This window comes from Mustela lutreola, chromosome Y (assembly GCF_030435805.1).
Source record: "Mustela lutreola isolate mMusLut2 chromosome Y, mMusLut2.pri, whole genome shotgun sequence".
In the NCBI taxonomy this organism is placed as follows: domain Eukaryota; kingdom Metazoa; phylum Chordata; class Mammalia; order Carnivora; family Mustelidae; genus Mustela; species Mustela lutreola.
Window position 1 is genome coordinate 1377277 of NC_081309.1, and position 66114 is coordinate 1443390.

At 39.6% G+C, this 66114-nt stretch overlaps 1 protein-coding gene across 1 annotated transcript; it reads left to right on the plus strand.

The window, feature by feature from the left end:
* Positions 1 to 20845: 20845 nt before the first annotated feature.
* LOC131822486 (ubiquitin-like modifier-activating enzyme 1) lies at positions 20846 to 39350 on the plus strand. Its single transcript, XM_059158799.1, has 27 exons — positions 20846 to 21071; positions 21878 to 22002; positions 22811 to 22927; positions 23056 to 23114; positions 23216 to 23384; positions 23481 to 23615; positions 24586 to 24692; positions 24958 to 25048; positions 25160 to 25292; positions 26763 to 26860; positions 26943 to 27089; positions 27220 to 27396; positions 27527 to 27631; positions 27719 to 27799; positions 28183 to 28338; positions 30277 to 30442; positions 30555 to 30751; positions 32647 to 32711; positions 32908 to 33103; positions 35340 to 35414; positions 35529 to 35718; positions 37437 to 37525; positions 37730 to 37822; positions 37947 to 38138; positions 38616 to 38717; positions 38812 to 38912; positions 39058 to 39350. Exons 3-27 carry the CDS (start codon positions 22811 to 22813, stop codon positions 39191 to 39193), a joined length of 3177 nt encoding a protein of 1058 aa, XP_059014782.1. The 5' UTR covers positions 20846 to 21071; positions 21878 to 22002; the 3' UTR covers positions 39194 to 39350.
* The last annotated feature ends 26764 nt before the right edge of the window (positions 39351 to 66114 follow it).

The following is a 66114-nucleotide window of genomic DNA, read 5'->3' on the forward strand; positions in this document are numbered from 1 at the left end:
CTTGACTTATTTCGCTAAGCACGATACGCTCTAGTTCCATTCATGTTGTCGCAAGTGGCAAGGTTTCATTTCTTTTGATGGCTGCATAGTATTCCATTGTGTATATATACCACATCTTCTTGATCCATTCATCTGTTGATGGACATCTAGGTTCTTTCCATAGTTTGGCTATTGTAAACATTGCTTCTATAAACTTTCGGGTGCACATGCCCCTTTGGATCACTACGTTTGTATCTTTAGGGTAAATACCCAGTAGTGCAATTGCTGGGTCATAGGGCAGTTCTATTTTCAACATTTTGAGGAACCTCCATGCTGTTTTCCAGAGTGGCTGCACCAGCTTGCATTCCCACCAACAGTGTAGGAGGGTTCCCCTTTCTCCGCATCCTCGCCAGCATCTGTCATTTCCTGACTTGTTGATTTTAGCCATTCTGACTGGTTTGAGGTGATATCTCATTGTGGTTTTGATTTGTATTTCCCTGATGCCAAGTGATACGGAGCACTTTTTCATGTGTCTGTTGGCCATCTGGATGTCTTCTTTGCAGAAATGTCTGTTCATGTCCTCTGCCCATTTCTTGATTGGGTTATTTGTTCTTTGGGTGTTGAGTTTGCTAAGTTCTTTATAGATTCTGGACACTAGCCCTTTATCTGATATGTCGTTTGCAAATATCTTCTCCCATTCTGTCAGTTGTTTTTTGATTTTGTTAACTGTTTCCTTTGCTGTGCAAAAGCTTTTGATCTTGATAAAATCCCAATAGTTCATTTTTGCCCTTGCTTCCCTTGCCTTTGGCGTTGTTCCTAGGAAGATGTTGCTGCGGCTGAGGTCGAAGAGGTTGCTGCCTGTGTTCTCCTCAAGGATTTTGATGGATTCCTTTCGCACATTGCGGTCCTTCATCCATTTTGAGTCTATTTGTGTGTGTGGTGTAAGGAAGTGGTCCAATTTCATTTTTCTGCATGTGGCTGTCCAATTTTCCCAACACCATTTATTGAAGAGGCCGTCTTTTTTCCATTAGACATTCTTTCCTGCTTTGACGAAGATTAGTTGACCGTAGAGTTGAGGGTCTATTTCTGGGCTCTCTATTCTGTTCCATTGATCTATGTGTCTGTTTTTGTGCCAGTACCATGCTGTCTCGATGATGACAGCTTTGGAATAGAACTTGAAGTCCGGAATTGTGATGCCACCAACATTGGCTTTCTTTTTCAATATCCCTTTGGCTATTCGAGGTCTTTTCTGGTTCCATATAAATTTTAGAATTATTTGTTCCATTTCTTTGAAAAAGATGGATGGTACTTTGATAGGAATTGCATTAAATGTGTAGATTGCTTTAGGTAGCATAGGGATTTTCACAATATTTAATCTTCCAATCCAGGAGCATGGAACATTTTTCCATTTCTTTTTGTCTTCCTCAATTTCTTTCATGAGTACTTTATAGTTTTCTGAGTATAGTTTCTGTGCCTCTTTGGTTAGGTTTATTCCTAGGTATCTTATGGTTTTGGGTGCAATGGTAAATGGGATTGACTCCTTAATTTCTCTTTCTTCCGTCTTGCTGTTGGTGTAGAGAAATGCAACTGATTTCTGTGCATTGATTTTATATCCCGACACTTTACTGAATTCTTGTATAAGTTCTAGCAGTTTTGGAGTGGAGTCTTTTGGGTTTTCCACATATAGTATCATATTATCTGCAAAGAGTGATAATTTGACTTCTTCTTTGCCAATTTGGATGCCTTTAATTTCCTTTTGTCGTCTGATTGCTGAGGGTAGAACCTCTAGTACATGTTGAATTACAGTGGTGATAATGGACATCCCTGCCGTGTTCCTGACCTTAGCAGAAAAGCTTTCAGTTTTTCTCCATTGAGAATGATATTTGCGGTGGGTTTTTCATAGATGGCTTTGATGATATTGAGGTATGTGCCCTCTATCCCTACACTTTGAAGAGTTTTGATCAGGAAGGGATGCTGTACTTTGTCAAATGCTTTTTCAGCATCTATTGAGAGTATCATATGGTTCTTCTTCTTTCTTTTATTGATGTGTTGTATCACATTGACTGATTTGCGGATGCTGAACCAACCTTGCAGCCCTGGAATAAATCCCACTTTGTCGTGGTGAATAATCTTTTTAATGTACTGTTGAATCCTATTGGCTAGTATTTTGTTGAGTATTTTCGCATCTGTGTTCATCAAGGATATTGGTCTATAGCTCTCTTTTTTTTATTTATTTTTTTAAAGATTTTATTTATTAATTTGACAGAGAGTAATCACAAGTAGACAGAGAGGCAGCCAGAGAGAGAGAGAGAGAGGGAAGCCGGCTCTCCGCTGAGCAGAGCGCCCGATGCGGGACTCGATCCCAGGACTCTGAGATCATGACCTGAGCCGAAGGCAGCGGCTTAACCCACTGAGCCACCCAGGTGCCCTATAGCTCTCTTTTTTGATGGGATCCTTGTCTGGTTTTGGGATCAAGGTGATGCTGGCCTCATAAAATGAGTTTGGAAGTTTTCCTTCCAATCTATTTTTTGGAACAGTTTCAGGAGAATAGGGATTAGTTCTTCTTTAAATGTTTGGTAGAATTCCCACGGGAAGCCGTCTGGCCTTGGGCTTTTGTTTGTTTGGAGCTTTTTAATGACTATTTCAATCTCCTTACTGGTTATGAGTCTGTTCAGGCTTTCTATTTCTTCCTGGTTCAGTTGTGGTAGTTTATATGTTTCTAGAAATGCATCCATTTCTTCCAGATTGTCAAATTTATTGGCGTAGAGTTGCTCATAGTATGTTCTTATAAGAGTTTGTATTTCTTTGGTGTTAGTTGTGATCTCTCCTCTTTCATTCATGATTTTATTTATTTGGGTCCTTTCTCTTTTCTTTTTGATAAGTTGGGCCAGGAGTTTATCAATTTTATTAATTCTTTCAAAGAACCAGCTCCTAGTTTCGTTGATTTGTTCTATTGTTTTTTTGGTTTCTATTTCATTGATTTCTGCTCGGATCTTTATGATTTCTCTTCTCCTGCTGGGCTTAGGGTTTCTTTCTTGTTCTTTTCCAGCTCCTTTAGGTGTAGGGTTAGGTTGTGTACCTGAGACCTTTCTTGTTTTTTGAGAAAGGCTTGTACCGCTATATATTTTCCCTCAGGAGTGCCTTTGTTGTGTCCCACAGATTTTGAACCGTTGTGTTTTCATTATCATTTGTTTCCATGATTTTTTTCAATTCTTCTTTAATTTCCCGGTTGACCCATTCATTCTTTAGAAGGATGCTGTTTAGTCTCCATGTATTTGGGTTCTTTCCAAACTTCCTTTTGTGGTTGAGTTCTAGCTTTAGAGCATTGTGGTCTGAAAATATGCAGGGAATGATCCCAATCTTTGGATACCGGTTGAGTCCTGATTTAGGACCGAGGATGTGATCTATTCTGGAGAATGTTCCATGTGCACTAGAGAAGAATGTGTATTCTGTGGCTTTGGGATGAAATGTTCTGAATATATCTGTGATGTCCATCTGGTCCAGTGTGTCGTTTAAGGCCTTTATTTCCTTGCTGATCTTTTGCTTGGATGATCTGTCCATTTCAGGGAGCGGAATGTTAAAGACCCCTACTATTATTGTATTATTGTTGATGTGTTTCTTTGATTTTATTATTAATTGGTTTATATAGTTGGCTGCTCCCATGTTGGGGGCATAGATATTTAAAATTGTTAAATCTTCTTGTTGGACAGACCCTTTGAGTATGATATATTGTCCTTCCTCATCTCTTATTATAGTCTTTGGCTTAAAATCTAATTGATCTGATATAAGGATTGCCACTCCTGCTCTCTTCTGATGTCCATTAGCATGGTAAATTCTTTTCCACCCCCTCACTTTAAATCTGGAGGTGTTTTCAGGCTTAAAATGAGTTTCTTGGAGGCAACATATAGATGGGTTTTGTTTTTTTTATCCATTCTGATAGCCTGTGTCTTTTGACAGGGGCATTTAGCCCATTCACATTTGGGTAACTATTGAGAGATATGAATTTAGTGCCATTGTATTGCCTGTAAGGCGACTGTTACTGTATATGGTCTCTGTTCCTTTCTGATCTACCACTTGTAGGCTCTCTCTTTGCTTAGAGGACCCCTTTCAATATTTCCTGTAGAGCTGGTTTGGTGTTTGCCAATTCTTTCAGTTTTTGTTTGTTCTGGAAGCTTTTAATCTCTCCTTTTATTTTCAATGATAGCCTAGCTGGATATAGTATTCTTAACTGCATGTTTTTCTCATTTAGTGCTCTGAAAATATCATGCCAGCTGTTTCTGGCCTGCCGGGTCTCTGTGGATAAGTCAGCTGCCAATCTAATATTTTTACCATTGTATGTTACAGACTTCTTTTCCCAGGCTGCTTTCAGGATTTTCTCTTTGTCACTGAGACTTGTAAATTTTACTATTAGGTGATGGGGTGTGGGCCTATTCTTATTGATTTTGAGAGGCATTCTCTGAACCTCCTGAATTTTGATGCTCGTTTCCTTTGCCATATTGGGGTAATTCTCCCCAATAATTCTCTCCAGTATACCTTCTGCTCCCCTCTCTCTTTCTTCTTCTTCTGGAATCCCAATTATTCTAATGTTGTTTCATCTTATGGTGTCACTTATCTCTCGAATTCTCCCCTCGTGGTCCAGTAGCTGTTTGTCCCTCTTTTGCTCAGCTTCTTTATTCTCTGTCATTTGGTCTTCTATATCACTAATTCTTTCTTCTGCCTCATTTATCCTAGCAGTGAGAGCCTCCATTTTTAATTGTACCTCATTAATAGCTTTTTAAATTTCAACTTGGTTAGATTTTAGTTCTTTTATTTATCCAGAAAGGGCTTTTATATCTCTCGAGAGGGTTTCTCTAATAACTTCCATTCCTTTTTCGAGCCCGGCTAGAACCTTGAGAATTGTCATTCTGAACTCTAGATTTGACTTATTACCAATGTCTGTATTGATTAGGTCCCTAGCCTCTTGTTCTTTTTTTTTTGTGTTGAATTTTTCCGTCTTGTCATTTTGTCCAAATAAGAGTATATGAAAGAGCAAGTAAAATACTAAAAGGGTGGCAACAACCCCAGGAAAATATGCTTTAGCCAAATTAGAAGAGATCCCAAATCGTGAGGGGGGAGAAAGGGGATAAAAAGCGGTTCAAAAAGGAAGAAAGAAAAAAAAAAGGAGAAAAAAAAAGAATAAAGAAAAAAAAAGAAAAGAAAAGAATTAAAAAAAGAAAACAAATAAGAAAAATATAAAAATATATGTATATTAGATAAACTAGTTAAAAAACGTTAAAATAGAAAAAGGTAAAAATTAAAAAAAATTTTAACCAGAAGGAGAGAAAAAAAAAACAAAAAATGAAAAAGTAAAAAATTTAAATTAAATGCTAGACAAAAAAAAAAAAAAAAAAATCACTGGGAAAAAGCCATGAGTTCCGTGCTTTGCTTCTTCCTCCTCTGGAATTCTGCTGCTCTCCTTGGTATTGAAACCGCACTCCTTGGTAGGTGAACTTGATCTCGGCTGGATTTCTTGTTGATCTTCTGAGGGAGGGTCCTGTTGTAGTGATTGTCAAGTGTCTTTGCCCCAGGCGGATTTGCACTGCCCTTATCAGGGGCCGGGGTGAGTAATCCGCTTGGGTTTGCTTTCAGGAGCTTTTGTTCCCTGAGCCCTTTCCGTAGAGTTACGGAGGATGGGGAATACAAATGGCGGCCTCCTGGTCTCCTGAGCCGAGAGCCCAGGGCCCCACTCAGTAGGCCCTCAGAGAACAGCGCCCAGTTACTCCCGTCTGCCTGACCTCCAGCAGTGCTCTGAGCTCATCCAGCCTGCGACCGGTTCAATGTAACACCGAGCTGTGAGCTTACTGTCAGCTCTGTCTCTGTAGCCGGCTTTCCCGTTCCAATACCCGCAAGCTCTGCGACACTCAGACACCCCCAATCCTTCTGTGACCCTGCGGGACCTGAGGTCACGCTGACCCCGCGTGGTCATCGCCCCAGTTTAGCCTCTGGAGCGATGTCCCTCAGTGGAACAGACTTTTAAAAGTCCTGATTTTGTGAGTCCTTGCTCTGCCGCTTGCCGAGAGCCGGTCCTTTCCCCCGGGGTCTATCTTCCCGTCGCTTTGGATTCACGTCTCCACTGGTCCTACCTTTCAGAAAGTGGTTGTTTTTCTGTTTCCAGAATTGCTGTTCTTCTTCTCTTTGATCTGCCGATGGATTTCCTGGTGTTTGCAATCTTTAGATAAGCTATCTAGCTGATCTCCGGCAATCTGAAGTAGTCTCAGCCTGCTACTTCTCCGCCATCTTGACTCCTCGTTGTGGTGTTTTTTTAGCCTATTGGTTTACCTGAATAGCTCATTTGAATTCCTTAGTTGACAGTACTATTTTACATTCCCAACAGCAGTGGTTCCTTTCTCTCTATAGCCTAAACAACACTTTGTTTCTAATGTTGTCAATTTCTGCCATTCTTACAGGTGTAATGTGATATCTCTTGTCGTGGTGATTTATTTGCATTTCTCTGATGATGAGATGTGTTGAGCACATTTTCATGTGTCTGCTGGGCATTGGGGTGTATTCTTTTGAAAAATGTCTATTCAGATCATCTGCCCTCCTTTCAATCAAGCTATAAGTCTTCTTAATGTTGAATTATGTAAGTTCTTTGCATATTTTGGGTATTTACTCCTTATTGGGGTTATCCTCTGCAAATAACTTGTTCCATTCAGTAGACTGACTTTCTTATTTGTTTATGCTTTCCTTATATGTGCAAAAGCTCTTTTGTTTTTGTATTGTTTCCAAGAGTTTGATTTTGCTGTTGTTTTCCTTGCTACAGGAAGCTGAGAGTTTTTATCATGAATAGATGTTTGGGATGCATCATCTGATTTTCATCCTTCATTTTGCTTGTGTAATGTATCACATTGATAGCTGATTAATTGGCAAGTATTAAACCATCCTTGCACCCCCTAAATAGGTGTCGCTGATTGTGTTGAACGATTCCACTGGACTCCCATAGTATTTATATGACTTTAATGGTGTCCTGAAAATCCCTAGATTTTGTTTACTTTGCTATTTCTGTCACTTCTTTGACTCGAGTGCAAATAACTTGTTTATGTGTTCATTGATTCTTTCTTCTGCTTGACAAATTTGAGGCTACAATTTTCTAGTGAATTTTTAAGTTATTATGTTGTTTATGTTCATGCTTCTGCTTAGTTCTCTTTTTGCTATGTTCTTATTTTGCATATGCATCATTTCTGATTTCATTCTATTATCTGCCTTTTCTTTTAGCTGACTGCTCACCTCTGAGATGATTATTTTGCATTCTTTGTCAGGCATTTCTTTCTTTGGGGTCATTTCCTGGAGATTATTTATTCCTTTTTTAGTGAGCCATGTATTCTTCTTAATATGCATACATTATTCATGAACTTTCGTTGGCACTTCAGAACTTGGGAAAAAACAGCCATCTCTCTCCTTTATTTCAGATTGGCTTCATACAAGGAAAGACTACCAGTCCGCTCAAGTAGAGCATCTGGGTTCTTAACAGACTTTTCTGAGAGTCAGTGTTCACTTGAATTGTACATGTAGTTTCCCATTGGAAGGTGTCTTTGTTCTCAAAATTCAATAATCTTTTGTTTTCCCGTATCTGTGGTATAGCGGGCTCTCTGTTCTCTATCAAGTGGTGCTTTCTTGTTATCAGTTCCAAGGTATGGGCTCTGATATGCATCTGTGTGGAAGTCATCTGTGGAGGCTCTCAGTCCTAATGTGGCTATATCTGGAGATTAGGCCAGTAGGAGGCAATTGATGTCAAAGTGAGGATATAGAACATGGTTCTAATCCAATAGGACGGCAGCCTTATTAAAAAGAAAAGAAAAGAAAATCTCTCTCTTTCTCTCAATCACATGTAAACACAGTAAGATGTTGGCCACTGTCCAAGCACGAAGAATATCCTCACCAGAACCAGATCCACCAAGATCATAACTGGTTCTTTCCATCCTCCAGAAGTGTAAGAAACAGTTTATTCAGTTAAGGTAGCCTGATAAATAATACAACAGCCAAAGGATTCCCCCTTCACATCAGTGTTCTGAGTCAGACACACAGAAAACAGCCCTTTTATACAGCTCTCTTCCAAAGCTAGAACATTTGACATGCATTCCACTCTTGTCTTTCCTCGTCTAGGGAGAATCTGAGATTTTTTTTCCCCTATATTTCCATTGTGCCAAGCGAGGGTGCTATCACATGTAAATTCAACACATTTTCTTACACGCTTCATTGCAGCTCTTTTTGACTGCACTTGTTTCCACTGCTAGAAACTCTGAGCTGGCTCCTAGAGTTCTGATGAGGCCAATTTATTCCATATATTGTTAAGTCAGTGTCTCCAGACAGTGAAAACCTAAGAAGTTCAATTCCTCTAACGTGTGAAGGTTACTCAGCTATGTGGTCTTAATAAAGTCTTCATCAAAATCACAACAATTATGGATAAGTAGAAATATACATCCTAAAGTTCCTGTGGAATTTCAAGGGACCTCAAATAATGAAAGCTAATTTATAAAGAACAAATTCTGTCATCTTGACTTTTCCTGATTCCAAAATTGACCACAAAGCTACCGTAAGCAAAGCAGTGTGTTACTAACATAAGGGCACACATGGAAAAGAATAGACAGCCCAAAATAGACTGTGGAATATGTGTCCAAGTATCTTCTACACATGCTTTCAGACCATTCATGGGTTCATACATCTCTTCAATCACAAGTGCAAGGAAAACTGCATATTCAGATACAAAAGAATGAACTTGTATTCCTTAACTTATACCATCATAAAAGATTTTACTTAGGAGGATTAAATACTGAAAGGTAAGAACTAAAACCAGGAAACTAGAAGAAAACAAGGGGTGAGACTGCATGACATTTGATTTGGTATCCATTTCTTGGATATCACATCAAATCACTGATGGTAAAAGGATAAATAGGTGAAAGGGACTACATCAAGTTCTATTCATCAAACAACAGAGTCAAGTGTGACAAGAATGAGAAATTATTTGCACACTGTATATGTAATAAAGAATTAACGTGTAGAATCCAAGGGAAATTCCTACAACTCAATAACAAAACACTACCCAATTTTAAAATGTGTGAACAACTTAAGACACTTCTGCAAAAAAGATAAGAAATTGGCTAAAGTACATGAAGAGATGTGCAAAGTCACTGTTCATTAGGGAAATGAAAATTCAAATGATAGTATCACTCTGGTGATATGACCTTGTTATTGAAAGTAACCTGATAGTAAAAGTAAACCTGGGTATTAAAAGTGACCCTGGTATTAAAAGTAACAAAAAAAGAAATTTTGTTTGAGGAAATTAGAACCTTCTGTACTACCGGTGGAAATTTGGAATGGAGTTAGCTATAATGGAAAACAGTAGGGTAGTTCCTCAAAAAATAAAAATTGGAATTACCATATACTTCTATAATTCTACTTCTGATATGTGTGAATCAAAACAATATTAAGATGTTTGTGTCCCCATGTTTATTTAAGCATTGTTCACAATAGCCAAGAAGTGGAAAATACTTAAATGTCTGTGATGGATCAAAGGATAAACAAAATATGGCCTATTCCTCTGAATGGAATACTACTAATTCTTTAAAAGGAAAGAAATTCTGACACATGGTACAACATATGCTTGAAATAAATGTGCTTGAAATTGTGCACAGTGAAATAAACTAGCTGGAGAAGGACAAATTGTATATGAGTAAAATAATGCTTGCCAGTGGTGACTAGAGGAGTAACGGGTACACACAGTTTCAGTTTATAAGATGACAACAATTATAAGAAGTACTGTGGATGAATGGTTGGAATAGTGGCAGAACACTGGGAGTGTACTTGATGTCACAGAACAGAACACATAGGTTTTTATATGGTAAATTTTATGTTACATATATTTGCATCCTAAATTATAGTTTAAAATTCTTTTTAAGACTTCATGTCTTATTTTATTTTTCCTGTCATTCTTCATTCTCATTTTATTTTTCCTGTCATTCTGAGCCAGTATCCTACATTGTTATGGCCACAGCCTTTAAGCCTTTAGCTTATTTAAAAGAGAACTCTATAGGTAGCCTATTAGGATTAATTCTGGTTTCTAAATTGGTGTGTGTTTGTGTGTTTTCATAGAAGAATTGGGTGTGCTTCAATGTTAGGATGTACCTAGTTTCTGATTTTATTTCTTTTTTTTTTAAATTATGTTCACTTAGCCAACATGTAATACATCCTTAGTTTTTTGAAATGATGTTCAATGATTCATTAGTTAGGTGTAACACCTAGTCCTCATCAGCACACATACCCTCCTTAATACCCATCACCTTGTTACCCTCCCTTCTGTGGCCCTCATTTTGGTTCCCAAAGTCCAGAGTTTTGCATTATATGCCTCCCCCTCTGATTTATTCCCATTCAGTTTTCTCTTCCTTACCCCTTGGCCATTACATTTCTCCTTATGTTCCATATCTGAGTGAAACCATATAATAATTGGCTTTCTATGCTTGACTTATTTTAGTTAGCATAATACCCTCCAGTCCCATCCAACTGATGCAAATGATGGATATTCTTCCTTTCTGATGGCTGAGTAATATTCCATTGAATCTATGGGCCACATCTTCTTTATCCATTCATCTGTTGAAGGGCTTATCTTCTCCTTCCACAGTTTGGCTATTGTGGACATTGCTGCATGAACATTGGGCTGCATGAGGCCCTTCATTTCACTACATCTGTATCTTTGGAGTAAATACCTAGTCATCCAGTTTCTCAGTCTTAGGATAGTTCTATTTTTAATGTCTTGAGAACTGCCACACTGTTTTCCAGAGTGGTTCTACCAGCTTGCACTCCCCACATCAGTGTAAGAGGGTTCCCCTTTCTCCACACCCTCATCAAAATTAGTTCTTTTCTGCCTTGTTAATCTTTGCCATTCTATCTCTGAGCATGATTTGTTGGTCAGAGGCCCATGTCTGAGGAGGCTGGAAAGTATCTTTGTGATTCTGTGCATAGGAGGCTACTGAAAGGAAATGTCAGGGCTTTCCTGAAATTTATAAAATTATCAAAACTGAAATGTATTTGGTCTCTCACATTTCCAAAACAGCATTCCTTCTGGATAGGATTGCAGGTTACATTCCATCTCTGAGTGTATTTGAATGGGAGATTGTATACCTTCATGGGAACTCACCACAGTGAGTCTCAGTCTAGGCTAACTTTAGGTTTCATTTCTCCCCTTTTCACCAGTCCCAGAGTTTCAGGGTCAGAGTGTTGGTCATTGATCTCTATTAAGGTGCTGGGGTCCAGCTTCCAAGAGAGTGTACACTAATCATTCATGTTTGTATCCTGGCTCTTCAATAAATGCAGTAAGCATTTTTTGTTGTTGTTGTTTTTATTTAAATTCGTCAGTGAACTATACAGTGATATATTATTTTCAGATGTACAATTTAGTGATTCAAGACATCCATACATTACTCAGTGCTCATAATGGTAAGTGCACATTTCATACCCATCACCTACTTCACCCATCCTCCACCCACCTTCCCTCTGGTAACCATTAGTGTGTTCTCCAGAGTGAAAAGTCTGTTTCTTGATTTGTCCCACTCTCTTTTCCCTTTCTCCTTTGTTTCTTAAATTCCACATATGAGTAAAGTCACGTGGTATTTGTCCTTCTCTTACTGACTTGTTTCTCTTAGCATAATAACTCTCTAGCTCCATCCATGTCACTGGAAATGGTGAAATTTCCTTCTTTTTGTTGGCTGAGTAATTCCAACCATATGTATATATCACTTCCTCTTTATCCATTTGTCAGTAGATGGACAACTGAGTATTGCCATACGTTGGTTATTGTTGATAATGCTGCTATACAACAGCATTGGTGTGCATGTATCTCTGAATCTGTATTTTTATGGTCTTTGGGTAGATACCTAGTAGTGCAATTGTTGGGTCATAGGGTAGTTCTAGCTTTAACTCTTTGAGGAGCCTCCTACTCTTTTTGAGTGGCTGCAACAGTTTGCATTCCCACCAACAGTGCAAGAGATTTCCTCTTTGCTCCACATCCTTGCCAGTACCTGTAGTTGCTTGTGTTGTTAATTTTAGCCATTATGAAAGGAGTGGGGTGTTACATCACTGAAGATTTGGCTATCTATACACACACACACACACACACACACTGGAATGTTATTCATCCATCAGAAAACAATGAAATCTAGTTATTTACCATGATGTGGTGGGTGCTAGATTGAATCATGCTAAGCAAAATAAGTCAGAGAGTGACAAATACCATATTATTTCACTCATATTGGAATTTAGGAAAAAAAGAAAAAGAGGGAGATGAACATAGGGAAAGGGGAAAAAGAGAGGGAAGCAAACCATAAAAGACTCCTAATAATAGAGTACAAACTGAGTGATGATGGAGTGAGATGGGTGGGGGATGGGTTAAATGGGTTATGGATATTAAGCAATACACCTGTTATTATGAACACTGTGTGTTATATGTAAGTGATGAATTACTACATTCTACTCCAGAAGCCAATATTCCCCAATATGTTAACTAAGTAGAATTTATATAAAAATTTTAAAACATAAGCTATTTAAAAAAAAGAAGAAGAAGAAATACCCCCAGTTTGATGAAAATCTTCAATGTACACATCTGGCCAGCTAAACAAGCTCAAAGCTAGGCAAAATTCAAAGGGATCCACACCAAGAGATATTATAATTAAACTATTAAAATCAAAGACCAAGAGAGAATCTTGGAGGCCCCAAGAGAGAAATAATTCATCACAAACAAGAGATTCTCATTTAGATTAACAACATTATTTCTTATGGCAATCATGCAGGCCAGATGCACTGGGATGATATATTCAAATACTGAAAGAAAAAAATATATCAACCAAAAATTTTAAATACAGCAAAATTATCTTTTGAAAATGAAGACAAATCATTAATTCATTATTAATTTATTGATTCATTATAGTTATTATTCCTTTGAAATGAAGACACAATTGGAACAATCCAAGGTAAACAAAAACAGAAACTTCATTAACATATCTGTTCTCTAAGAGGGAAAAAAACCTTGAAGCGAGCCTTTCCTACATATTTGACAGTAAGAGAGATTTACTAATAGAAAGAGCATCAGTAAAAGTGTATAGGTAAGGACAACCAATATTTTAAATGTATTTTTTGGTTTGAGTGATGGTAGATTGATAGTAGACCCTAAATATGCCCACATTCTAGACCACAAATCCTGTGTATGTCATACTATCTAGTCAAAGGAATGTCACAAATATGATTGAATTAAGAAACTTGAGAGGAGAGAATTATCTTGGTTTATTTGAGCCATCTCAACATGTTCCTTGTAAGAGGAATGCAGGAGAAGTCATAGAAGAGAAAGACTTAAAAAGACAGAGCTATGGAATGACAAAATTGAAGATAAAGAGGCCATGAGGGAATGGATACAGGCAACTACTAAATTAAAAGGGTCAAGAAAATGTGTTATCCCAGCAGAGACTCGAGATGAGCCAGCCCTGCTTGACACTTTGATTTCAGCGCAGTAAAATGGATTTTTAGTTTCTGATATCCAGAAATGTTAAGAGAATAATTTGTGTTGTTTTTACCCTGTATATTTGTGGGAATTGGTTACAACAACAAGAGTGATTTAATCAGTAATTATTTCTCTCTTATCTGATTTGAAACCCTGATGTACAGAGAAATAATTCTAAATCTGTGCTCTGGGAATACAGTGGTTAAAGATGTAATTTGTGAAACAACAACAACAACAACAACAAAAATACAGGGTGAAGACACAGAGAATCAAAGTTTAAATATTTTTAAATGAGGCTGGCATTAAACCAATCGAAAATGTCAACAATAATCTCCAAGGCAACTCCTAATTGAATAACTCTAAAATATTTAGCAAGAAATCAAGATCTAAAACAAAAAACAAAAACGAACAAACATAAAACCCAAGATATTTAACCAAACGCTTAGGTATTTAAAATGGTCCACTAGTCTCTCATGGTTCACCTCCCCTTCCAATTTCCATTCCAATTTCCAAACTCCATTCTCCTCTCCATCTCTCCATGTCCTCCATATTATTTGTTATGCTCCAAAAATAAGTGCAACCAAATGATCACTGACTCTCTCTGCTTGACTTATTTCACTCAGCATAATCTCTGATAAACAAACAGAGGGATTTGAAGGGGTGGGGGTGGGGATGGGAGGGTGGAAGGACCAGGTGGGGTATTAAGGAGGGCACATATTGCATGGAGCACTGGGTGTGGTGCAATAAACGATGAATATTGTTATGCTGAAAGGAAATTTAAAAAAATGCAAGGAAAAAAATTGTTCTAAATAAATATTTTAAAACATTTTTATTTAAATTCAATTAAAAAAAATAAAATGATTCACTAGGAGATGTCCAGTTAAAATACAAAGATTGCCTATTCCCATTGATTTATTCAACAATGTACTGAAAGTCCTAGGCATATCAATCAAACAAGAGAAAGGAATAAAAGGCATCCAAACTAGTAAAAAAGAAAAACTTCCACTATTTGAGATGACATGATACTGTGTAGGGAGAATTCAAAAGACTTCCCACAAAAGCTATAAACTAATAAATGAATTCAGTAAAATCACAGGAAACAAAGTTAATACACAGAAATGGGTTGCATTTCTCAAAACAAAGTAGCAGAAAAAGAAATTAAGAAAAAAATACCCATTTGCAATCACACTAAAAAGTATAAAATGCTTAGGAACGAACTTAAGCAAGAAGGTGAAAGACCTGTACTCTGAAAACTGCAGAACACTGATGAAAGAAATTGGAGGGCATGTATTGCATGGAGCACTGTGTATTGTACATAAACAATGAATCTTGGAACACTGCATCAAAAAGCATGATACATTTTATGGTAACTAACATAAGATAAATTTAAAAAAAAGAAAGAAAGAAAGAAATTGAAGGCAAGGCAAACAAATGCAAAGATACTCCATGCTCAAGGATAAGAAGAATTAATATTGTTAAAATGTCCATAATATCTAGGATAACCTACAGATTGAATATAATCCCTATCAAATCAATAGCATTTTCACATGACTAGGATAATGGTACAATTTTTATGGAATCATAAAGGATCCTGAATACCCAAAGCAATATTGATTAAAAAATGAATGAAGATGGAGGTTTCACAATCTCAGATTTCATGATATTACATGAAGCTATGGAAACTGCATGGTACTGGCACAAAAGAATACACATAGAGGTCATTGAGATAGTTTAGAGAAACCAAAAATAAAGTCACAGTTGTATGGCCAATTTATCTACAAGGAAGGAGGTGAAGATATACAATAGAGAAAGACAGTCTCTCCAATGAATGTAGTTTGCAAAACCGGACAGTTACTTGGAAAAGAATGAAATTGGACCACTTTCTTACACCAAACACACACACACACACACACACACACACACACACACACAAACTCAATGGATGAAAGGCCAAATGTGAGGCCTAACATCATAAAATTCTGAAAAGAACACATAGGGAGTAATCTCTTGGGCACAGACATTAGCAATGTAATGTCCTTAGCCAAAGGAAACAAAAGCAAAAATAAACTATTGGAACAACACCACACTAAAAACTTTTGTTTCGCAAAGGAAACAAATGAAATGAAAAAGCACCCCACAGAAAGAGGAAGGGACATTTTCAAATGACATATCCAATAAAGGGTTAATATCCAAAATATACCAAGAACTCTTACAACTCAGTGCCAATAATACAACTATTCCAATTAAAAAGAGAGAGAGGGAGAGGGAGAGATGGGCTGAATAGATATTTTTCTAAAGAAGACATACATATAGCCAACAGGCACAGGAAAAGATATTCCACATCACTCATCATGACAGAAATGCAGATCAAAACCACAATGAGATACTGCCTCACACTTTTCAGAATGGCTAAAACCAACAACACAGGAGACAACAAATTTTGGTGGAGATGTGGAGGAAAAGGAAATCTTACATACTGTTGATGGAAATGAAAACTAGTGCAGCCACTGTGGAAAATGGGATCGATATGGAGGGCATTATGTTAAGGGAAATGAGTCAGAAAGAGAAAGACAAATGTCATACAATTTCCCTTATATCCGAAATCTAAAAGAGGCAACTAACAAAAAACAGTATAGAGTTGTAAGTACCGAGAACAAACTAATGGAGGGGATTTGGGCAGATAAGTAAAGTAGGTGAAAGGGATTAAGAGGTAGAAAAGTCCAATCATATAATAAATAAGCCACAGGGATGAAAATTATAGTATAGGGATTGTAGTCAGTATTATAATAATTTTGTATGGTGATAGAGGGTAACTACACTTATCTGGGTGAGTACTGTCTAATGTATAGAATTGCCAAATCAATATATCACATATCTGAAATTAATATAATATTGTATGTCAATAATTCTTCAATAAAACAAAGAAGTGTGTACCTGTTCAAGAGAAAAAGAAATGTAAATGAAAGACTAAGATTGGCAGATGTCTACAACATGGCATGCTGTCTACAACAAATGGCAGAGTCAGACTAACAGATTAAGCTAAAAAGATGTTATAACATATTTTTATAAAGTTCCACGCATGTAATAACCAAAGGAATGCAGTGGTGGATATATTGTTAGCAGACAAAACAGACTTTAAAATATTTTACTACAAAGAAGGACAGTATATATCAGTAAGAAGGTCTATCTGTCAAAAGATACAAGAATTATAAACATACCCACTCAAAAACAGAGTTCCAAATATTTGAGTCAAAAACAGACAAAATTTGAGAGGGAAATGGTTAACCATAGCCAATGAAGGATACAAGAACACAAAAGATCACTGATGAACAAGAAGATATAAACAATATTAAAACCCAACGGAGCTAACAGGTATATTAAGAACGCTACGACCGCCAGTAGAATACACATTCTTCTGAAATGCACATTTAATATTTCCACAGATGGGCCTTATGTTGTCATACACAACTTTCAATAATTTAAATGGATTGAAATTATAGTTAATATGTGCTCTGACCACAATGGAATGAACCTAGAAATCAATAATGGTAGGAAATTCTGGAAATTTAGAAATATGTGGGAATTAAACAACCCATCCTTAAATATTCAGTGGGTCAAAAAAGAATTCACAAGGGAAATCAGAAAATATATTGAAATAAATGAAAATGAAAACACAACATGTAAAAGAGTGTGGAGTGCAACAAAAGCAGTTTCAAAAAGAAATTTGTAGCTGTAAATGCCTACATGAGGAAAAAAAGATCTCAAATCAATTACCCAATCTCACATCTCAAGAAACTAGGAGTAAGAAATTATAAACACACAAAAAAGAGAAGAATAACAAAGGCTATGGTGGAAATAAAAATTAGGGAATAGTAAACAGGGCAGAGAAAATCAACAAAAGTAAAAAGTTTGGTCTTTAAGAAAATTAACACTGTGGAGATTCCTCAAGAAATTAAAAATAGAGCTTCCCTATGACCCTGCAATTGCACTACTGGGTATTTACACAGATGCAGTGAAAAGAAGGGCCATCTGTACCCAAATGTTTATAGCAGCAATGACCATGGTTACCAAACTGTGGAAAGAACCAAGATGCCCTTCAACAGACGAATGGATAAGGAAGATGTGGGCCATATACTCTATGGAGTATTATGCCTCCGATGGAAAGGATGAATACCCAACTTTTGTAGCAACATGGATGGGACTGGAAGGGATTATGCTGAGTGAAATCAGTCAAGCAGAGAGAGTCCATTATCACATGGTTTCACTTATTTGTGGAGCATAACAACTAGCATGGAGGACAAGGGGAGATGTAGAGGAGAAGGAAGTTAAGGGAAATTGGAAGGGGAGGTGAACCATGAGAGGCTATGGACTCTGAAAAATAATCTGAGCATTTTGAAGCGGTGGGAGGTTGGGGGAACCAGGTGGTGGATATTGGAGAGGGCATGGATTTAATGGAGCACTGGGTGGGTGCAAAAACAATGAATACTGTTGCACAGCAAATAAATTTTTAAAAAAGAAACGAAAATTTAAAAAAACCTGACAAACATTAGGTTAGAACAAAAAGAAAAAACATTCCAGAAGGAATAAGAACATCACTAGGAACTTTACTGAAAAATGCTAAAAGACTATACTATTGTTAGGTCCCCCAATAATGAGTCTGTGTTCAAAGGAGCAAAACTGATACAAAAGGAAGGTCAAGTAAATCTTTATTTCGCACCAAGCATGGAGAATCAAGCTGACCAGTTGGGGCTGTCTCTTACAAAGAGGAGACCCCTCCCAGTCTCACAGACTAACTTTTATAGAGCAAAGACATTGTGGTTGATCCTGGCGACACACAGGTGGCCAATGAGATTGCAACACACAGAGAAAACTGTGCAGTCATGCTAGGTCACACACGAGTGGCCAATTGAATTTCAATTTACTCTAGTACATATTTGAACTAGCATATCAGCTTGGTCAGAATTGGTGCCCAATAGGTGGGGCCCACTGTCCTTGGTAGCCAGGGAGATATTATGCACGCCCCACTGATTGGATGTCTCCACCTGGCCTGACCCGCCCTTGTATCTGGGCTTTGCTACCTGGGACTGGTTTCCCAGACTTGCTTTTAAGTAAGTTCCTCTGGCAGGAGCAGGGTCAATCTAAGTGTACTGCATAAACAACAAAATCACTGTTTAACTGGATGGAATCACTCTGGCTAAATAGGCCCTTACACTATCTACACTTATATGACCACAAACTACTTTTTAAAAAAAATCTGATATGAGCTTCATATCCAAAATATATAAAAATCGCTGAATATATCATCACTAATCAAGTCAAGAACAATAAAATCGCCCCCCACAAATTAGCAGACTATCTGAATAGAGATTTTTTTTCCCCAAAGAAGATACATAAATATACAACAGACACATGAAAAGATGCTCCAAATCACTTATTGTCAGGAAAAACAAATCCAAATGTCCACAAATTTCTTAACGTAGATTAAATATCCAAATTACTAGAAAAACACAAGCCACTGGAAACGTTTTTTTTTTTTTTTAAATAGAAAATTTGAATAGACCTATGACAGATAAAGAGATTGCCTTGTTAATCACAATTTCCACAGGGAAAAGCCTGGGGCCAGAAGTTTTTTTAGGGTTAATTTTATCAAATGTTTCCCTGAGGTCCTTAATGGAAATATATTTTCGATACAGGGTTTGTCATCTAGTAGCAATCAGTCAATATGACATTTCTTATTATTCATCAGAAATGTATTGTGTACTTATCCTGTGCCTTGAGTTTTGTTACTTCGTGGTGCCTTTGATGGTCTAGTTAGTATCTGTGTTTCTTGTTTAATGGACACTGATAACATTGATCACTTTGCTTTCCAGTATCCTCAGAAGGTGTGTTTCAAGGCCTTACAATGATACAATGCCTAGGAGCGAAGGTTGCTCAGATGATGAAATGCCAATAGAGTATTACCCCCACCTTAAAAGACCACCAGAGAGTCAAAGCCAATCAGCAAGGGTCGTTTATTGCAGGTTCGAACCTGGACCTCTGCGCTGCTCGTTGCCCATAATGCCGAGAGGTCCAGAGCTGGGTCGGTGCACGATTTTTATAGACAGATACAAACAAGTTTCAGGTGGGGCTGAGCGGATTGATTGACAGTTTGAACAGGCATACTTGGCGTCAGTGGATTGGGTCAGGGGACCGGAATGGGAAAGCAGACAAAGCAATCTTACAGAAGCAGAACTGGCCGGTTAGCCCACGCATGCGGAAAAAAAGCACTATCAGGATATTGAAGGCCTGGTTACTATCAAGTAAAGACAATTGGGAGTCTCCTGGTGGAATGTTACATTCCTGCTATCAAGCATCCTTGTTAATGAGATTTAGGTTTAGAAGAAATTTAACTTTATTTACTTTTCCTTCTACCTCCACCTCCTTCCGTTTTTCATGGAGGGGAGGGTGACATTGGGCCTATTGATAAGGTAACTTCTTTGTTGTAAAGCTCAAGGACATTTGCAAACCAAGGGAGACTCCTACCTTGCAGGACTGTGATCTCTGCAAGTTAACTATTTATCGTTTTATGGCAGTCAGGGGTGCCTGAGGAATGCTACACATATGGAGGGGAGCGGGTGAAGGGGGGGTGCAAGGCGCCAGAATTTGCTTTGTCCTCAGCCAGCCTCCTGCTCCTTCAATGACTGGGTACATCCTCACCATAAATAATTCTTTGTGAGCATGAAAAAAAAAAAAAGAGTTTTACATTAAAAAATACAAAAGTACCATTTGATGTATACGGTATATAAGACAATGATGTAAAGTTTTTAGGTAACACTGTACTTTTCATTTTATTATATTCAAATGTTATGACTCACATTGAGCTAACGTGACAGATGTTGTTATCACAGTTGTTCAGAAGGGGAAAGTGAGGCACTGGTCTGTAGTCAAGTGTGCAGTTCAAGGGGTGGAGTGGAAATTTTCTGACAGCAGATTGGAAATTTTAGTCTTGAATTTCACAGCTCTTCAAAACCTGAGTCATTGTGGGAACCTCTATCACGGCTTCAGTTTTTCGCCTGCCTGCTCGGTCGAATTTTCGGCACTGACTTGATCTGAATTCTGTGTTAGGCAGTGTCATGCTTAATTCGTGAGCAAAACACGGCAGCTTTACGTGAACTTTGCTCTTTTCCCGGAGCTCTTCAGCGCCGGAATTATGTGTATCCTAAATTATACCCATTTTACCGGAGGCAGCCACCAGACGGAGTCGCGCGCCTCCGGCCTGCAGCCTGCAGCAGGCATACTGAGTCGCACAAAGGCTGCTGACGTCATACGTGATTCACTATCAGGCGCGACGGGAGTAGAACCAAACGACTCCTTTGAGCCTCGGGCTCAGCGGCTGCCATCTTGTTTCGGCGGTTGAGGTAAAGGAGGCGTCGTTCGTGGAAGGGACTGCCAGGAGACGGGGAAGGCTGTGACAGTGCGACTCTCCGCTAGCCAGTCCGTGGGGGAGGAGTTGGAAAAGGAGAGCGGCGGCTGGGCCTGGCTTCCGCTGCAGGAGGAGTGGGCTCCGGGGCGACCGGTGGAGGCGGTGCTGGTAACTAAGGGCCTTTGAAGGCGCCTCCCGCGCCGAGGGCTTGATTTTCTGGGGACTTTGCCAGGGCCTGAGCTGGGTCTCTGTAGTGCCAGCGGATGGGTTGATCCTGGGGCGGGGCCCACATTTGTTTTTTAAAATGTGACCTAGTGTTTCCCGAGGCCCGGTACCAGCTTTTAAGTTAGGTTTCAGGTCAGACACAAATCTCATTCCTTTGCTGACATAGCGGCTAAAGTCAGCAGCAGTTCGAACGTACCTAGTGAACATATGCCATTCAGGGTTAAACCAAAGTTATCCATTAGTCCACCAGCAGTTCTCTCAGCCTCCAAAGGGACCAGACCGCGCCCTCCGAATTTCTATCTGACTTTCATTTCCCCCAGAAAAGGTTTTTTGTAGCATTTTGTTTTCAGACAGCCCATCGCTTTCTGACCTCGTCTTTCCAGTCCCCTTGCAAAGCTAAAAAAAAAAGAAAAAGAGACTCTGCAGAGCATCGAGGCCTGGCTCTCTGTCAGAGACTCCCTCCTCACATCTCTGATTACAGCTTCTTCTGTCAGAGATCCTCCGGATCCAGCGTTTCTATTCAGATATGTGTGGCTTTGTTTTAACATTCGATTTTACTACCCAATCCTAAAGACGTCTTCCTTTCTGCATCCCCTTCTAGACCCAGCATTTGTACTTAATGCCCCCCCTCCCCAACTCCTCAAACCTTAGCATCATCCATCAGAAACTTCATTGGGCCCCACATTGCCATTAAGTGACAAGCCCTTAGTATCTACTTTTGAAGAACCTCCTTTTTTTTATGGCCCCAGTATTCTTTCCAGATAACCCTGAACTATCTTCCCTCTGAGCCTCGTCACTGGCAAACATCACACAGGAACTGTTTGTGCAAAGCTGTCCTCCATCAGAGGATTCTCCCAGTGCTGCCTTCACTCCCGTAAGCATCTGCCCATATAGATTTTGGTCCTAACCGCCTCTTCCCGGAACAAGTCTTCCCAGCCTCATCCTAGGCCTGCCTGTCTGTGAATTCAAAGTCAGCAGCTGCCCTGTCAGATTTTCGGCTTCACTGGGGGTCCCTTGAATGCATGTCACACATTTTAGTCTGCCCTGAGAGCCTTTCACATGTTCCCTCAGGAGCCCTCACCTTCTGCTTTCTGCTTCGTGGGATCCCTTACCATTATCAGATATCCCCTTCCCCATGATTTCCACCAGAGTAGATTGCGCTCTCAGCATCTACTGACTCTGTATGCTCAGAGTTACTGACTGACCAGACAACTTCAGATTCTAGCTAGCCTCTTCTCAGTCCTTTCGGCCTGTACCATCTTTTCTTTTCTTTTCTTTTCTTTTCTTTTCTTTTCTTTTCTTTTCTTTTCTTTTCTCTCTCTTTCTTTCTTTCTTCTTTCTTTCTTTCTTTCTTTCGTCCTTCCTTCCTTCCTTCCTTCCTTCCTTTTTTTTTTTTTTTTCGCATTCCCTTGGAATGGGGAGTGAGGGAGGCATGCTGGGGGTTAGCAGGAATGGAACTTAAAAGTTAAAACTGGCACTCTCTTACCAACCACCCTGCACCTGCATCTGAGTTTGCCTGATCTTTTACTTCCTCACAGCAGCCCCAACACGTAGCAGGTCTTCTTTATCTTTCTCTTATTTACAAAGGGCTGCTAGTAGTTAAGGCCTTCCCTCCTCCAAACATGCCACCAAGAAGAAAGGCTACCCACCACAGAGGGCTCACCTCTTGCCCTTTCTTTCAGATGTCCAGCTCGCCACTAGCCAAGAAATGCTGTGTGCCTGGGTCTGATCCCACACCGAGTTCTGACTGCTCTTCTGCCTGTTCAGTAATGTTTAAAGTGCCCTCGGGACCAACCAACGTGAGTATCTGCTCCTTAAAGACTCATAGGTGGGGTGCAGGTGGTTGGCAAGAGAGTGCAGTTTGTTAACTATTTAAGCTCCTTTCTAGCTAAGCCATGGAACACTTTTTTCCCCTCTTCATTCCTAGGGAATGCCAAAAAAAGAGAGTGAAACAGACATAGATGAGGCTCTTTACTCCCGACAGCTGTAAGTCTGGCTAAGTATGGGGATGTGGAGTGGGAAAGGACACAGAAAAGATGGTGTTGAGTGGGTCAAGTCCTGACCCAGACTCTCCCCCGACCTGGCAGGTATGTGCTTGGCCATGAGGCAATGAAGCATCTCCAGACATCCAGTGTACTGGTATCAGGCCTCCGGGGCCTAGGGGTGGAAATTGCCAAAAATCTTATCCTTGGCGGGGTCAAAGCTGTCATCCTGCATGACCAGGGCACTGCCCAATGGGCTGACCTCTCGTCCCAGGTACCTAACTCTTCCTGGCTCCTTTACTACCTTTGCCAAGATACCACCCTCCCCCTTGAGTTTTGCATTTACTTCCCTTCCTATACCCTGTTGTAGTTCTACCTGAGGGAAGAGGACATTGGTAAAAACCGGGCTGAGGTCTCACAGCCCCGCCTTGCTGAGCTCAACAGCTATGTGCCAGTCACCACCTATACTGGGGCCCTCACTGAGGAATTCCTTAGTGGTTTCCAGGTACCTTGCTGCATCGTGCTTCTTGCCTACTTTTGTCGGATTCTGTTTCTGATTGGTCTATTGAGGATTTACTAAATAGGCTATCCCAGTGTTTAGGTTTCATGGGGGGAGCCTCAGGGATGTAGGCAGGAATTAGATCCTGGACACTGTCCTGGGGGAGCTCACAGCTTTTCAGAATGGAAGGAATGGCCAAATACTGTGATACAGTGTTTGTGAACATTGAACTCTGAAGGCAATATACCTTGGTGGGTGGGTATCTCGCTCTTGCAGTTGCCTGGCAGTGAACAAGAAAATTAGTTTATCTGTCTTTATTTTTGTGTCTGTAGAATGGGAATGATAGCAACAATGACTTCAAAGTTTTTGCGATGGTTAAATACTTAGAAGAGCAGTTGTCACAAAGGGTGTTCCAAATGTGTGTTTGTTAAACAGCTAGACCGGAAAGAGGGGACTGTGGGTACTGATATACTTGTGTAGGGTTTCCCAGAGGAGAGGGGTAGTGGAATTCCTGGTATAGGACTAGGGAACAACAGACACAAATCCCCACAGACCAGATCTGAGCAAGTGTTTTATTTAATTTTTAATTGAAGAAAGTGAGGGTGGAATATGGGGGTATAAACTCAGACTTTGGGACCAGAGTATGATTCATTTCTGTCTCCCCTGCTACTGTTAGGCGGTGTGAAAGCAGGGTTTTGTGTTTGCCAAATAAAAGAGTTTGTTGGTCTTTTCAGGACCTCTTTACTTTTCTTATCTGAGTCTGGGGATTCCTGTTTCCCATCAGTGAGCTTGCTCTCACGGAGCATGACACAGATAGATACTTTATAAATAGAAGACAAAGTTTAAAATTCTGACAGCCCACCAGTGCTGGACTGCATGACGCTTCTCCCACCCCAGTCTGCGTATCTCCTTTATTATCGTAACTCTCCTGCACCCCACTGCCAAGCCTTCTGTATGATCCTCCTTCTCTGTATAGGTGGTGGTCCTCACCAACACTCCCTTGGAGGACCAGCTGCAGGTGGGTGAGTTCTGCCATAGCCATGGAATCAAGCTGGTCGTGGCAGACACACGTGGCCTGTTTGGGTGAGTGCCTGCCTCTCACTTTCTCCCAAGCACCTGCCAGGCCCAGGCAAGATCCTTTTGCTCCCACTGAACTCATACTACTCCCAGCCAAGCCAAGCCTAGGTTTTGATTCTGTAAATTTAGCTTTCCTTACTTGGCATGAGTGCCATCTGATTGCCAGCAGTAAGGGACTGAGTTTGCTTAGCAGTTACTCACTGCATCTTGAAGGACACATAGAGTTACTGGATGCATGGGTTTTAGGCTCTAGCCTTGTTGTCTCCTACAGGCAGCTGTTCTGTGACTTTGGAGAGGAAATGATCCTTACAGATTCCAATGGGGAACAGCCTCTCAGTGCTATGGTATCTATGGTTACAAAGGTAAGGAGATCATCCCCAAGGGTTCTGGCAGGCAGGTGGGCAGCAGTAATTCTCTCTGTCTCCTCATGGTAACCTGAGCCTACCCCTGAGGCTTACTTTTCTTTCCACTAGGATAGCCCAGGTGTTGTCACCTGCCTGGATGATGCCCGGCATGGATTTGAGAGCGGTGACTTTGTCTCCTTCACAGAAGTCCAGGGCATGAATGAACTCAATGATACCTACCCCATAGAGATCACAGTCCTGGGTATGTCAAAGCTGGGCACAAGAAGTGACTGCCTGGACCAAAGGGAGTGCCGTGGGCTGATCGAGAGGCCAAAATTTGACAAATAACTGTAGCATGAATTAGATCAAAGGCCAAGAAGACATGCCCTTCAAAACCTGAGCTAACACTTAGGAGAGATGTGTCCATGGGACCTTACCAAATAGATGTGCGCTGAACTATAGAGGCAGAAGTTTATGCCACTAATGTTGATTATATTTCCTGCTGAGTTGTTCACTGTATCTCTTTCTGTTTGCATTAGAATTTATAATACAGAACTTCATGTATATTTAGTGTATAGTCTCTAAGTAACACTTTATCACCTCATGTGAAAAAAAACAAAAAACAAAAAACAGCCTTACAACAGTATATTCCCAGTTCCTGATTCCCCATGTGTATGTTAGGTCTGTCATAAACTTCTCACTACCTTTGCTTGGATTTAAAACCTGTTGCTTTAAAGACCCTTGTGGGGCGCCTGGGTGCCTCAGTGGGCTTAGCACTGAGCTCAGGTCATGATGTCAGAGTCCTGGGATTGAGACCCTATTGGACTCTCTGCTTTCCCCTCTCTCTCTCTGCTTGCCTCTCTGCCTACTTGTGATCTCTCTGTCAAATAAATAAAACCTTAGAAAAAGAGAGAGAGACTTGAAGGAATTAAAAGTTTTTTCTTTTCATCCATTTTATATTTTCTCTTCTCTTCAGGTCTGAGCCTAATAGTCTAAAAAAATTATTTTAATTTAAAATCCAGTTTTTACATCTAGTATAGTTTTCTTTCTACCTGAGGGATGCCCTTTACCATTTGTTGTACTCATGAGATTTGATGTGGTAATTCTTCTAGTTAGCCGGTGATTTAAATTTTCTTTACTTTGCCTGTGTTTTTGAAAGACATTTTTGTGGAATTTCAAATTCTGATTTGATGTTTTTTTTTTTTTTCTTTTCTTTTGAAAGATGTTGCTGTATTTTTTGCTTCCATGTTTTTCCACCAGAAGTATGCTTTCATTCTTTTCCTTGTTCCTTATGTATGTAATGTTCTTATTTTCTCTACCACTAACGATAAACAACGTATGCGATCATGACAATGCACCTTAGTGCATTTTTCTCCAGTTTCTTTTGTTTGGGTTTATTTAACATTATTTGTGGGCTTACAGTGGTATCAGGTTTGGAAAATTACTGGGCATAGTTTTTCAAAATATTACACTTTCTTCTTCCCTCCCCTTCCCTACCCTCCCCATCCTCTGGGACTTCCCAGAACTCCAGTTAGGTGCATATTAAGCTACTTGACTTATTTTGTGTTTGTTTGTTTGCCCTCCGTGTTGTATTTTGAATAGTTAGTTTTGGTGTAGACTGGGTCAAGATGGAATTTTCATTCTTGTTTTGATGGTGCTATTGATTCTCTGTGGTGGGGCTAAGAGGAATGGTCATTGAAGTAACAGACACTCTGTTCTTTTCCTCCCTTAGGTCCCTATACCTTTAGTATCTGTGACACTTCTAGCTTCTCTGAGTACACCCGGGGAGGCATTGTCAGTCAGGTTAAAGTACCTAAGAAGATCAGCTTTGTAAGTATGTGTGGAGGTGGGTATAGGGTTCTACAGCTCTAGGATTTTCATGTCTCTGGTGCTGATATCCCTCTCTCCACAGAAATCTTTGCTAGTCTCACTGGCGGAGCCAGACTTTGTGATAACGGATTTTTCCAAGTTTTCTCGCCCTGGTCAGCTGCACATTGGCTTCCAGGCCCTGCACCGCTTCTGTGCTCAGCATGGTCGGTCTCCTCGGCCCCACAATGAGGTAGGATGAGTGGGCAAGCCCGCCTGCATTTTTGGCCCAAAGCCTCCCCTGCTCTCCCATCTACTGTCTCCCTGTCTCATTCCCACTATTGGCCTGACTGGTCCTTTCTTGGATCTCTTTGCCTTTCCAGGAGGATGCAACAGCACTGGTGGCCTTAGCCCAGGCTGTGAATGCCCGAGCCCTGCCAGTGGTGCAGCAGGACCCCCTGGATGAGGACCTCATTAGAAAACTCTCATATGTGGCTGCTGGGGATCTGGCACCCATAAACGCCTTTATTGGGGGCTTGGCTGCCCAGGAAGTTATGAAGGTCAGTGTGGTTAAAGAAGGGCAGAGCTGAGGACAGGCCAGGTGCCCTCCTGATTCCAGTACTGGCTGTCCATCTGGGTCAGATTCCTATTAAGCACTGATGACCTCCCATTTCTTACCATCCTTCCCAGGCTTGCTCTGGGAAGTTTACACCTATTATGCAGTGGCTGTACTTTGATGCACTTGAGTGTCTCCCTGAGGACAGACAGGCCCTCACAGAGGACAGATGTCGCCCGGTATGTGAAGGGACCCCATGGGTAGGTGTTATTTTGGGTCTCTGCATGGCAGCTCATCTCTGATCCTCTTCCCTTCACATGACACAGTGCCAGAGCCGTTATGATGGGCAGGTGGCTGTATTTGGCTCAGACCTGCAAGAGAAGCTGGGCAAGCAAAATTACTTCTTGGTGAGTGATGCCTTGGGGCACCAGCTCCATCATCTTGACTTGCCTCTGGCCAATCTTTTCTAGAGGCTCCTGCCTCACTAAGGCAGTTAAAGTTAATTGGTTTTTTTTTTTTTTTTTTTTTTTTTTTGTATTTTGTGGGGTTTTTTGCCCTCATCTCTGCCCTTTCTCCTTTTTCTTCATACTCGGAAAAGCCTCATAATGTGCCTTTATTCCCCCATCTGGGGCCTCCTTTCTTAGATGACAGTGGGTGTTTATGGCTCTAGGATTTGAATATGTAATACAGGACCCCCTTACCCTCTATGTATCTTCAGGGGTAGTGAGGACTAACAGGTTTCTTTTCTTCTCTTTCACACTTTGTGTCTCTCTTCTTGGTAACCTCTCAGGTGGGTGCAGGGGCCATTGGCTGTGAACTCCTCAAGAACTTTGCCATGATTGGCCTAGGCTGTGGGGAGAATGGGGCAATCACTGTTACAGACATGGACACCATTGAGAAGTCCAATCTCAACCGACAGTTTCTGTTCCGGCCCTGGGATGTCACGGTGAGTCTGTATACCTGGTAACTGGATGAGCTGCTTCTCTCTCTTTTCTCCTTTCTTGTTGCTTCTCTCTCTTTTCTCCTTTCTTGTCCTTAAGCTTAATAGCTTAGGTCTTTTTGCCTCTATCTTTCTGCTTTTCTCTTCTCTCTCTTTTTCTACCACTCATTCTTTCCAAAGATATTTGAATACTTACCATGTCTTTTCATGTCATTCATCATTTTATACCTAACCCCACTTTTTCTTTTTTTTCTCTATATATCTTTGGTAGCTGCTAATGTAGGACTATGGAAGCTAGGTATATGGAAGGATCAATATGAACAGTCTTCTGTTATTTTTGCCTAACTCAGGGATTTGTTTCATTTTGTCATCCTGCTACTCTGCACTGCCGTAGATTATTTGAAATACATTACATAGCAAAGAAGATCTTTCTGCCCTTGTCTAGTGAGAAAAGTCTGGAGGTCCACAACACTTTTTATCAAGTCCCCAAGGTCATAATTGTTTTAAGACTAGCAAGACATCATTTGCCTTTTTACTCTTACTTTGTCAGTAGAAATTTCCATGCTACTTTAGGAAGGCATCTCTAACTCAGAAACACTTTTTTTTTTTTTTTTTTTTTCAAACGAACAAGTACGAAATGGTACAAAAGACATAAATACCTAAGGATCCATTCAAAATGCAAAACCAGTAGATACTGGTATAGATTGAAGATCTTACCTTGCAACTACACTTTAAAACGTTATTTCTCAGGTTTTAATTTTTTTTTTTTTTTTTAGAATCCATGATTATCTGAAAATACTATTAAAATATTGTGTGAAACTGAGTATTTCTTTAAAATGCTATTAAAATATTGTGTGAAAGGTTTAACAGATTAAATGTGGTAGAGAAGAGAATCCAGCTGCCTCTTAAGAGATTCAATAACTTAAAACATTTGCAAATATGTACGTATAATTTGGGATTTGTGACTGACATTTTTGTATTGGAAAACATTTTTCATGTTTATATTTATACTACGTAATGGAATCATTACATTTTCAAATCAACTAATAATAACAAAAATTTACCAGTTTAATTTTTTTTTTAATTGTTAGTCACTATACAGTACGTCATTAGTTTTTGAGGTAGTTTAAATTCCTAATACTTGAAAACCTGGTCGCTGTAATCCAACATAGCAGCTGTTCTTCTTAAGATCCTCATATTTGAGGATGATTGCAATGAACAGTAATTTACAATAGCCAACTACACGGCTGGTGTTAAGAAGGTACAATGAAACATGAAAAACCAGGATGAGATGGAAGGGCCATAGAGAGCGGTTTACACTGTGATAAAGGAAGTCCTCAGCGGAAGGGTGGCATTTCCTTCCTTGGATGATAGAGGAGAATGAGAAGGTAATTCAGGAAGGAGTGTATTGGGTAAAGGCAACAGCCTGAGCAAAATTCTGATGTTGGAATATCACTCATTGTGTAAGGAACAGAGTGGTCATTCAGAAGGGACCATGGTAGGAGATGAGGTTATAGAAGTAACATGGGCCAGCTCATACCCTAAGAGAAAGTGAGAGCTAGTGGAGGTTTTTGAGCAAAAGAAGAATGTGACCTGACTTGGCTTTCAGAGGATACTGTTTATAATTGTACAAGGACCTTGGCTTTATTTGGGTAATGGCATCCCAACTCTGGATGCTCTCAGTCAAAAAGCAATAAATGTTGCAGATACCTGGTGCATTGTCTCCTACTTGGTTTATGTAGTTTAAATTCCTAGGGTTTTCCTAGGAATTTAGGAAATTCCTAGTCGTGTGACATTTGTCATAAACTACTGCTAAATCAGGGAGCCTCCTGAACTCAGAGTGTAGATCTTGCCTACCATTAGATAAACCAGTTGTCAGAACAACTCTGTAACGGTTTATTGGGTGAATGTATGAATGACTGCTGCATCTCCATCTCTACCCAGAAAATGAAATCTGACACAGCTGTTGCAGCTGTGCGCCAGATAAATCCTTACATCCGGGTAATGAGCCATCAGAATCGTGTTGGCCCTGACACAGAGCATATCTATGATGATAGCTTCTTTCAGAACCTTGATGGTATTGCGACTGCCCTGGACAATATGGATGCTCGTGAGTTTGGGGGTGGGGGTGAGGACGAGGGCAGAGTAATATGTGTCTGTTTGGGGGTGTATCTGTTCTCCTGTCGTATCCTAATGTTATCACCCCCTGTCGTCTTCTCAAGGCATGTACGTGGACCGCCGCTGTGTGTACTACCGTAAACCACTGCTGGAGTCAGGCACACTGGGCACCAAGGGCAATGTGCAGGTGGTTATCCCCTTCCTGACAGAGTCCTACAACTCCAGCCAGGACCCTCCTGAGAAGTCCATCCCTATCTGCACACTGAAGAACTTCCCTAATGCCATCGAACACACACTGCAGGTGATCACTTTTGGAGGGAGGGAGAGGTAGGAGAGACAGGCACCTAGGCAGCCTCTCAGCCGCCAGACTTATCATTCAGGTGATGGAAGTTTCAGTTAACATGTACCTTTTCTTCAAGTCTCTTTAGATGTCTAAGCTTTACTAAAGTCTAAGCTTTACTAAATGATTCATTTCTTTTAACTTAAAAATGTTTAGTTTGTAAACACAGAGATGGATATTCATATAATATATAATGTATTTTATTAATTTGTATGAGAAATGAAGTTGTGAGCTTGTGTTTATTATATATATATTGAAGATTATATTCCTTATAAAAGATTATAATATATAGAGAAGATTATATTCCAGCTAAAAAATTAATTTCTTAGCATTATCTCTGCTAGTTATTTAATTACTTGTAATATTTAGCCCATATTTGGATTTACCTAACTGTTGCACTAAAGAATTGATTAAGAATTGTTTAATTCAATTGTTTAAGAATTGGCATCTCAGCATAGGCAGAGAATTATCACAGTGTACACATTGGTGTACATATCATCTAAGTGGACAAAGTAAACATACCTACTTAACCAATACCCAGCTCCTAACTCAAATTCCAGTGTTCTTTGAACTCAAGGATGACCACTGTATTATGTATTAATTCGGTGTCATGCTTCTTAATGCCGTCCTTAAAAGACCATATTTTAGAGTACGGGAGTACGAGGAAGCTAAGCAGAAACAGAACACAGTTTGAACTACTTGCTTCCAACCCAGCAGTTACCAACTGGATGTATTTAAACTGATAAATACACCGAAGTGTAAATGTGTCTCCATCTCACCATGTGTATATGCATATGTAGATGTACACACTGTGTATGTTTATAGACCTATACGTGTGGGTGTGTCCATACTTGTAACCTTTATTAGATAATTACTCTATTGCCATGCCACATATGCAGAAGGACTATAAAACTGCTCTTAAAATAAATTCAGTATGTGACTCTTGAACTGAACCTCCTCACATCTCCGATTCCTTATGTGTAACATAGGAGGAGAGAAGTACTTCTCTCAAGGCTTTGTAATGTATTTACCATTTAAAGAGTGCTTGACACTAAGTAAGCTTTACATATGTATGTCTATAGTCATTTCAACATATCAACCCATGAGTTATAGATATTTCATTTACAGAATACATTTTCAGAATAAGGATACATACATAGATAAAGGCATTACCTTGTATGCCACAGCACTGTGGCTGAGCCGGCCTTTGAACCTGGACCTCCAGATTCCAGATCACTTCACCAGGGACTGTATTTACTGACCTTATAATTTGCAGAGAGCAAAACTTGTATCTTATTCTCTGTCCAGTCCCCTTGACCTGTATGGATCATTCATGTTTTGTGTTTGGTGAGAGCTCCGTTCTTTCTTCTTGAAACATACTACATCTGGATTAGGGCATACCTAGCGTAAGAATAAGATATGTATATATATTTGTGTAACCACTGCCCAGATCAAGGTCATTGGTTTTCAAATTGGGATGGTATGTGTTAGAAGCTTGAGGAGCCCCATTTAAGGGGTTTCTTCTTTTGTTCTCTGTGGTCGCCATGTTTTTCCTAATAGCTTCATTTACTGATGGTCTGTCTTTTTTAAATATATATGTATCTATTTATATATATATTTTACTTTTTTTTTTTTTTTTGTCAGAGAGAGAGAGCAGGCAGAGGGAGGGAGAGCAGGCAGAGGGAGAAACAACCTCCCCGCTGAGCAGAGAACCTGGTATGGGACTTGATCACAGAACTCTGGTATCATGACCTGAGCTGAAGGCAGATGCTCAATTGACTGAGCTACCCAGTCTAGTGCCAACAAAAGGCCACTTTACGTTTCAGGCCCTTGTAATCTCTTTGCTTTGTCTGCAGTGGGCTCGGGATGAGTTTGAAGGTCTCTTTAAGCACCCAGCAGAAAATGTCAACCAGTATCTCACGTGAGTAATTCTATCCAAATGTTCTCTCACTTCTCTGCCTAGTCAAGCATACCGTAACCACTCTATGGCTCAGCACCAGCCACATGTTACCATGGGCCTTCTGCCACTGGAGAGTCGGGACCAGCTCTCCATGTAGTTAAGCCCTCTCTTATGGCCTCTGTATAATTTTGCCCATTTTTGCTGTGATTCCTGTCAGAGACTCCAAGTTTGTGGAACGGACACTGCGCCTGGCAGGCACCCAACCACTGGAAATGCTGGAGGCCTTGCAGCGTAGCTTGGTGCTACAGCGGCCACAGACCTGGGCTGACTGTGTGACCTGGGCTTACCACCACTGGCACACTCAGTACTCCAACAACATTTGCCAGCTTTTGCACAACTTTCCACCTGACCAGGTATTCTATACTTGCTGAGTTCATTTGGCAGAATGTATTTTCTAGAAGCAGGTAGTGTTCTGAGAGCTCTTGTTGTAGCTAATTCAGCTATGGCAGGCACACCAAGAACATTTTATAAGACCTCAAGAAAAACTAAACAAGTGCTTTGGGATACCCAGGTGGCTCAGTTGTTTAAGTGTTTTCCTGTAGCTCAGGTCATGATCTCAGGGACCTGGGATGGAGTTCTGCATGAGGCTCCCTGCTCTGTGGGGAGTCCTTCTCAACCTACACCCACACTGTCACTCCCCCTACTGTGTGTTCTCTCACACCGAAATAAAATCTTAAAAAAAAGGTTCTCCCTCTGCCCTTCCGCCTCTCAAATGAATAAATCTTTAAGTTTTTATTTAATTATAGTTAGATATGCCATGCAGTGTGGTATTAGTTTCAAGAGCACAATAAAGTGAGTATTCTACTCTTCCACATGATACGCACTCATCACAAATACACTCCTTTATCCCCATGTCCTGTTTACCCACCCCCCCATTGCCCCTGGTAACCATTAGTTTGTTCTCTAGAGTTAAGAGTCTTTTTTTTTTATTGTCTCTCTCTTTTTACCCACTTTGCTCATCTACTAAATTCCACATATGTTGAAATCATAGGGTATTTGTCTTTCTCTGACTTATTCAATTAACTTAACAGTCCCTAGCTCTATGCATGCCATTACCAAGGGCACGATTTCATTCCTTTTTATGGCCAAGTAATATTCTCTTGTAAACATATACCATATCTTCTATCTATGAAGTTATCATTAAATAACTCTTGGGTGTTTCAATAATTTGGCTATTGTAGATAATGCTGTGATTTAGTATTAGTATTAGTATTTGTATGTATTAGTATTAGTGTTATACTAATATGTATATATAATAATACTAATTTGTATTAGTATTCGTGTTATACTAATATGTATCTGTAATAATACTAATATGTATCAGTATTAGCATTAGTATGTTTGCATGTATGTATGTATGTATGTTTGTATGTATGTAGTTGGAATTAGTATTTTTGTATTCTTTGGGTAAATACCTAGTAGTGCAATTGCTAGTTTATGGGGTAGTTCCCTTTTTAACTTTCTGAGGAAACTCCATAAACTTTTCCCCAGGGGCGGCACCACTTTGCATTTCCATCAACAATGCCTGATTGTTCCTTTTTCTCCACAGCTTTACCAAAAGTTGTTTCTGATGTAGTTGATTTTAGCCGTTTTGATGGAGGTGGGATGATATCTCATTGTAGTTTTGATTTGCATTTCCCTGATGATGACTGGTGTTGAACATCTTTTCATGTGTCTGTTGGCCGTCTGTATGTTTTTTTTTGGAAAAATATCTATTCATGTGTTCTGCCCATTTTTTAATTAGGTTATTTGTTGTTTGGGTGTTAAGTTTTACAATTTTTTTAAGATTTTATTTATTTATTTTAACTTTTTTTATTATATTATGTTAGTCACCGTACAGTACATCAAAATAATGATGATCCTGGGATCAGGTGGAAACAGTACATCATTAGTTTTTGATGTACTGTTGCCTGATTGTTTGCATATAACACCCAGTGCTCCCTGCAGTGCATTCCTTCCGTAATACCCATCACCCGACACAAACCTCAGTTTGATTTGCAAAGTCCACAGTGTCTTATGGTTCATCTCCTCCTCTGATTTCCCCCCTTCCTTCTCCTCCTGATGTCATCCATGCTATTCCCTATGTTCCAATTATAAGTGAAACCATGTGATAATTGTCTTTCTGTTTGACTTATTTCACTTAGCCTAAGACTGTTTCTCCATCTCCCTCTGCCTCCTGCCCTGCCCCTCAAAATAAATAAATCATTAAAAAAGAGAGAGAGAGTACAACGGTTCACTTTCCAACTTCATTTGACCTTAGAGCCCATGATGTATATTGTCTTGGCATCTTAATATCCTCATCTGTGAATAATGATGACCTAATTCTTGGGAGGTTTGGGGGATTAATTTGTATTTATTAAGTTATTGAAGTTGATATAATGCCTGAGAATTCTTAACATTCTGATAAATATATTAATATTTATCAGTATCTTTTATATACATATATATGTATATAAATATACACACACACACAAATATATATATAGTGAATGACCAGGGATAGTGAGTTGGGACGTCTGGGTCTGAGATGAGGAGTCAGGATTGGCTCCTCTCAGGCCCTGATCCCTCAAACGCTTTCTGTCTTCTTAGCTTACAGGCTCTGGAGCCCTATTCTGGTCTGGGCCCAAACGTTGTCCACACCCACTTATCTTCAGTGTCAACAATGTAAGTCACCCCTTAGGGTATCCTGGGATCAGGTGGAAAGTGGTGGCTGAGAAGAAGGCTTGAGGTTCCAGCGTGAGGACTGATCTGCTCACTAGTCCATATCTTGCCTTTTAGCCCCTGCATCTGGATTATGTGATGGCTGCTGCCAATCTTTTTGCCCAGACGTATGGGCTGATGGGGTCTCAGGACCGAGCTGCTGTGGCCATACTTCTACAGTCTGTGGACATCCCTGAATTCACCCCCAAGTCTGGGGTCAAGATCCACGTCTCTGACAGGGAACTTCAAAATACCAGTGCCTCTGCTGGTGAGGGTGCTTAATCCAATTGGCTCAGAGCACCATTCCATTTATCTTATGTCCATGCTTCTAACTAGTTGTCCTGGTTTCTCTGCCCTGAGTTCCCAGGCCTGAGTTTTACCCATGCTTTCCTGTGGTCTTTGTTTCCTCCAGTGTTAAGATGGGTGGTTAAAGTAAATTCTTTCATGTATTCCTCCTTTCTCTTCTCATTTTTCTTGTTCCCATTCTGGCTCTCAGAATCAATTGTACATCTTCTTTCTGTGTGTGTGTTTGCATTTTGTTCTTTCCTCCATTTTCTTCTTCCTCTGTTTTACAGACTATGGCAATTAGTTTGCCTTGATGTCTTCCCTGGGTCAGTTCCTTCTTGATATCCCCATCCATATCCTCAACTTCCACCGTTATGTATGTTCAATGTATGTATTGACCTCCATGTCTGTCTTCATTTCCTCTCAAGGTCTTCCTCCTCATCTAACCATCTGTAACTACCTTCCAACTCCCAGCTTCCATCTCCCTCTATCTGTCCGATTCTCTCTAAGTCCCCCCTCTATTTTGTTTATTTCCTGTATGTATCTTTCCATTTTTTCCTCTGTATATCTGTCCCCATCCTGCTCTTTTCCAAATACTTCATCTCTCTTGATCCTCTCTGTGTTTCTTTGTGTATCTCTAGAGTTGTCAATGCTGTGTGTATTTCTTCCTAGCTCATCCTCCATGTGTAATTGTTATCTCTGCTATTCTTATTCATCTTACTTTTTTTATTTTATCCTGTCCACATTTCTCTCCTCTTCCTGTTTTTCCCTATGGTTGCTTCTCGTATTTTCTTCCCCTCTTTTCTTCCTTTCTCTCTCATCCACATCTCTCTTTCTGTCTGTGGCACTCTTTAGAATCTCCTATCTTTGTATCATAGCCTACATTTGTTTAAAGTTAAAATAGAAATACCGAAGACTTACAGTGTTAAATGCTTTAAATAAGAAAAAAAGTAATTTATTTATTTGGCAGAGAGAGAGCATGCACATGTTCAGCAGGGGGAGTAGCAGACAAGGGGGAGGGAGAAGGAGGTTCCTGTGGGGCTTGATCCCAGATCCCTGAGCCAAAAGCAGACACCTAACCAATGGAGCTACCCTTGAGTCCCCAGTGTTACCTATTTTTCAGTATTCTGTTTAGCAGGATTCAATATATCAACACTGTTGTGAAAAATCTCTAGGACTTTCTCACCTTTCATGTAAGAAATCTGTCCACACTAAAATAACTCCCCAGTCTCCTGCCCAGGCTCTGGCAACCACTGCTCTATCTTCTGAGTCTAGGAAGTTGGATTCTTATAGATACATATCTCAAGTATGTGGATTTCATTCTTTGATAGCTGAGAAATATCCCTTTGCGTGGACACGTGACTTTATTAACCTTCCATTGATGAATGGACCCTTGGACTGCTTCTGCCTCTTACCTGTTCTAAATAGTGTTACTGTCTACATCCATTATTATTGCTATTATCTTTGTTCAGCATCTCCATTTATATCTCTCTTTATGGTCCTACTCCTGTCTACATCTTTCTTTCTTGTGTGCAGTATTTTATGCTCCATGTTTCCCAGCTCCCGCAGCTCTTTCCCACAGTGTGTCTCCTATTCAGGTCCTTGATCTGTCTGAAATCTCTGCCCCATTCTAGTGTCCTCCTTTCTCCTTATACCCTGGCCTGGAATTTAAAGGACTAACATGCCCCTCTCTTTGTACAGATGATAACCGCCTACAGGAGGTCAGAGCCATGCTTCCCAGCCCAGAGAAGCTCCGTGGGTTCAAGATGTACCCTATCAACTTTGAAAAGGTGCTGGGGAGGGTTGGGACCCTCAACACAGTAGGAGTATGGGCTGATACATCATAGGATTCTTTGGGATTAGGACTGCCAGATTCCTTGGCTGGTCTGCAATGTAATTGAGGTGCAAATATAGTTGAATCTTGAGTAGCCAAGAAACCTTGTTTTCCTCTAACTCGCTCTTCCATACTGGTCCTCTCTTCTCATTCACAACAGGATGATAATACCAACTTTCATATGGATTTCATTGTGGCTGCATCCAACCTCCGAGCAGAAAATTATAATATTCCCCCGGCAGATCGGCACAAGGTAATGATAGTATAGAGCTTAAGCTTTCACCCTTTCCCAAGGGTGAGTCTCCCACATTTGTCCTCCTCTGCAGACCCTGAACCTCTCTAATGATGGCCTCTGCTGGTCATCTTCTCTCTGGCAGAGCAAGCTGATTGCAGGGAAGATCATCCCTGCAATTGCCACAACTACAGCAGCTATAGTTGGCCTCGTGTGTCTGGAGCTATATAAAGTGGTGCAGGGATACCGGCAGCTTAAATCTTACAAGAACAGCTTTATGAACTTGGCCCTGCCCTTCTTCAGCTTCTCTGAACCCCTTGCCCCACCTCGGCACCAGGTAGGGGCCTGCTTATATGAAAACCTTTGGTTTTGCCCATTAGTGCATGAGGCAGTGTGTAGTGGGTACATGTTCGTGTGTGTGTATCTCTGGACAACTGACTCATAGTAGATGGTGCTCGTATGTTTGGGTGTCATACTCTGTATACCATTTGTCCATTCATTATATAGTTTTTGCATTGTGCCAAGTACAAATGTGACTGGCATCTTTGAGAAGTAATGAGAAGCTCAGGATAGTTAGACGATATTAAATAGGAAGGTAATGGAAGTGGAAGGTGTGTGAAGAAGATAGCAGGTTTGCCTTATTGTGTAGACACATAGGTCAATATAAAAATATCGCTTGCACACAATGATATGGGGCCCCAGGAGGGTTAGGACAAAGGGAAGTTATGATTGATCTGTCTTAATGAAGTTGAGTGGTTAGGCTAGGATCATCTGGGTTACCCATATTTCCACTCCCCTGTGTTTTGTCCTACAGTACTATAACCAAGAGTGGACATTGTGGGATCGCTTTGAGGTACAGGGGATACAGCCTAATGGTAAAGAGATGACTCTCAAACAGTTCCTTGACTACTTTAAGGTGAGGCTTTCTACACTCACTTCCCCTAGGGGTGGTGATTGTATTCTCCTTTTCTATGACACCATTGTATGTCTGTCCTTCCCACCCTCTCCAGACAGAGCACAAATTAGAGATTACCATGCTGTCCCAAGGTGTATCCATGTTGTACTCCTTTTTCATGCCAGCTACCAAACTCAAGGAACGGTTGGATCAGCCGTGAGTTGGCCACAGGGCAGACTAAGGAAAGCCCTGTGAGGGGTGGAAAACCTTACTGCTTATGTTCATGGCTTTCCCTACCTTCTTTAATGCCATATGCCTCTCTTCCCTGTTATGTCCCTGACCCTCTCCTCTCTCTTCCCAGGATGACAGAAATTGTGAGTCATGTGTCGAAACGAAAGCTGGGCCACCATGTGCGGGCACTGGTGCTTGAGCTGTGCTGCAACGATGATACTGGCGAGGATGTCGAGGTTCCCTATGTACGCTACACCATCCGCTGACTCCCCAGACCCCAAACAGTTTACTTTCAGATCTCGTCGAGTTGTGCCAAAACATGTGCCTGGCTAGGCACATAAACTTTACATCCTTTTGAGAACTTTTTTTTGTGGTTGCCTTCTACTCTTTAGAATTGGAATTGTTAATAAAGACTTAACGCAGGTTGGCATGTCCTGGTTTGGCAATGGTTCATGGCTTGTTTCCCCTGGGAAATGATGGGCTACCGATACTTTTGTTCAGGTCATAATTCAAAGAGTTCAGTCCCATCCCAGAAACAGGGAATGCATCCCAAATCCAAGGTTATGAGACAGAAGATTAATTGTAGCTCCTCTAATAAATAAGAGGTTTGATTCCTTTTCCTCCTGTCTTACGTCCTCAAGAAAAAAAGACCTGTTTTAGGCTACAGAGAAAGGTCTGCCTTTATCCTATGTTAAATTTCACTCACTTTCTAATCCTATATTTGCTACCTCCAATTACCTGCCATACTATTTTGAGATATAGTAGGCATCCTGGACCCAGACTGTGGTCTGAATACTAAACCTTATATTATGTTCTCACATTCTTTAATTCTTTTGTGGAAAAAAAAAAAAAAAGGGAGTGAAGGATTAAGGCATTTACTGTCTTTAAGGTTGCATATGGTACATGTTGTACCTATAAATACTGTTATTTTTGAAGGTATGTTAGCTACTCTAAACTTCTTTTTTCCTATGAGAATGTGGTCCCATCCCACCTGACTTGATGCATTGATACTGTCCACAAAATGAGTACCACGAGTTCCATGAGGAACTCCTGAGTAACTCACAGAGCGCTCCTGGGCTGTGATGCCAGTGCCTTAAGATATATTATACACTTACTAATGAAATTAATTTGGCAGAGCACATCCACAGAACAAAGGTTCCTTCTTGCTCCACCCCAGCTCCCTTTACCCTAGGACTCCTTGCTCTTTTCCTCAAAAGCCTTCAGGCCTCCTACCATTGAGGAGAGAGCTTGCTTCTGAGACTGAGGGGGGTTTCATATGTTAAATCTGACAGCAGGAGTTTCCCAGCTGTCCCTACAAGTAATGCAAGGAACATAACTTTCTCCACATAGCAGAAGACAGAGTCTTCTGGTGGCATGTCCACATCTGTGTCTTCTCCATTGGTACCATTTGGTTGGTGAAGGATACCACCCAAACCTCAGCCAGGACTGTTCAACATTTTGCCCGCTGGAGGATTTTCTTTCATCCCCGGTCCAGAGAGCAGCTGTGCTGTTGCAGCTGTCTGCTTTTAGGTGGTGTCTACCTATAGTGCAGAACTATCTGAAACCAGGCCTGAGTTTTTCTCAGTCAACTGATCATAGGAACCCCCAGAGGCCAGCAGTTCAGGTTGAGAATAAAAGATAGTGTAGCAGGAGTGGGGATTACAGACATTTGAGCCATAAAGTCATCTAATTTCCTTGTGCTTTTACAACTTCTTTGGGCCGGATCTCAGGTGTACCACTTCCATTCGATGACGTAGTGTTGCTGTCCATGCCCAACTTTATGGTCTAATGGGTCAGATAACCCAGTTCATAATGGGCATGTGAAATTGCATCGTTACTCCACTGCCTATATGGTAGTCTCTGCTAATGCCCAGTAATAGACCAAAGGCTGGTTCTCAAACGTGAAGTAAGGATGGCAGGGGTTTGAAAAGAACTCCAAGGGCCTCTGCTGCAGGTCATGTGTACGACCCTATCAAAGTCTCCAGAGTATCCCTAGCTGCCACTAAGCACCATTGAATCTGCTAGATGGTATGTCTCACATGGCAGAGCACTTTGCATGGCTGTCTGGAACTGTTGGCGTACTTTCTGCTGCTCTGGGCTCTCCTAAAACTAGCAACTTCCTGGGCCACCCAACGAACAGATTGGAGTAACACACCCAAAAGAGTAATTGGCCTCTCAAATTCAGACTAGATAGATATGATGAATCCTATTCTAGTTAAAAGACGGACCCCGTGCAACTCTTCATTACTCACCTTAGGAGAGACATATCAACATGCTTCATTCACATAAACTTGTGAAGGCTGAGAAATCCAAGCTCTGTTGTCCAGATCTGCATACTAAGACTCAAGATGGCCAACAGTTTAGTGTAAGTCCAAAGGCATGAGAATCAAGAAAGCTGTACCAGATGGAGTCTGAGTCCAAAGCAAGGCAAGATCTGTGTCCAACTAACACAGGCTGAGGCAATTCTTTAAGCCCAGCGTTTTTGTTCAATTCAGGTTATCAACAAGTTGGCTGAGGCTTACCCATGTTAAAAAAAAAAAAAAAAAAAGACACTCTGCCTCTTAGTCTACAAATCCAAATGGTAAACTCATCCAGAAACACGTTCTCAAACACCTCTGAAAATCATGTTTAACCAAATCTGTAGGCATCCTGAGGACCACTTAATTTGACACATAAATCCAACATCTCAGTAAGTGCTCAGGGTTACAGGAGAGGTTTGATGAGGTTGAGATTTAAAAGATGGTGCTCATGGATTTTGACACCTGAGTCAAGGTGAGTCCTTTCTCTGCTCAAAACTTTGCCATGGTCTCCGTTCTTAATAGTGTAATTACCTAAATCCTTGATGAAATCCCCCCAAACTCATAATCATATTCCATTTATCCTTCTATCTTCACTTCTGCTACTGCCTGCTCTACTCATTCTTTTTAACTTTTTACACATTCCTTACAAGGTGAAAAAGTTGTACATGAACAGGTATTGGGAGATGGGGTGCCCAAAACTTGGTTTGAAACCAGGCTCTTTTGTTCCTAACATAGACTTGAGAGTAATAAGGTTATCCTCACTAATTTACTTCTAGTAAATTACTAATTAGGCTTCTATAGGCAAACCCAAGTTGGATCTGGGGTGAGGATAAGAGTGTGATGGGGTAAGGATACAATGACCTCCCTACTACACTCATTTCAGGTTACAATTCTATCTCTTTAGATTCCAAGAAACATGTGTCCTCAGTTTAAAGGAATAAATTCACAAATTTCTGGATGATCCCTGAAACTAGGGAATTAGAAGGCCAGTGGAAAACTGGGGGGTTGTGTCTGTTGCAGACAAATTGTAGATTATATCAGGCTCGGGATATGCAGATGCTTCTGGTTTCATAGGTTGATATTGATGTTGTAGGAAGTTAGGTTTAATATACAGGGATTTTCTTTTGTTTTAGATTTTAACCTTTTACCTTTAACTATAAAATTTTATTATGAAAGTTTACAAACTCTCTGAACAACCCATTCCATGTTATTTTTCCATTTTAATAAAATTGTGATAAAATAGATGTAACATAAATTTACCATCTTAACTATGTGTAAGTCTTTGGCTCAGTGACATTAAGTATATTCACATTTGGGGGCAAACATCGCCACCATCCATATAAGGAACTTTATCTCTTCAAAGTGCCCTTTCTCCAGTCCCTGGAAACCACTATTCTATTCTCTATGAATGTGATTACTTTAAACTCATGTAAGTGGAACTGTACAGTAGCATTTGTTAGAACTTACTTTCCTTTTAAGGTTGGACAGTAGTCCTTTGTGTACCGGCTTTGTTTGTCCATTATCTATGGATGGACACTTACTCATTACTTTTGAAGTAAAGTTGAAACATGTTGTTAAATTCATCAAAACATTAAAAAAGCAAAAAATATAAAAGTACAGCTTGAAGAATTCTTTAAAATGTAATACACTCATGCATCACTATTGCAATACACTATAGCTATCTTTCCAGATCTTTTGATGCTCCTTATTAGATACTAAATCCTTAGAGTTTTGCTAGATGTAAACTTTTGCCTGTTTTGAACCTATAAGGAAATAGCAACACGACATACTTTTTTTAAGTTAATTTTTTAAACCTTATTTAAATTCTAGTTAACACATCTGGTAATACTTGTTTCCGGTGTAGAATTTAGTGATTCATCATTTACATAAAACACCCAGTGCTCATTATAACAAGTGTCCTCCTTAATACTTATCACCCACTTAGCCCACCCCTGCCTACCTCTCATACATATTTATATTCTACATAATAATAATAAAAAATGGGGCAATTGTGTGGCTCAGTTGTTAAACATCTGCTTTTGGCTCAGGTAATAATTCCAGGGTCCTGGATCGAACCCCCCATTGGGCTCCCTGTTAGGTGGAAAGCCTGCTTCTTTCTCTCCCAATCCCCTTGCTTGTGTTCCTTCTCTCAGTGTGTATCTATCTGTTAAATATTTATATATATATATATACACATATATATATATATATGTATATATATATATATATTAATTCTGTGTATATATTTGACACAGGGAGAGATCACAACTAAGCAGAGAGGCAGGAAGAGAGAGAGGGGGAAGCAGGCTCCCTGCTGAGCAGAGAGCCCGGTATGGGGCTCAAACCCAGGACCCTGAGATCATGACCTGAACCAATGGCAAAGGTTTAACCCACTGAGCCTCCCAGGCACCCCAAATAAATAAATCTTTAAAAAGAAATTATGGGACACATGGCTGACTCAGTTGGTAGAGCATGCAACTCTTAATCTGGGGGTTGTGAGTAAAGGTTACTTACAATATTATTTTTTTAATTTAAACAATAAAAAATTATGGGCATTTATAAAGAATTGTCATGACAATCATAGTACAATGATCTCCATATATCCATCAGGGAGTTTCAATAACCTTAAAGTCATGGCCAGTTTGGTTAATAGCACTGTATAACATTGAAATCAAGTTGGAACACCATATTATATTTTTAAGTTCTTCAATATGTTTCTCTAAAACAAAGACTCTACATCCACAAAACAATACCATCACTAACACAACTATTTAAAATAGTTTAAAAATCCTCTTTTCATTCATGTAGGGGCATTTAAATAATATTAGACTTCAGTTAGTATTTCGTCATATTTGTCATAGTTGTAATTTTTTTTCTTTTCCCTTGGAATAGCTTTAAACTATGTGACATGTAACACAATGCTTATACTGCTTTAATTTGAATCTGTGAAAAGTAACCCTGTTACATAGCTGTAATTCTATCATTACACTTAAACTTAATGTCTTGTTTTCGTAAGGTAGGCTGTATTTGTTTGTCCTAAACTGCAGCCACCTTCTCTGAATTTGTTTGGCAGGTGAAATTCAGGTCTCTCAAAGAATGAATAAATTTTCTTCCCAAAAGGCGCTAAATACGGGGTGACACTGTTTAGTCACATTGGATATTTCTCACCTCTTCGATATCCATAGACACTTTTGTATTTGTGCTAAACAAAATTTGATTACGAAAGGGATTCACTAATGGTCTCCATTAATAGGTCACTCAGCAGCATTTCCTCACCTGAATCACTGCCCTTTCTACCTGCCTTCTTGCCACCAAGAAAACACCTTCCTCTTTCTTGGAAGCTAGGCTGGATTTTTACATGAAAAAAGAAACTAATAACAGGCCTAGAATTAGCAGAAGATGCCATGGTCCTTGCAATGTGGCTGGAACTTTGATTCAGTAGAGACAGTAATTGTACCCTGAGGATGACATCTCAACTGCCCTTTAAGCATAATATAGTGTCCTTCTGTATTTCTAACCACAGCCTTTAACTTAAAATCTAATTTGCGTGACATGAGACTTGCTACCCCAGCTTTCTTTTGAGGTCTGTTGGCATGAAAAATTGTTCTCCCATCCCCTTAAGATACGTTTAGTATCTTTAAGTTCAAAATGAGTTCTTTTTAAAAATTTATTTTATTATTTATTTATTTATTTTAAGCATAACAGTATTCATTATTTTTGCACCACACCCAGTGCTCCATGCAATCTGTGCTCTCTATAATACCCACCACCTGGTACCCCAGCCTCCCACCGCTGGCCACTTCAAAGCCCTCAGATTGTTTTTCAGAGTCCATAGCCTCTCATGGTTCACCTCCCCTTCCAATTTTGCCCAAATCCCTTCTCCTCTCTAACTCCCCATGTGCTCCATGCTATTTGTAATGCTCCACAAATAAGTGAATCCATATGATAATTGACTTTCTCTGCTTGACTTGTTTCACTAAGCATAATCTCTACCAGCCCCATCCATGTTGCTACAAAAGTTGGGAATTCATGCTTTGTGATGGAGGCATAAAGCTCCATAGTGTATATGGACCACATCTTTCTTTTCCATTCATCCATTGAAGGGCATCTTGGTTCTTTCCACAGTTTGGCGAATGTGGCCATATCTGCTATATACATTGGGGTAGAGATGGCCCTTATTTTCAGTACATCTGTATCTTTGGGGTAAATACCCAGGAGTGCAATGGCAATGTCATAGGGAAGTTCTATTTTTAATTTCTTGAGGAATCCCCACACTGTTCTCCAAAGAGGCTGCGCCAACCTGCATTCCCACCAACAGTGTAAGAGGGTTCCCCTTTCTCCACATGCCCTCCAACACATGATGTTTCCTGACCTGTTAATTTTGGCCATTCTACTGGTGTAAGGTGATATCTCAATGTGGTTTTCACTTGAATTTCCCTGAGGGCTAGTGATGATGAACATTTTTTCATGTGTCTGATAGCCATTTGTATGTCTTCATTGGAGAACTGTCTGTTCATATCTTCTGCCCATTTTTTGATATGATTGTCTGTTTTGTGTGTGTTGAGTTTGAGGAGTTCTTTATAGATCCTGGATATCAACCTTTTGTCTGTACTGTCATTTGCAAATATCTTCTCCCATTCCGTGGGTTGCCTCTTTGTTTTTTGACTGTTTCCTTTGCTGAGCAAAAGCTTTTGATTTTGATGAAGTCCCATTTTCACTTTTGTTTCCTTTTCCTTGGGAGACATATCTTGAAAAAGTTGCTGTGGCTTATATCGAAGATATTACTGCCTATGTTCTCCTCTAGCATTCTGATGGATTCCTGTCTCACATTGAGGTCTTTTATGCATTTTGAGTTGATCTTTGTGTACGGTGTAAGAGAATGGTCGAGTTTCATTCTACTACATATAGCTATCCAGTTTTCCCAGCACCATTTATTAAAGAGACTGTCTTTTTTCCACTGTATATTTTTCCCGTTTAGTCAAAGATTATTTGCCCATAGACTTGAGGGTCCATATCTGGGCTCTCTACTCTGTTCCATTCGTCTATGAGTCTTTTTTATGCCAGTACCACGCTGTCTTGGTGATCACAGCTTTGTAATTAAGCTTGAAATCAGGTTCGTGTAGCCCCCAGTTGTATTTTTGTTTTTTAACATTTCCTTAGCGATTCGGGGTCTCCTCTGTTTTCATACAAATTTTAGAATTATTTACTCCAGCTCTTTGAAGAATACCAGTGGAATTTTTATCAAAATTGCATTAAAAGTATAGATTGCTCTAGGCAGTATAGACATTTTAACAGTGCTTATTCTTCTGATCCAAGAGCATGGAATGGTCTTCCATCTTTTTGTGTCTTGTTCCTTTTCTTTCATGAGTGTTCTGTGGTTTCTCGAGTACAGATCCTTTACCTCTTTGGTCAGGTTTACTCCCTGGTATTTTATGGTTCTTGGTGCTATAGTAAATGGAATAGATTCTCCAAATTCCCTTTCCGTATTTTCATTGTTAGTGTATAAGAAAGCCACTGATTTCTGTACATTGATTTTGTATCCTGCCACATTGCTGAATTGCTATATGAGTTCTCATAGTTTGGGTGTGGAGTCCTTTGTGTATTCCATATAAAGAATCATGTCATCTGTGAAGAGAGAGCGTTTGAATTCTTTCTTGCCAATTTGGATACCTTTGATTTCTCTTTGTTGTCTGATTGCTGTTGCTTGGACTTCTAATACTATGTTGAACAAGTGTGGTAAGAGGGGGCATCCTTGTTATGTTCTGATCTCAACAGGAAGGCTGCAAGCTTTTTCCCATTGAGGATGATATTTGCTGTGGGTCTTTCATAGATAGATTTGATGAAATTCAGGAATGTTCCCTCTATCCCTATATTTTGAAGCGTTTTAATCAGGAGCGGATGCTGGATTTTGTCAAATGCTCTTTCTACATCTATTGAGAGGACCATGAGGTTCATCTCTCTTCTCGTATTAATTTGTTGTATCACATTGATTGGTTAGCAAATGTTGAACCATTCTTGTAGCCCAGGGATGAATCCCACCTCCTCATGGTGGATAATCTTTTTAATGTGCTGTTGGATCCTGGTGATAGGCCTTGTTGAGAATCTTAGCATCCATATTCATCAGTGATATTGGTCTGAAATTCTCCTTTTTGGTAGGGTCTTTGCCTGGTTTGGGCATCAGGGTAATGCTGGCTTCATAGAAAGAGTCTGGAAGTTTTCCTTCTGCTTCAATTTTTTGAAACAGCTTCAGGAGAATAGGTGTTATTTCTTCCTTGAAAGTTTGGTAGCATTCCCCAGGGAATCTGTCAGGTCCTGGGCTCTTGTTTTTTGGGAGGTTTTGATCACTGCTTCAATATCACTACTAGTTATTGATCTATTCAGATTGTCAATTTCTCCCTGGTTCAATTTTGGGAGTTTACAGTTTTCCAAGAATGCATCCATTCCATCTAGGTAGCTTAGCTTATTGACATATATCTGTTGATAACTTATGATGATTGTTTCTACTTCCTGGTGTTCGTTGTGATCTCTCCTTTTTCATTCATAATTTTATGAAATTGTGCTTGCTATCTTTTCTTTTGGATTAGTGTGGCAATTGTTTATCAATCTTATTGATTCTTTCCAAAATAACCAGCTTCTAGTTTCATTGATACGTTCTATTGAATCTCTGGTTTCTACCTCTTTGATCTCAGCTCTATCTTGATTATTTCCCTTCTTATGTGTGGAGTTGGTTTGGTTTGTTGTTGATTCTACAGTTCTTTAAGGTGTAGAGACAGCTGCTGTGTTCTGGATTTTTCAGGTTTTTTTTTGAGGGAGGCTTGGATGGCTATGCATTACCCCTTAGGAACGCCTTTGCTGTATCCCATAGGTTTTGCACCAAAGTGTCATCATTCCCATTGGCTTCCTTGAATTGTTTCAGTTCTTCTTTGATCGCCTGGTTGATCCAAGCATTCTTAAGCAATGTGGTCTTTAGTTACAGGTGGGGGAGCTCCTTCCAAACTTTTCCTTGTGATTGAGCTCCAGTTTCAAAGCATTGTGATCTGAGATTACACAGGGAATAATCTCAGTCTTTATATAGGTTGAGTCCTGATTTGTGACCCAGTATGTGGTTTATCCTTGAGAACGTTCCATGTGCAATGGGGAAGTATTCTGTTGTTTTAGGGTGGAATGTTCTGTATATATCTATGAGGTCCATCTGGTCCAGTGTGTCATTCAATGCTTTTGTTTCTTTATTGATTTTCTGCTTCGATGATCTATTTCTGAGAAAGGTGTTTTGGGATGTCCTACTTTTAATGTGTTCATATCAATATGACTCTTTATCTTGATTAACAGTTTTCTTATGTAATTGGCTGCTCCCATATTGGGGCCATAGATATTTACAATTGTTAGATCATCTTGGTGGATAGTCCGTTTAAGAATTATGTAGTGTCCTTCTGTATCTCTGACTAGTATTTAGTTTACAATCTAATATATCTGATATGTGAATCATTACCCCGGCCTTCTTTTGAGGCCCATTGGCATGAAATATGCTTTTCCATGCCTCCAATTTCAGTCTGGGTGTATCTTTAGGTTCAAAATGGGTCTCTTGTAGACAACATATGGATGGGTCCTGTTGTTTTATCCAATTTGCAACCCTGTGCCATTGTATTTTATAAAACGCACTTAATATTTCTTGCAGTGATGGCTTGGTGGTTGCATGTTCTTTTAAGCCTTACTGGTCTTGGAAACTCTTTGTTTCTCCACCTATTTTGAATGTCAGTCTTGCTGGATAAAGTATACTTGGCTGCATGTTCTTCTCATTTAGTGCCCTGAATATATCTTGCCAGGCCTTTCTGGCTTGCCAGGTCTCTGTGGACATGTCTGACGTTATTCTCTGTACATGAGAATCGTCTTTGACCTAGCAGCTTTCAAGAGACTATACTTACAATTATGATTCCTCAATTTGACTACGTGATGACTTGATGATTTTTTGGAATCTATAATTTTGTTTGGAGACCATTTGGCCTCTAGTCCATGCACGCTTGCTCCACTTGCAAGAAATGGGAAAATTTTCATGAAGAACTTGTTCCACTATATCTTCTAGAATTCATTCTTTCTCTTCCCCTTCATGGATTCCAATAATTCTGACGTTGAATCATTTCATGGCATTATTTAATTCCCTGAGTCTGTTTTCTTAGCTTGTAAGCCATTTGTTCTAGGCTTCCTCCTGGTCTTTCTCTCTATCTATTTGTCCTCCAGGTCACTAATTCTATCTTCTGTATGAGTTAGCCTAGCTTTGAGAGAGTTTAGATTAGATTGGAACTCATTGAGAGCATTGTGAACCTCATCCCTGGTAGCTTTTAGCTCTGCCCAAACATTGTGTACATTATCTGTGGTCGCTTTCAGCTCCTCCCTAATCAATTCCATTTGGTCATCCATGGCTTTCTCCAACCTAGGTATTGCCTGGATAATTGTTAGCCTGAAATCTCTTTCCGATATATTGTCTATGTTGATAGCCAACAACTCTGTTGTAGAAGGTCCATCCTCTGTATTTTTCTTCTTTTGGGCATTCCTCCTCCTAGTCATTTTGGTGAGAGATGACTTAACAGATGTAGCTGGATGTATCGACCGTGGTGCAGTCAAGGAGCTCCCTGGAACACTTCTGAGCAATAAAGATTTCCCAACCAAAGGAAGAAAAAAGAATAAAAGAGAGAGAGAGAGAGAGAGAGAGAGGAAAGAAAGGGAAGATAAAAGAGATTCTTCAGCCCAAATGGGACCGAAGGTACAATTTAGGAATTATACAAACAAAAAGACTGATAAAAGTTATGACAAGAGAAAACAAAACAAAACAAACAAACAAACAAACATACAAAAATATATATATATATGCCAATAAAGGAAAGCCTAATCACAAAGAACCCCAAGTCTAAGATTTATATACTATCAGGACAAACACCAAAACACAGAAACACTGCTGTAAGAAAGAGATGGGAGAGTGGTTATAAATTCTCAGTGTGGGCGAGGAAGATTGTTTTGATTCTTTCTGGATGTATCTTGATATCTTTTAAAGGACTCAACTTTCCTAAGATCAAGGGGGATGAAAAATTCGTTTACCTATAGGGGTAGTATTGATTTGGAAAGGGTATTACTTTGAAGTGTAACTGTATGTGAATATAGAAAATAAAAATAAAATGCCATAAACTAGTCTAAACTAAACTAAAATTTTAAAAATAGAAATTTAAAAAAATAGAAATGTGAAAAGAAAAACACAGGTGTGTGTTTCTAAAACTTCAGGTTAGAAGGTTATTATGGAATTTGATGTACTGGATAGCTCACTGTGATGGTAAATAGGTTAAAATTATTTATATAAAAAAATGAGCCATAATAGTGGGAACATATTAAAAATAAAAGTTGTCTTATGAAGAAGCGGTGGTTGTTCTCTTGTAGTTTTTTTTTTCTTTCCACGATTTTCTTGGTGAGGGGCAAGCCACGTGAGTTTCCAGTCAATGATGTTCCCTGAGTTAAGTCCTCCTACCCCCCTCAAGGGGGTGGGCTCTGAGGAAGCCGGTTTTTTCAGCCTTTTGTTCTCTGGAGGTTTTAATGTGTGTTCACTATTTTTTTTCTCTCTCTCGCCTTTACCACTTTTGATGGTTTTTGTAGGTTAAGGGGAAAGCGAGCTGCACCATGACCTCTCTCTCAGAGAGAAGCAATAGTTTGCTCATCTGTGGGTGTTGCAGAGCCCATATAAACTCCCCTTGGCTTCTGGCAGAGTAGGTTCCGAGTTGTGGTTCCTGGGCACACAGGATCTTCTGCTTGTACCCCAAACCACGGCATTGGTGGCCATCGGGGCAGCTCCAGACTATCAGAGAGGTTCCAAGCAGCAATCACACACTGAGATTTTACCACTGGCCATGGCTGGGATACCTGGTCTTTCTGCTTCTGAGTGACGGGCCTGTGCACACCTCTCTCAGGGGAGACTGTGGGTTGCATGCATGTCTCAGGCTCTGAGAACAGGGTGCTGTTCTGAGACCACCAGGATGGGCCTTCCAGCACCTGTCTCAGGGGAGGGTTTGGGAAGCATGCACATTTCATGTACTGCTCAGTGGTGTCTTCTGCCCCTGTAGAGATCCAGGCATTTATAATTCTAATCTCAGGCTGATTTCATGGGTGATAGAAGTTCTTTGGTAAGTAATCAGGTCACTTTAGTGTTCAGGTTGAAATGGCACCTCTTCCTACTTGCCCACCATCTTGACTCACCATCCTTATTTGTTTTCTATTTAATTTTTTTTTCTGAACTTTTTTATCCCCTTTCTCCCCTCCCATGATTTGGGGTCTCTTCTGATTTGGTTAAAGCACATGTTTATGGGGTCCTTGTCACCCTTTTAGTATTTTATTTGTTCCTTCATAGAGGCTTACATGGATGAAACACAAGGCAGAAAAACTCAAAACAAACAAAACAACAGCAACAACAAAACAAAACAAGAGGCAGTGCCAACGGCTAGGGACCTAATCAATACAGGCACCGGTAATATGTCAGATCTAGAGTTCAGAATGATGATTCTCAAGGTTATATCTGGGCTCAAAAAAGGCATGGAACATATTAGAGAAACCCTCTTCAGAGAAATAACAGCCCTTTCTGGAGAAATAAAAGACCAAAAATCTATCCAAATTGAAATTTTAAAAAAAGCTATTAATGAGGTGCAATAAAAAATGGAGGTTGTTACTGCTAGGTAAATGAGTCAGAAGAAAGAATTAGTTATATAAAGAACCAAATGAAAGAGAATAAAGAGCTGAGCAAAAGAGAGACAAAGAATTACTGGTTCACGAGGGGACAATTTTAGAGATAACTGATACCATAAGATGAAAAAACATTAGAATAATTGGGATTCCAGAAGAAGAGAGAGGGGAGCAGAAGGTTCATTGGAGAGAATTATTTTAGAGAATTTTCCTAAAACAGCAAAGGGGAAAAGCATCAAAATCCAGGAGGTGCAGAGAATCCCCCTCAAAATCCATAAGAATAGGACCACACCCTGTCATCTAATAGTAAAATTTACAAGTCTTAGCGACAAAGAGAAAATCCTGAAAGCAGCTCAGGACAAGATGTATGTAACATACAATGGTAAAAATATTAGATTGGCAGCAGACTTATCCACAGCGACCTGGGAGGCCAGACAGAACTGGCATGATATATTCAGAGCAGTAAATGAGAAAAACCTTCAGCCAAGAATACTATATCCAGCTAGGCTATCATTGAAAATAGAAGGACAGATAAATAGCTTCTAGGACAAACAGAAACCAAAAGAATTTGCAAACACCAAAGAAGCTCTACATGAAATACTGACAGGGTATCTCTAAGCAAAGAGAGACCCTAAAAGTAGTAGATCAGAAAGGAACAGAGACAGTATACAGTAACAGTCACCTTACAGGCAATACAATGGCACTAAATTCATATTTCTCAATAGTTACCCTGAATGTAAATGGGCTAAATGTCCCAATCAAAAGATACAGGGTATCAGAGTGGGGGGAAAATGTATATTCTGCCTACACAAATCTCATTTTTTACCCAAAGGCACTTCCAGATTTCAAGTGAAGGGTGGAAAACAATATATCATACTAATGGACAGCAGAAGAAAATGCGGTGTCAATCCTTAGATCAATTAGAATTTGAGCCAAATGCTATAATAAGAGATGAAGAAGGACATTATATCATACTCAAAGGGTCTGACAACAAGAAAATCTAACAATTTTATTATTTTTAATTAAGTTCTTTTCAGCATAACAGAATTCACTGTTTATGTATCACACCCAGTACTCCATGCCATATGTGCCCTTCCTAATAACCACCACCTGGCTCCCCCAACCTCCCACTGCCCGCCCGTCCAAAACCCTCAGGTTGTTTATTGGAGTCCATAGTCTCTCATGGTTCATCTCCCCTTTCAATTTCCCTCAACTTTAAATATCTATGCCACTAACATGGGAGCAGCCAACAATATAAACCAATTAACAAAATCAAAGAAATACCTGGACAATAATACAATAGTAGTAGTAGACTTTAACACTATCCTCACTGAAATGGACAGATCATCCAAAGAAAAGATCAACAAGGAAAAAAGGGTCTTAAATGACACACTGGACCACATGGACATCACAGACGTATTCAGAACACTCCATCCCAAAGCAGCATAGTACACATTCTTCTCTAGTGCACATGGAACATTCTTAAGAATAGCCCACATCCTGGGTCATAAATCAGGACTCAGCTGGTATCAAAAGATTGGGATCATTCCCTGCAAATTTTCAGACCACAATGCTCTGAAGCTAGAACTCAACCACAAGAGGAAATTTGGAAAGAACCCAAATACAGGGAGACTAAAGAGCATCCTTTAAAGAATTAATGAGTCAAACAGGAAATTGATGAAAAATTGAAAAAAAAATTCATGGAAACAAATGGCAATGAAAACACAAAAGTTCAACATCTGTGGTACACAGCAAAGGCAGAAATCAATGAAATGTAAATAACAACAACAACAATAATAAAAAGAACAAATCAAGGAAACTAGGAACTGGTTCTTGGAAAGAATTAATAAGATTGATAAACCCCTTGTCACACTTATCAAAAAGAAAATAGAAAGGACCCAAATAAATAACATCGTGAATGAAATAGGAGAGATCACATCAACACCAAAGTAATATAAACAAGTATAACAATGTATTATGAGCAACTCTACACAAGAAATTTGACAATCTGGAAAAAATGGCTATATTCCTAGAGACATATAAACTACTGCTATGGAACCATGGAGAAATGGAAAACCTGAACAGACCCATAACCAGTAAGGAGATTGAAACAGTAATCCAAAATCTCCAAACAAACAAGAGCCAAGGGCCAAACAGCTTCCCAGGGAATATTTTATTTGAATATTTAAAGAGGAATTAATTCTTATTCTCCTGAAACTGTTCCAAAAAATAGAAATGGATGGAAAAGTTTCAAATTAATTTTATGAGGCTAGCATCATCTTCATCCCCAAATCAGACAAGGATCCCATCAAAAAAGAGAACTACAAGACTAATACCCTTGATGGACACAGATGCGAAAATTCTCACCAAAATACTAGCCAATAAGATCCAACAGTACATTAAAAGGATTATTCACCACAACAAAGTGGGATTTATTCCAGGGCTGCAAGGTTGGTTCATCATCCTCAAATTAATCAATATGATACAATACATTAATAAAAGAAACAACAAGAACCATATGATACTCTCAAAAGTTGAGGAAAAAGTATTTGACCAAGTACAGCATCCCTTCCTGATCAAAACTCTTCTAAGGGTAGGGATAGAGTGTACATACCTTAATAGTATCAAAGCCATCTATAAAAACCCCACCACAATTATCATTCTCAATGGAGAAAAACTGAGAGCTTTTCTCCTAAGGTCATGAACACGGCAGGGAAGACCATTATCACCACTGCTATTCACCCAGTACAAGAAATCCTAGCCTCAGCAATCAGACAACAAAAAGAAATTAAACACATCCAAACAGGTAAAGAAGAAGTCAAACTATCACTCTTTATGATGATATGAAACTATATGCAGAAAAACCAAAAGACTCCACTCCAAAACTGCTAGAACTTGTACAGGCATTCAGTAAAGTGTCAGGATATAAAATCAATGCACAGAAATCAGTTGCATATCTTTACACCAACATGAAGACAGAAGAAAGAGAAATTATGGAGTCAATCCCATTTACAATTGCATCCAAAACCAAAAGATACCTAGTAATAAACCTAAACAAAGTGGCAAAGGATTTATACTTAGAAAACTATAAAGAACTCATGAAAGAAACTGAGGAATACACAAAGAAATGGAAAAAATATTCTATGCTCTGGAATTGGAAAAACAAATATTGTAAAAATGTCTATGCTACCTACATCAATCTACACATCTAATGCAATCCCTATGAAAATACCCAGAGGATTGATGAAAGAGAAAACCAAATCTGTCAGCTCCACAATTCCAGACTTCAAACACTATTACAAAGCTGTCATCATCGAGACAGAATGGTACTGGCACAAAAGCAGACACATAGATCAATGGAACATAGTAGAGAGTCCAGAAACTGACCCTCAACTCGATGGTCAGCTAATCTTCGACAAAGCAAGAATGAATTGTCCAACTGGAAAAGAGTCTCTTCAACAAGTGCTGTTGGGAAAATTGGACAGCCACATCCAGAAAAATTAAACGTGAACATTTCCTTAAAACACACACCAAAATCGACTTTAAATGGATGAAGAGAGATGTGATATGAGAAAAGAATGCATCAAAATCCTTGAGGAGAACACAGTCAGCAGTCTTTTGCCTCAGCCACAGCAACTTCTTCCTAGGAACATTGCCAAAGACAAGGGAAGCAAGGGCAAAAATGAACTATTGGGACTTCTTCAAGATCAAAAGCTTTTGCACAGCAAAGGAAACAGTTAACAAAACCAAAAGGCAACTGAAACAATGGGAGAAGATATTTTCAAATGACACATCAGAAAAAGGGCTAGGATGCAAAACCTATAAAGAGCTTAGCAAACTCAATACCCAAAGACCCAATAATCCAAACAAGAAATGGGAAGAAGACATGGACAGACATTTCTGCAAAGAGGACATCCAAAAGACCAACAGACACATGAAAAAATGCTCCACATCCCTTGGCATCAGGGACATACAAATCAAAACCACAATGAGATACCACCTCACACCATTCAGAATGTCTAAAATTAACAAGTCAGGAAATGACAGAGGCTGGTGAGGATGTGGAGAAAGGGGAACCCTTTGGTGGGAATTCAAGCTTGTGCAGCCACTCTGGAAAACATCATAGAGGTTGCTCAAAAAGTTGAAAATAGAGTGACCCTATGACCCAGCAATCACACTACTGGGTGTTTACCCTAAAGATACAAATGTAGTGATCCAAAGGGGCACGTGCACCCGAATGTTTCTAGCAACAATGTCCACAAGAGCCAAAGTATGAAAATAAACTAGATGTCCATCAACAGATGAATGGATAAAGAAGAGGTGGTGTAGATATAGGATGGAATACTATGCAGCCCTCAAAAGAAATAAAATCTTGCCATTTGCGACAACGTGGATGGAACTAGAGGTTATTATGATTCGTAAAATAAGTCAATGGGAGAAAGACAACTATCATAGGATTTCCCTGATAAGAGGAAGTGGAGATGCAATGTGGGGGGTTTGGGGGGTAGAAAAAGAATAAATGACATCAAGATGGGATCAAGAGGGAGACAAATCATAAGAGACTCTTAATCTCACAAAACAAAGGGGTGCTGGGTGGACAAAGGGGAGAGGGTGGGGGAGTTGAGAAGGATATGTGTTATGCTGAGTGCTGTAGTTTGAAAACCTGGTGATTCACAGACTTGTCTCCCGGGGCTAATAATACATTATATGTTTATAAAAATAATACATTATAATAATACATTATATGTTTATAAAACTTTAAATATATATATATACATATAATGTATTATTATAATACATTATAATAATAATAATACATTATAATAATACATTATAATAATAATAATGTATTATAATACATTATAATTTTATAAAAATTTTAAATATATATGTATATTTAAAGTTTTATAAACATATAATGTATATTTTATGTATATTTTATTTTATGTATAATGGGATATATATCTATATATATCCCAAGGAATCAAACTGAGAGATTAGGGAGAATGAAATGCTCCATTATCAGAATTTTGGGGATCCCTCAGGGGGTGGAGAGAGAGAGGTCTAAAATATATATTTGAGCAAATCCTAGCTGAGACCTTCCCTAATATGGGGAAGGAAATAAGCTTGTGTGCATGAGGCAGAGAGGACCCCTCCCATGATCAGCGAGAACACACCAACATCAGGACATATAATAGTACAATTCTCATTTCTTAGACTCATGGAAACAATCTTGAAAGCAGTGAGAGGGAAGAAAGTTCTTACATACAGAGGGAGGAATATCAGAATAATTCAGACCTGTCCATAGAAACCTGGCAAGCCAGAAAGGGCTGGCAAAACATATTTAAGGTACTAAATGAGAAGAACATGCAGCCAAGAATCCTTTAGCATGGCTGTCAATCAGAATGGATGGACAATTAAGGAGCTTCCAAGACGGGCAGAAACAGAAAGAATATGTGACTATCGAGTGAGTCTTGCAAGGAATATTAAGGGGGAGGAGTCTAAAATGGAGCAAGATATAAAACAGATACAATCTGTAGAAACGAGAGCTTCACAGGCAACTTGATGGCAAAATATATATATATATATATGTCTTTCAATAATCACTGTCAATATGAATGGCCTAAATTCTCCCATGAAATGGAACATGATTGCAGATTGGATGAAAAGAAAGCACATATCCATATGCTGTCTCTAAGAGACTCATTTTGAGGGGCACCAGGTTGGCTCAGTGGTTAAGCCACTGCCTTCAGCTCATGACCTCGGGGTCCTGGGATGGAGTCCCACATCGGGCTCTCTGTTCAGCAGGGAGCCTGTTTACCTCCCTCTCTCACTCTCTCTCTGCATGCCTCTCTGTCTACTTGTGATCTCTCTCTCTGTCAAATAAATAAAATCTTAAAAAAAAAAAAAAAAGAGGGAGGGGACAAGATGGCGGAGAAGTAGGAGTAGGCACCTTTTCAACCTGTACCCTAAAGTGAGCTGATTACCTACAAAAGAACTACAATCACTCATGAAATCAGCCTAAGATCAGAACTATACATGTCTGGAACTCTACAGGGGTAGAAGTCACCAGTGTGCAGTTAAAGCAGAGTGGGAATGGTGGTCTGATATCAGAAGATAAACAAAAAGTTGAGGGAGCCACCAAAGGCAACCGGTTGGAAAGTAATAACCCAATCCAAGAATGCCCTACATCTGGGGACCAGCATTAACTTGGAGTCTGGTTGAAAGCACTCAAAAAGAGCAAAGGATCGTGGGGGGGGGGTCTGAATTGGGGCAGCTAGGGACAGGGGCTTAAGTCCCAGGTCCCAGGACAGCCTCCCCTGCCATTGAGACAGAGAGAGTGGGCGGAGAAACCATGTCTTCTTGGTCCATAAGCTGCCAGCATGCCTGAGAATTCATGGGCTCTGGCTCCTGTGAGGGAATGGGAGCCACGCCAGTTGGCAGAACATGCAAGTCCTGATACAGAGCCTGAGATATCCACGCCCCTCATCATCCCCTGAGAGAAGTACAAAGGGCCCTCCGGCGCTCTTTGACCCGCGCCATTGTTTCAGGGCCAAAGACAAACACCCCAAACTCTCCCCTGACAGAGGTGTGTGAAGGCCCAGCCTGGTGCTTTCAGACCTGTGCCCATTCTTAGAGCCTGAGACGGCCGCACGACCCACAGCCTCCCCTGAAAGAGGTGTGTACAAGCAGGGCGCTCTTAGACCCAGAAAGACCAGGCATTCCCAGCCTGCGCCAGTGGGAAAATCTTAGTGTGTGATACCTGCTTAGAACCTCTATGGTGGTCTGGAGCTCCCAGACAGCCATTGCTGCTGTGGTTTGTGGTATAAGTAGGAGATCCTGAGTCCCCAGGGACCGGAACTCGGAACCTGCTCTCCCAGTGGCCATTGGGGAACTTATTTGGGCTCTGCAGTCAGACTGAGGCTTTTCTCTGAGAGGGAGGTCAGGGTGCAGATTGTTTTCCTCTAAAACTACAAAAACCATCAAAAGTGGTCAAGGTGAGAGGATAAAAAAAAGTGAACAAACATAAAAACCACCAGAGAACAGAAGGCTAAAAAAAAAAGTTTCCTCAGAGCCCACCCCCTTGAGGGGGGGTGGGAGGACTTAATTCAAGGAACATAATTGACTGAAAACCCACATGGCTAACCCCTCCTTCAGAAAACAAACCAGGAAAGGGAAAAAAAAAAGACTGCAGGAGAACTACCACCCACTACTCCATAGGACAACTTTTATTTTTACCTTTTTTATAGATAATTTTTTAATATTTACCATCACAGTGAGCTGTCCAATAAACAAATTCCATAATAGCCTTCTAACCTGAACTTTTTGATAAATAAACCTGTGTTTTTCTTTTGCATTTCTATTTTTTGAATTTCTTTTTTTACTTTAGTTTAGTTTAGTCTAGTTTATGCCTGTTTATTTTTATTTTCTAATATTCATATAGAGTTGAACTTCAAAATAATCCCCATACTCCATTCAATACTATGTAAACCAATTTTTCATCCCCCTTGATCTTAGGAAAGTTGAATCCTTTAACAAAGATATCAAGATACATCCAGGAAGAATCAAAACAACCTTCCTCATACCCACTGAGAATTTATAACCGCTCTCCCATCTTTTTCTTCCAGCACTGTTTCTGAGTTTTGGTTTTTGTTCTGATAGTATATAAACCTTACACTCGGGGTTCTTTGTGACGAGGTTTTCCTTTATGTCATTATATATATATTTTTATTTTCTCTTGTCATATACTTTTATCAGTCTTTTTGTTCATCTGTTTTTGTTTGTATACTTTTTTAATTGTACCTTGAGTCCCATTTGGGCTGCACATTCTTTTTTATCTTCCCTTTCTTTCCTCTCTCTCTCTTTTCTTTTTTCTCTCGTTTGGTTGGGGAATCTTCATTGCTCAGAAGTGTTCCAGGGTGCACTTTGTCTGCACCACAGTCGATACATCCAGATACATCTGTTAAGTCATCTCTCACCAAAATTACTAGGAGGAGGAATGCCTAAAGAAGAAAAATACAGAGGATGGAACTTCTTCAACAGAGCTAATGGCTATCAACATAGACAATATGTCAGTAAGAGAATTCAGGCTAACAATTATCCAGGCATTAGCTAGGTTGGAGAAAGCCATGCAGGACCAAATGGAACTGATTAGAGCTGAGATGAAAGCTACCAGACAGGATGTTCCTAATGTTAGTTTGGAGCTTAAAGCTACCAGGGATGAGGTTCACAACACTCTCAATGTGATCCAATATAATCTAAATTCTCTCCAAGCTAGGGTAACTGGGATAGAACATAGAATTCGTGATCTGGAGGACAAACAGAGAGAACGGATCAGGAGGAAGCCTGGAAAAAACAGCTTAGAAACTACGAAAACAGAATCAGGAAAATAAATGATGCCATGAAACATTCCAATGCCAGATATCGGAATCCCTGAAGGGGAGGAGAAAAAAAGAAGTCTAGAAGATATAGTGGAACAAGTACTTTATGAAAATTTTCCGCATCTCACGAACGGAACCAGCGTTCATGTACTAGAACCCAGCGGTCTCCACACAAGATTATAGATTCAAAAAAAACATCAAGGTATCTGATAGTCAAATTGAGGAATGATAATTGTAGGTATAATCTCTTGAAAGCTGCTAGGACAAAGAGGCTCCTTATTTACAGAGGAAAGCCCATCAGAATAACATCAGACCTGTCCACAAAGACCTGGCAAGCCAGTAAGGGCTGGCAAGATATATTCAGGGCCCTAAATGAGAAGAACATGCAACCAAGAATACTTTATCCAGCAAGACTGACATTCAAAATGGATGGAGAGATAAAGGTTTCCAAGAACGAGAAGGCTTAACAGACTATGCAACTACCAAGCCGACACTGAAGGAAATATTAAGGGGGGTTGTATAAAAGAGGAAAAACCCTAAGAATAGCATTAAACAGAAAAATAGAGACAATCTACTGAAATAACGACCTCAAAGGTAACACGATGTCAATAAAAACATATTTATCAATAATCACTCAATGTGAATGGCCTAAATGCATCCATAAAATGGCACAGAATTACATATAGGATAAATGACAGGAACGATCCATATGTTGTCTACAAGAGAACAACTTTGAATCTAAAGATACACCGAGACTGAAAAAATGAAGGGATGGAGAAGGATCTTTCATGCCAAAGAGCCTCAAAATAAGGCCGTGGTAGCAATTCTCATATCAGATAAATTAGATTGTAAACTAAAGACTGTAGTCAGAGATACAGAAGACACTACATCATCCTTAAAGGGACTATCCACCAAGATGATCCAACAATTGTAAATATCTAGGGCCCCAATATAGGAGCAGTAAATTACATAAGAAAACTGTTAATCAAGATAAAGAGTCATATTGATATGAATACATTAATAGTTGGAAATCTTAACACGCCTCTCTCAGAATGAGACAGATCATCGAAGCATAAAATCAATAAAGAAACAAGAGCATTGAATGACACACTGGATCAGATGGACCTCATAGATATATACGGAACATTCCACCCTAAAACAACAGAATACTCATTCTTCTCAAGTGCACATGGAACCTTCTCAAGAATAGACCACATACTGGGTCACAAATCAGGACTTAACCTAGACCAAAACACTGAGATTATTCCCTGCATATTCTCAGATCACAATGCTTTGAAACTGGAGCTCAATCACAAGGAAAAGTTCCAAAGGAATGCAAACACCTGGAAGCTAAAGACCACCTTGCTTAAGAATGCTTGGATCAACCAGGAGATCAAAGAAGAACTGAAACAATTCATGGAAACCAATGAGAAGAAAGACACTTTGGTACAATTCTATGGGATACAGGAAAAGCGGTCCTAAAGGGGAAATATATAGCCATCCAAGTCTCTCTCAAAAAAAAATTCGAAAAAGCCAGAACACAGCAGCTGTCTCTTCACATTAAAGAACTGGAGAATCAACAACAAACAAAACTAACTCCATACATAAGAAGGGAAATAATCAAGATTAGAGCAGAGATCAATGAGGTATAAACCAGAAATACAATAGAAAGTATCAATGAAACTAGAAGCTGGTTTTTGATTGATAAAACATTGACGACACTAATCCAAAAGAAAAGAGAGAAATCCAAAATTTATAAAATTATGAATGAATAGGGAGAGATCACAATGAACACCAAGGAAGTAGAAGCAGTCATCAAAAGTTATTATCAACAGTTATATGCCAATAAGCTAAGCAACCTAGATGAAATGGTCGCATTCTTGGCAAACTATAAACTCCCAAAATTAAACCAGGAAGAAATCAACAACCTAAATAGAACAATATCTAGTAACGAGATTGAAGCAATCATCAACAACCTCCCAAAAAACAAGAGCCCAGGACCTGATGGATTCCCTGGGGAATGCTACTAAACTTTCAAAGAAGAAATAACACCCATTCTCCGGAATATATTTTAAAAAATTGAAGCTGAAGGAAAACTTCCAGACTCATTCTATGAAGCCAGCATTACCCTGATGCCCAAACCAGGCAAAGACCCTACCAAAAAGAAAATTTTCAGACCAATATCACTGGTCCTAGAAAACAGGATCCAACCACACATTTAAAAAGATTATCCTCCATGACCAGGTGGATTTCATTCCTGGGCTACAAAGATGGTTCAACATTGCAATCAATCAATGTGATAGAAGAAATTAATATCAGAAGAGAGAAGAACCACATGGTGCTCTCAATTGATGCAGAAAAAGCATTTGACAAAATCCAGCATCCGTGTCTCATTAAAACACTAAAAAGTATAGGGATAGAGGGATCATTCCTGAACTTCATAAAATCTATCTATGAAAGAAACTCAGCAAATATCATCCTCAATGGGAAAAAGCTTGCAGCTCTCCCATTGAGATCAGAACATAACAAGGATGCCCCTTCTCACCACACATGTTCAACATATTATAAGAAGTCCAAGCAACAGCAATCAGACAACAAAGAGAAATAAAAGGTATCCAAATTGGCAAGAAAGAATTCAAACACTCGCTCTTCACAGATGACATGATTCTTTATATGGAAAACACAAAGGACTCCACCCCCAAACTATGAGAACTCATCTAGCAATTCAGCAATGTGGCAGGATACAAAATCAATGTACAGAAATCAGTGGCTTTCTTATACACTAACAATGAAAATACGGAAAGGGAATTTGGAGAATCTATTCCATTTACTATAACACCAAGAACCATAACATACCTGGGAGTAAACCTAACCAAAGAGGTAAAGGATCTGTACTCGAGGAACTACAGAACACTCATGAAAGAAAAGGAACAAGACACAAAAAGAGGGAAGACCATTCCATGCTCTTGGATCAGAAGAATAAGCACTGTTAAAATGTCTATACTGCCTAGAGCAATCTATACTTTTAATGCAATTTTGATAAAAATTCCACTGGTATTCTTCAAAGAGCTGGAGTAAATAATTCTAAAATTTGTATGAAAACAGAGGAGACCCCGAATCGCTAAGGAAATGTTAAAAAACAAAAATACAACTGGGGGCTACACGAACCTGATTTCAAGCTTAATTACAAAGCTGTGATCACCAAGACAGCGTGGTACTGGCATAAAAAAGACTCATAGACGAATGGAACAGAGTAGAGAGCCCAGATATGGACCCTCAAGTCTATGGGCAAATAATCTTTGACTAAACGGGAAAAATATACAGTGGAAAAAAGACAGTCTCTTTAATAAATGGTGCTGGGAAAACTGGATAGCTATATGTAGTAGAATGAAACTCGACCATTCTCTTACACCGTACACAAAGATCAACTCAAAATGCATAAAAGACCTCAATGTGAGACAGGAATCCATCAGAATGCTAGAGGAGAACATAGGCAGTAATATCTTCGATATAAGCCACAGCAACTTTTTCAAGATATGTCTCCCAAGGAAAAGGAAACAAAAGTGAAAATGGGACTTCATCAAAATCAAAAGCTTTTGCTCAGCAAAGGAAACAGTCAAAAAACAAAGAGGCAACCCACGGAATGGGAGAAGATATTTGCAAATGACAGTACAGACAAAAGGTTGATATCCAGGATCTATAAAGAACTCCTCAAACTCAACACACACAAAACAGACAATCATATCAAAAAATGGGCAGAAGATATGAACAGACAGTTCTCCAATGAAGACATACAAATGGCTATCAGACACATGAAAAAATGTTCATCATCACTAGCCCTCAGGGAAATTCAAGTGAAAACCACATTGAGATATCACCTTACACCAGTAGAATGGCCAAAATTAACAGGTCAGGAAACATCATGTGTTGGAGGGCATGTGGAGAAAGGGGAACCCTCTTACACTGTTGGTGGGAATGCAGGTTGGCGCAGCCTCTTTGGAGAACAGTGTGGGGATTCCTCAAGAAATTAAAAATAGAACTTCCCTATGACATTGCCATTGCACTCCTGGGTATTTACCCCAAAGATACAGATGTACTGAAAATAAGGGCCATCTCTACCCCAATGTATATAGCAGATATGGCCACATTCGCCAAACTGTGGAAAGAACCAAGATGCCCTTCAATGGATGAATGGAAAAGAAAGATGTGGTCCATATACACTATGGAGCTTTATGCCTCCATCACAAAGCATGAATTCCCAACTTTTGTAGCAACATGGATGGGGCTGGTAGAGATTATGCTTAGTGAAACAAGTCAAGCAGAGAAAGTCAATTATCATATGGATTCACTTATTTGTGGAGCATTACAAATAGCATGGAGCACATGGGGAGTTAGAGAGGAGAAGGGATTTGGGCAAAATTGGAAGGGGAGGTGAACCATGAGAGGCTATGGACTCTGAAAAACAATCTGAGGGCTTTGAAGTGGCCAGCGGTGGGAGGCTGGGGTACCAGGTGGTGGGTATTATAGAGAGCACAGATTGCATGGAGCACTGGGTGTGGTGCAAAAATAATGAATACTGTTATGCTTAAAATAAATAAATAAATAATAAAATAAATTTTTAAAAAGAACTCATTTTGAACTTAAAGATACTAAACGTATCTTAAGGGGATGGGAGAACAATTTTTCATGCCAACAGACCTCAAAAGAAAGCTGGGGTAGCAAGTCTCATGTCACGCAAATTAGATTTTAAGTTAAAGGCTGTGGTTAGAAATACAGAAGGACACTATATTATGCTTAAAGGGCAGTTGAGATGTCATCCTCAGGGTACAATTACTGTCTCTACTGAATCAAAGTTCCAGCCACATTGCAAGGACCATGGCATCTTCTGCTAATTCTAGGCCTGTTATTAGTTTCTTTTTTCATGTAAAAATCCAGCCTAGCTTCCAAGAAAGAGGAAGGTGTTTTCTTGGTGGCAAGAAGGCAGGTAGAAAGGGCAGTGATTCAGGTGAGGAAATGCTGCTGAGTGACCTATTAATGGAGACCATTAGTGAATCCCTTTCGTAATCAAATTTTGTTTAGCACAAATACAAAAGTGTCTATGGATATCGAAGAGGTGAGAAATATCCAATGTGACTAAACAGTGTCACCCCGTATTTAGCGCCTTTTGGGAAGAAAATTTATTCATTCTTTGAGAGACCTGAATTTCACCTGCCAAACAAATTCAGAGAAGGTGGCTGCAGTTTAGGACAAACAAATACAGCCTACCTTACGAAAACAAGACATTAAGTTTAAGTGTAATGATAGAATTACAGCTATGTAACAGGGTTACTTTTCACAGATTCAAATTAAAGCAGTATAAGCATTGTGTTACATGTCACATAGTTTAAAGCTATTCCAAGGGAAAAGAAAAAAAATTACAACTATGACAAATATGACGAAATACTAACTGAAGTCTAATATTATTTAAATGCCCCTACATGAATGAAAAGAGGATTTTTAAACTATTTTAAATAGTTGTGTTAGTGATGGTATTGTTTTGTGGATGTAGAGTCTTTGTTTTAGAGAAACATATTGAAGAACTTAAAAATATAATATGGTGTTCCAACTTGATTTCAATGTTATACAGTGCTATTAACCAAACTGGCCATGACTTTAAGGTTATTGAAACTCCCTGATGGATATATGGAGATCATTGTACTATGATTGTCATGACAATTCTTTATAAATGCCCATAATTTTTTATTGTTTAAATTAAAAAAATAATATTGTAAGTAACCTTTACTCACAACCCCC

What these genes read in the sequence shown, in the direction of transcription:
- LOC131822486 (XM_059158799.1), top strand. Translation starts at nt 22,811, where the DNA reads ATGTCCAGCTCGCCACTAGCCAAGAAATGCTGTGTGCCTGGGTCTGAT. An exon ending in CATAGAGATCACAGTCCTGG is followed by an intron (nt 25,293 to 26,762) that starts GTATGTCAAAGC and finishes TTCCTCCCTTAG; the next exon opens with GTCCCTATACCTTTAGTATC. An exon ending in AAGGAACGGTTGGATCAGCC is followed by an intron (nt 38,913 to 39,057) that starts GTGAGTTGGCCA and finishes CTCTCTTCCCAG; the next exon opens with GATGACAGAAATTGTGAGTC.